The following is a 61129-nucleotide window of genomic DNA, read 5'->3' on the forward strand; positions in this document are numbered from 1 at the left end:
ACAAAATGGTTTGTAAATAATATCTACTGAAATAAATGCGAATTTTTATTACATTTCATCATTTTTATTTGTCTATAAAATCTTCATCTGTAAACTCTTCATTTTTAAATAAATATAGTTATTGCAACGCCCATTAGAGAGGATGAGAAAAGAGAGAGGGAAAGAATATTTTACCACCGAGTCAGGCAGGATTTAGGAAAGACTGAAGTACAATAGACAATATTTATGTTTTGAATTATTTGATTAAAGGGTAAAAACTGGTGTTATTCTTCATAGATATGAAGACGGCTTTGACTCGGTGGACAGGGGTGTTCTATTATCAACTTTGAGAGAGAGGGGGATAAGGGAGAGTCTAGTGAGGAGGTATGGGGAGGTGATAAGGAAAACAGTAAGTAAAGGTGAGGAGGAAGGGAGAAAGTTTTGGACGGAGAGGGGAGTAAGACAAGGGTGTCCTTTGTGTTCATGCCTTTTTACTTTATTACTGGCAGATTTGGATGAAGAATTAGAAAAGGGAGGGTGGGGAGGTATAGAGTTGAGAGGGAGAAAAGTGTATTCTCTAGCATATGCAGGTGATGTGACATTATTAGCAAAAGATGAAGAAGGGATGAAAAAGATGGTGGGGAAATTAGAAATTTATTTGGATAGGAAGAGATTGGAAGTAAACACGGAAAAACCGATGGTGATGAGGTGTACAAGGGGAGGGGAAAGAAGGAAGAAGATGAGTTGGGGATGGAAAGAAAAGTCGATAGAGGAGATAAATAAATTTCAATATTTGGGATACACCTTGTTGGCAAATGGAAGGCAGGAGGGGCACATAGAAGAGAAAGTAAAAAAAGAGTCAATGATTTTAGGTGTGGGGGATAGGTAAAAGGAGATTTGGAAAGGATTGGAGTAGAAAAACTTGGATATTTGATAAGTTAATATGGTCAGTGGTAAGCTATGGGATCGAAATTTGGGGGTGGAAAGCAAGAGAAGAGGTAGAAAGGTTACAAGAAAGATATTGGGTGTTGGGAGTAGAGAGAAGTATGCCGAGTACATGATAGGTCAGGAATTACAAAGAGATAGGTTAAAGAGGAGGGCAGGAATGAGAGCATGGGGTTATGAAAGAAAGAAGAAGGGGGAGGAGGAGTTGTTAGCTGGAAGATATTGGAAGGAACTAAAGCGGAGAGCAAGAAAAGGTAAAGCAAGGACGGGGTGGGAAGAGGAAAGGCGGAGATTTTATAAGAAAGAGGATGGGAAATGGATGAGGTGGAGAATTTGAGGGAGGAGGGCTTATTTAGAGAAGAAGAATTGATAAGGAGAGGGAGGAATAAGCAAAAAAAAAGAGAGATGAGAGAAGATTAGGGAGTTTGAAGTACAATGAGTGGTATGGAAGAGTCAAAGGGGAGGGTACTTTGGATTATTTGAAGAAGAATTGGAAAGAAAGCGAAGGTGGCTAAGAGTGGCAAGGTATAGATTGGGAAGTGAAATGAGGGGGGGGGGGCGATATTGGTCGGACGTGGTCGGGAAAAGCTGCCCAGTGAGAAATAGTACATCAAATCGACATCGATTCGACATCGAAATCATCATTTCGATGTCGATTCGACGTCAAATTGATGTTGAATTCATTATCGTTTCTCGCTGGGTGTAGGTTGTGTGGGGGGGAGTGAAGAGACATGGAAACACGTTTTGGAGGAATATGTAGATTAAGGGATGGAAAATGAATGGCAGGAAATGACAGTGGAAATTTTAGGGGTGGGAGGAGATGGGGAGAATGGATAATTTGAGCGAGGAGAACAAGAAGGATTGTAGTGGAAGGGGGAAGTATTGGAGGGGAGAGAGAAGGAGAATAAGTGAATGAGTAAATGAATATGGAAAGATGAAATATAATTGTTAGAGCAACAGAAGCGGAGGTTCCTGGTATGATTGTATGAATGTGAGGTTGAATGGAAGGAGTGTTCTCTCTCTCTCTCTCAAAAATGTATGCGTAGCGTAGTACTTTGTAGTATCTTGAAAAGAAAAGAAAGACTTTAAGCGGAGCGGGAGTCCGCTGTATTCCGCAAGGGCTATGGCGAATAAAGTTCTATTCTATTCTATTCTATTCTGTGACGGTTCGCCTTTCCCGAACGCCTCGGACAGGCTCGCCGGGTACCAGGATTCGAGAGAAGGGGGGAAACCAACTTGCGCACACCGATGTTAAAGTAATAAGTCTTTATTCGAAGCCTTAGCCTAATTTACATATTTCTTATGCTACCTTATGCACTACTTAGTCTATGCGGGTATATACAGCAATGTACAGCTTAGCCTAGTGACGTCAGTCGGACGGGAGCGCGCTAGTGCGCAGCACCTTAGAACGCGGTCGCGACCCGTGGTCGCCGGCGATAACCGGCGGGCAGGGCGGCCAGGTAACCTGCCCCGTTGGAGATGACAAGGACGGCCGAATGCCGGCAAGAACCGGGCGGCAGAACGGCCAGGTGGCCTGCTCCGTCGGCGGATACAAGGATAGCCGAATGCCGGCAAGAACCGGGCGGCAGAACGGCCAGGTGGCCTGCTCCGTCGGCGGACACAAGGATAGTCGAATGCCGGCGAGAACCGGGCGTCGGAGTGGTCCGGAGACCTACTCAGTCGACAGGACGGGACTGGTGCTCGATCCGGATCGAGCTCGGCTTTTATACTCGTCGGGGCGATCCCCACGCGCTCCCAGCAGCGTGGTGGGATCGGTTCCCGACGGGGATACTAGACTTTCGGGAGGGGCGTCCGTAGACGCCGAGTCCCGTGTAGTGGGACGGATGGTCGGCCCCGGGACTCAGTGACGTATCGTCACAATTCTATTGCAACGCCCACCATAGCATTTATTTTTTATTTTTAGTGTTACATTTCTAGGGAATAATCGCATAAGATTTATTGAAAATATTGAAAATTAAAAATCGTATAATTTTTTACTAAAGAACGTCAGTTTTTGTCTAATCTTTGCTTCAAGAATTTTTTGATGTATGTTAAAATTTAAAAAAATTTTATGAAACCTATAGATATTGTTTTTAAAGCTTCAAAGTTTACTTAGAATTGTTTCCAAAACGATCTAGTGTGGGTTTAGAGCAACAATTTGAAGTGACTGGGGTTTGGCATACCCCCTGTGTAGACTACGTAATTTTTTCGAAGTGTGTAGGCTAAAGGTTAAATTTATTAAAATTGTAGAAGAGATGGTGGTAATATAGCCACCCATTTATATTTTATCTAATAATTTTGTTATTAATTAATATTTTAATTAAAATTTAACGATTATATTTATCAAAGTGTTGTTTATTAGATTTTAGATTTCAAGTTATGGAATTATTGACAATTTATTTATAAAAACCAGAAACGGTAATATGGCCACCACAGAAATAAAAAGCTACAGTAAAAAATTGGTTTTATTTTAAAAAATCACAGTATTTTGTTAGAAAATAATATAAAATAAGTGGTTAGGTGAAGACAGGTGATTGTTATTTATTATTAACTGAACTTAAATAAAAAGATTAATTAAGGTTGTGACGCTCGCAACAACCGCGGAATTATTTCATCTTTGTCGTTCATTAAATATTAAACGAGGATAATGCTTGCGAGCGTTGTAAGCGTTAAGTGGAACGCACTCAAACTATTTTGTTGCATAATCATAGAAGAAAAAAATGTTGCATAATACGTACATTTAGTGACAATTGATTTATTCAGGAATTTTTTCGATAAATAAAAATTTTAAAAGTGATCATATTAGATGGCTATATTAGCAAAATTCTATATCATTGTTTAATTTTGTATAACTCGAAATATGTACAATCAAGTAAAGAGTTAAATAACAAGAAAGTACTCAAGTGTACATACATTTGAGTGATAATGCGTTTAAGTTTAAAAAGAACGAGAAAGTATGTGTAATTAAATATTAATTAAAATGTACCTTAAAAAAGTTTCGAAATAGTCGAAAATAAAAATGCCTTATAACAAATGTCGATTGTTGTATTTTGTTATATAAACGTCACGATATAACGGCACTAAACAAATGATACCATAAATAATTACTAGAATTTGTCAGCTAATAATAGAGATAATATGAGTAGCTATATTATCTGCAGTGACCATATTTCCACTTTTTCCTTTATTATATTATATTAAATAACTTTTATATTAGATAAATGTGAACATGGGCACATTTAGAAATACATTTATTAAAAATGATATAAATGTGCCATTTATTAAAAATGATATAAAAGTAGTATTCAGAATTGTATTTTTACTATAAAATCGCACTTTAATGCTTGACAGTCCGTTTAAAAGTATCAATAAAAATGCGTTCAGAATATGGTCACATTTATCGTTACATTTATAGTACTTTTATTTATAGTAATTTTACCGATAAAAATGAGCTCAAAATTTTAGTCTATATATTTATCTTAGTGGCTTATATATGAGCCACCCCGGACCTCTAAAGGTTAAAACAAATATGTCCTGATACAATTCATTTCTTAATAAGCACGTGCATTTGATGAAGATATGATGATTTGATAACGTTATCTTTTCTTAGAAAAGTTCTTCAATATTTTAAATTTACATTAATGATTAATTAATAGTAAAAATAGCAAAATAATTTAACTGATTTTTTTTCAGTACGACGGATATTCATCGAGTCATAAGGAGATTCTTAATTCCGGAAGGAACCTGGCACCTCCAACGTTACCGTACATACCACCGCCAACATCTCCGCCACCCGATTATTCTGGTTTAGAATATCCACCCGTATTTGAGCCCGAAACTTACTCTCTTTCGGATGCGTCGTTACTGCGCAATCGTAACAAAAATAGTCAAAACACAAGCCAATAGTATAGAATGAATCAAATGTATTTTTTCAATGAAGCAACCAAAGATAATTTTTTTCAACGACAGATTGTAAATATAGAGATACAATTGAACTTATTACAAATCATAATAGACAGTTAGTATTATATTAAGTATTCTCTAAAATAATCGTCCATCTTATAGCTCCACAAATAAATTGAACATATTTATAGTTGTCCAAACTATAAAGAATTTATTTTTCACTAAAGCGTATATTAAAGACGAAATATATTTTACAATTATTGAATATAATAATAATAATGACAAAGACTGAACTAGATATTGTAATTTCAGATTTGTCCATTTCGAAATTATTTTATATGATTTGAAAAAAATTAATATTAACAAATATAATATTAATGTTCCTCCTCCCCTCGTTCTATTAAAAATAAATCTTACGATAATTTAATGATATTTTGGTGAGAATTTAAGAATTTGTTATATGTAAACTACTTAATTACTTATATGGTTAATGAAAATAAGTTCTTGTAGAGTGAATCACATTAATACTGTTGACCTCCTGACACTGTTCTATATCCAATTATTGCGTGGCTATTTAAGAGCATCCTGACGACGTTAGATTTGCCGATTAAATGAATCTATGTGCGTGCAATATCGTACGGTGCGATGTAGTAATAAATATCTATTTTACAAACAACTACATATGCATAAATTTTTAGACAAAATTTTTTTTTATACTAAAGTTTTTAAAGGATTATTTTTAAAAGTACAAAAGTAAATTTCTTTTATGTAATTCCGATGGAGGTGTATGTTTGTTTTATACGAATAATGTCTAAGTTTCATATACAGGAAATATTGTCACAAGTCGACCGCAGGAGTCAATAGCAAAACTGTAATTTTCTAATTTTGTTTTTTTTTAAATGAAATTGTTGACTGCACCCTGCGTTATTGGAAAAATATTTCTAATTTTGTATAATTAATAAAAATATTACTTTGTTTGAAAAAAATGTGTTTAATTGGTAAAACAAACCTATCGTCAGCATTTTCTTAAGAGGATGCTAAAGCTGTTTTACCGATTATATTAATTATTTTTAATTCGCTAATCAGTAGTATATGGGACGCTATGGGGCGTCAAAACAAACCTCCACTCTCTGGCGTCAAAACAAACCCCTTCTCCCCCCCGTCTGGTCCCGGGTGGGAGAGTCTAGACGGAATGACGTCACTGGAGGGAGAAAAATTTAAGGAAGCGTTTTTGATTGGCACCCCATAACTGCCCAGGATCTTAATTGGTTACCCTGAGCATACTACTAGATTTTGAATAGAGAGTGGGAGGACATTTAGGAACTAGGGTCCCCTGTTTAACGGTGCGATTTGATTGGCACCCCATAGCTGCCCAAAGTCTTGATTGACTGGCATGTACATACTACTTTAGTAAGATTTAGTAAGATTTAGTAAGATTTTGAATAGAGAGTGGGAGAATATTTTAGGACTAAAGTCTTGCCGGGGAAAATGATGAAGTTGTCGTGAGGAAGAACGAAATGTCAGATCTTAAATCCGAGCGTCTTGCTCAGTGGGGGAGTGAGTCAGGTACAAGGTTTTTGTAGAACGGAGATAACAGACTTACAGGACAAAGATGCTTTGTAAGTAAGATCTTTTTGGTATTTTCTTATGATACTTAAGCTGAAAGCAGGAATGACGAGTATGTTTTGACTCTTATATTAAATAATAATAATAACTACATATTATGGAAGAGGGCAAAAAAGAAATAGACGTTGCTTAAAATTACAAATAAAAATATTTATTTGTTTACCTTACTTTCTAGGAATACGAAATTGCATATGGCACCTTTACGGAAAAAACACTCTAATTTTAAGAGTTTACGCTCAAAATTAAGTGTTAATACTCGATTTTGGGAGTTTGCTCCCAAATTTAGATGTATACGCTCATCTTGAGTATTTACACTAAAGATTGAGTGTTTATACTCGAACATTGAGTATGTACACCCAATGATTGAGTGTTCATATCAAAGTTTGAATTTAAATATTGAATATTTAAAAGTATACTCTCAACATTTGGATATGACACACAATAAATGAGTGTATACTTCCAACATAAAGTGTGAACACTGAAACGTTGGGGATGTACCCTCAACATCTATCGGTTGAAAGTATACACTTAATATTGAGTGTGCACTCTCAAACATTGGATTAGAAAATATTAAATAAAAACAAAAGCAAAAAAAGCAAGTTTAACCGAGATTAAAATTAATCTGCATTGGTAGAAATGGACATAAAACGAATATCTAAAATAAACATTCAACTAGAGTGTTCAGCTGGCTTTGAGTATTAATTTGAGTATTACTTTCAACTTGGATGTTTACCATCTAATTGAGTGTTAATTTCAGTGTTATTCTTAAATTTAGGATTAACATTAAAATTAACACTTAATTAGATGGCGAACATTTAAGTTGAGAGTAATAACAGTCTAAAAGTAAATTAAAAAGCGAACACTAAAGTTGAATGTTTACACTGAATTGAGTGCTTACCCCTTGTCCCAAATAATACTCAACTTGAGTATTTTTTTAAGTGTTATTTTTAGTGTTTTTTTCGTAAGGGCAGTACGGTTTTACACACTTTCTTATTTCTTTACGCGTAAAAATTTTACTAAATATTTCTACTATTCGGTCGTTGTGTTCACAATTGGAAGAAAATAAATTGAGAAATCGATTAAAATTATAACCGCGAGACATAAAATATAGAAAAACAGCAGTATTGTCCACAAGTTTGAGAGAGTAATCCTTGTAAAGGCATGGTGTTCCATCAGTATAGCACTGAATTTTCTTGCAGTCGTAGGAGGAATCTGGAATCCAAGGGTGGTAATCCGTAGCTATCGAAATATATTTCTGTACCGCGTTCATCGACGTAAAACGCAACCCAGTGTTTGCCATGTTGATTGTGATCGTCTGTGTTAGCGACGATTGCTGTCGATCTCGTTCACACCGTCGGTAGTCCATCTGCAGGATAGACACCGACATACTTGGCATTCAGTTGTCGCAACGCACGTAAAATTTCCAGTGAATTCATACGAAGACGACGACCGGGAAAGTGGAAACGTTTGCGCAATTTCAGTGTTCTCTTTAGCCGAGCTATCGTTTTCGTGAGATGGTGATAGCTCGCGACTTGTAAGAATGGGTGATGTTTGTATGTCGTTGGTTTTGTCCTTGTCCGTCGTCGTTTCGAAAAGATAATTTTCTTTCTCTTCGACTGATGACGCAACTTCGACTTTTACTTCTATAGTCTAGTAGAATTAGACTTTTTTTGTAAAAAAAATTAGAGACTCAGGTTTGACGGTGCGTAAAGCACAATTAATGTGCATAGATTAAGATAGGCACGTTTGCCACTCGCAAAAAGTTGGGGATTATTACAAAATTACGAGTTGAAGTGAGGAAAAAGTAGTTTTTTGCTTGCGACTCGTAAACTAAAAACGAAATCGAAAAGTTTCAAATAAAAATTGTAGGTATTAAGTAATCTACAATAATAAATTTGGTTTGTTAAGATCGGTCAATTAGTTTGGTTGTAAAGTAGAAAAAACCATGAAAAAAGGCCGTTTCTTAAATTGTTGATAACTTTCTTATAAATGAACTGAAACATTCGAAATTATAGGAAAAGATAGGTTTTATGACAATAAAAAAGTGTGCCAAATTTCATAAAAAAATATTAACAACTTTTCGAGTAATATCAATTGTTTATCTAAAACGCGCTCCACTGAAATTTAATTTCTACATTTTTGAGACTTTGAGACTAAATTCGAAGCGGGAATCCAACTGTCGAACTTACTGGGATAATCACGCCAGTGAACCAACACTTGTTTATTTTCACCGCGACCTTTACTTTTTATTACTCGATCAATAAACTTTTCTGTCCGCAAATTTTTTTCGACTCGTGCTAATTTCTGTTCGTAAAAAATACCGTCTATGACCTCATCCGCTAAATCACTCAGTTCGTACACGCGAGGTTTTCGCCACTCGAGAACGCGATGAATTCGAAATATCTCCTCGCTCCAACCTGCCTCGTATCCTTTCTTGAAGGTAGCTTTCGTTCTACTGATACGTACGAGATCACCAACGCGATATTTAGCTTTACGTCTTTGATTCTTATCGTTCCATCGATGGGATATATTTTCACGCACGATTCGCGCATTTTCTCTCGTCACGGTCACCGGTTGCATTTTGGTGGACGGGTATGGTTGCATTTTGAGTGACGGGTATGGTTGTACGCGCGAACGATATCTTGCAAAACGTCAATGTAGCGTCACGTATTTTTATGCATAAAGTAACGCCATATTCTCTCCTTCAACGTCCTATTGAAACATTCAACGATCGCGGTCTTGATGTCGGGATTACGCGTTACTCGAAAACGGATATCGTTTTCTTTCAAAAACTTTTGCACTGTTTGCGCGACAAATTCTTTACCTTTGTCCGTTTGCAGGTATATGAGCGTCCTTCGCTTCTCGAGAATACACGTTGAAAAGCTTTTATTACAGTATTGCTCGTTTTGTCGCTTATTGGTTCAATCCAGATGAATTTACTGAGCACATCGATAATCGAGTAGATAAGAATATTCGTCATTGTAACCTTTGAGATTCCGTAGTTCGATCAAATCAGCTTGCCACATGTCGTCAATATTTGTTACGTTGTAATGCAGACGTGGAAACTTTTGCCGTAAAGGTCTGTGTAGCGTGTACGCGTCTTGCGATTCGAGCCAGCGCGTGACTTCGTCACGCGAAAAATTTGGTTTAACAGCATGTGTTAGATTATCCACAGCCGAATAATCCGCGCAATGCATCGGATAGTAGATTTTTTCAAGTTCCGACATTATTGTTTCTTCACTGTGCTGTAATCGAGTAAGTGTCGTTTCGGAGGCGAACGTGTTATATTTGGTGTGGAACTCGCGAAAGACTGTGGTTTCTCGTTTATTGAAGAAGAAGAAGAACCGAAGGCTGCTTTTAATAATTCTTTATTTCCCACTAGTGCCGGGCGAATATTTAAGCTACGCAGTAATTGTGCGAACTGAGCTCTTCCCGTTGCTTTCACGGTTTTTCTCTCACGCATTGCGTCGTTTATCAAATCTGCGATATCCGAATCTTTCACGACGTTGCCGTCTATAGTCACGACACCCTTCTCGTCCCAATTTAATCTGTCGAGTACCGCTTTGTCTTGCAAATGTTGCATCAGCATACGAGCTTGTGCGCGATAAGTTTTCGGGACCGTTTCCACTATTTTTTCGATGCTTTTTATCACATGAATATTACGAACTACTTTTTGGGTTTTTTCGTTTACAGTATCTATGTCACTAGACTGTGGGTGTTTGTCGGAAATTCGCGAAGTTTCGTGAAAAACGATCGTTGAATCGTCGTCGTAGTCATTGGCGTCGTCGTTGTCGTTACCCTCGTCTCCTTCTTCAGCTCGCGTATCGTTGCTAGTGGTTTCGTCCGCACTCCGAACGGCTTGTCGCTTATGCGCTACTCGATAAGATGAAGATACCGCCAAAGTGCCTCCTTGTACATTTTCCAGCTTTCATTTTTGCTGCGTGGCCATGGTGAATTGCACGCGATTCATCTCCGCATCGAGCCGAGTCAACGGAGTTCCAGGTGTTTGTACAGAATTATTATCTCCGACGATGTTTTTTGAACTTTGCGACATCGAGTTCTCCATTGGTTCCGCAGAGACCGTCAGTTGCTGTTGCTGCTGCTGCTGTTGTCGTTGCATTCTCTCGAGATTTTTCGTAGAAATCAAGACCATTTTTTTGGCTCTTTCCATCGTCCTGCGATTTTACCCTCCAATAAAGTGAGATAATAAAGCTGTCAATATGGGACCGATAATATAGGGTAAAAATCCTCCTCGTTGTAACAATAGTTTTCTTTTAGACTTCCAGTTATCACGTTTTCTTGCGATACGACGTAGGGTCGTTTTATATTTGGACAGCCAATCTTCTTCACGAGAATCGAGTGCGACCGTTGAGAGTATTAAGAACACATTCACGGATACAGCGAATAAATTTTTCGTCAGCGGTTCAAAAAAAAGCTACCCGTTGGTTTTTGTTCAGATGACACACTGCTTTGAGAAGACAAACATTTCTCTTACCGATCGAACGTCTGGCAATTTTCACCGCGCTATCTGTACAAACGTTACGCTTCTCTTTCATCGCGTACGAATTACACGATTGAGTCGCAGCATCGTTTTTATACGCTTCCATTGGAAAACGATCTACGCGACACGTAGACGTAATGTCGCGTATCGTTGGGAAAGATACACGTCCGGAATCGGAATTCGTCAGGAGTCGATTGTTTCAAGTTGAACAGCAAATAACCGTATGGTTTCGACGTGGCATCGTAGTATGCCTCTTCAACAAACTTTGGGTTGTCGGGATAAACCTGTTGTGCTAAATGTCGAATTTGCGCGCGATTGCGAGGATTTTTGAAAACTACGGTGTAATTAGCGTTGAGAGATATGTTATGTTGTCCGCGTCTCTGATGGAAAAGGTTTTGCAAGATGAGAATGACGCTGAGATTTTTGTGATGACTGCCCTTGGTAAAAAGATCTACGATGGCGTCGCTCGAGGATGATTCTCTCATAAGGTCGTCGATACTGGTCGTTATGACCAGTTTCGGGATAAACGAATCGTTCGAGTAATCTTCCGGACGTGGTAATCCCTCGCGAAATTTGATTTTTTTTTTCCTTGCTGCAACGTTGTTTAGTGCGTTCTCTTCTTTTACACTTGCGTTGTATTGTAATTGTCAATAAGCCTCTTGCCACTCCGCTTAATAAAATAAAATTCTTTCGAAACGCACGTCAGATATGTGCGACAAATACCGGAGAAAAGTTTTTACAAAGATCGTTTTCCCACAACCAGTAGGACCGCAAACGATCGATGTCCAAGGATGATTCCAGCGCACGTCCATTTCGCGTAATGACCAAATTGATTTTCTCGCGTGACTTTAAAAGAAATATACAAAGTAACGTTAATAATTCTGTTGTGAGCGAAACACTCACAACCAATAAATTCATATTATAAAATAAAGGAAATAAAATATTAAAATTATAAGATAGCTCGCCGAGGAAGGCTCGCTATCACAAGGTGTCAGGTGACACATGCCTCGTGCGCTGCCGGCCGGTCATCGCACTGGGCAACGCACCAGCCACCTTAAAGAAGTAGCGAAGCCAGCTTAACAACAATCATGCCACCGGAAATGCATACCTGCATTTTGGCAATTGTTGCTAAACTCGCAAATATTTCCCGCGCGCATCCGGCGCGCGGGAATGACCATATATGGTCATGCGGAGGGCCCGATGCCCCCACTAATAATTAAATCCGCGACACTATTTAAGCTGCTGCCGAACAGCGGCCAGCGGGATCAGTGATTAGAAATCAAGCCGATACGTACGGCCGGCATGAGTGAATTAAGAGTTCGGAACTTAGCCGCTAGCAAATCTCGAGCGAGCAACGAGACGACGCGTTAACTCCGAGTCACGCACCGTATCTAATCTAGTGTAACACGACGCGGCACCTTCGCCGACCGCAACCAGTGTACAACAACAGAGAAATAAATCTTTTATATCAATTTAACTTAGAATCAGTGAGTGAGTGATTTGAGGACCCTGCCTACAAAAGCCGCCTCTTTCCGCGAGTTCCTACTCCTTGGGCAGCAACGAATCCCGAAAGATCTTTTGTCGCACCGCAAGGTACGGCAAAAATATTTTGTTGTACCGCAAGGCGCAACAATTCTCTCCTTTTTGAAATACATAAATTAAATTTTAAAAAAGTTAGAGATAATCTCATCAACGCGGAGGGCGGCGGTTGTGGCGCGCTCGTGACAGCGTACCCCCGCGTGTGCTAGCCGAAACGAAGGCACAGTGGCCGACGAAATTAGCTGATTCAGGCCACGGTGCAACGCGTTACACGCGTACGTATACAAGCTTATCCGTGTCGCGGTATCGCGGCTAACAAGGCGATTGGCGATATCGTTAAAAGGAACAGGATATAAAGGTACGGAAACTTTTTTCTATTTTATTTGTGTCGGTTGAGAGGCTTTGCAGAGGTCCGTGAGCCGGGCCTCCTCCCCTCTTTGTGAAACCGTAGCGCTGTGCGTGCGGTAGCGCGCCTGCGCGGCGCGGGGTACACGTGGGGACCGACCGTGCCGGCAGTAGCAGCGTGGCAACGTGATATCGCGTAGCGGTGTGTGCATACGTGTGTCTATACAGTTTGTGATACATAAAATAAAGAGTTTTACTAAGGCTTAAAACAATCCGAGTGTTCATTCCCGACCGTTCCTAAGAGACAATAGTCCAACAATTTGCAAGTAAAACTATTTTTTAAATAAAAATTTTATTTAAAATAAGAAATACAAATTTTAATTTTGACTTTTTTTTTATTTTATAACTAATTTACATTTTAAAGTACATATATGAAAACTTTTTATAATACAAAAATATTAAAATCTTAAATTGCACACTTTACAAAAAATACTTATTTATACTATTATACAATTTATTACAAAATTTTACAAAAATTTACAAAAGATACTTATTTGCGCTATTTATACGATTTTACAAAATTTTACAAAAGTTTTCTCATACAATTTTACAAAATTTTACAAAAGTTTTCTTATACACTAATAGGCGGAAAATTCACGGAAAACGTATATTTTAAAACTAAACAGGGGATAGAAGAAATCGTATTTACAAATCGACAAAATCATACGGGAACGAATGTCATTTGTTGATAAATCTGCATTTTACCAATACCGGCGCACAGGATTTTCTTTCACTTCGTGTCACGATTTCGTAAAACGCTGTACGCCGAATTGCACTAAAACGCAGTTTTATCACGCCATTTCTTACCGCTTCTTCTTTTTCTTTTACCCCCAATATTAAATTTTTTATACTGTGAAAGTTTAGGAGCTTTGAATTTATGTAATTCAAAGTTATTCCATTCACTTTACAGACCTCATGGGTGTTTCCTTTCGGCGTACAAACCACATACGCATAAAATTTTGGTCCTCTCGATATGAACGACCCGATGTAGCTACCGCTGCCATAGCTTTCGAGTTCATCCGTCATGTCACCTAAAAAGTTACCCGTATGTGGCTCGTACTCGTTCGGATCACCAGAACTTAAATATATGCACGAGTCCGTATCACAGTATAATATTCTTTTTTCTAATTTTTCTAAATAACTGTACAATACTAACCTCGCCTGCGCCGTCATATAGGCAGCGATAACGACGTTTGTTATTGGCGAGAATACGACCGCTTCCTCGCGTAGCCGCCACGAAACTTACATTATCTCGTCGTTGACGGGTAATATACTGGTTATTTCGGACTCGTGAGCAAAATCACGAAATGCTGATATGTTTTTACGATCTCGGTTTTAAGCAAATTAGCTCGCTGGCCGAATTTTCCCCAAAAAGAGTTCAAACATAGCTTTGCAACCGAGCGAAGGCCAGGATTTTGAGCGATATTAGTTTTTTCGAGAACGATACCCTCGGTTTCCTCATACTCACGCAGGTATCGTTCCTTATAGCTTCGTCGTCGTCCTGGCATTCACTCGGCCACCCGCTCACTTCTTGTTTTAGTTGTAAAAAACAATTTATATGTTCGGCAAACAAGCCACCCTGCCGGTTACCGCGATCGTATTTCGTGACTTTGTATTGCCAAATCTCGTTCACCTCCATCACGATATAACCTTTCTCGACAGCCTTGCGTAATTCGCAAAATACCCACATATCCTCAAATTCACGATCGGAGAGGGAATCGTGAGTGCACGGAACTGACGAGAAGGTTTCGCAGCAGCTACGACAAAGTCTAAATATTAATTTACCGTTCACGCAATACCGGATGATACAGATAGCGAGGGAGCACCCTATAGCGGACAAGACCCTCAACGTTATCGAAATTAAAATTCGGTGCTGACCCGATTAATCCGCTGCATTCTTCTCCGATATAAATATCCGGATGACCAATCGAAAAAGCACCGGTTTTCGATACATAAGGGTACAAAGAGTACACGTCAACGTAACGCATTTTCTCTGTACCCTTAACTTTATAAAGGGTCGCGATGTTCTCCGTACGTCCGCCGCAAAATGCGTCGCGTGGATTAAGAGGTGCGAGTTTTAATAACGCGTGATTTTTTAAAAATGCTCCAGTTTCTGGATTTTCTCGCACCTCGCGATTAAAGTCGTACTCCCATTTTTTAGTCATATGGTATCCTAATCTTTAAAGACGCCACGTCCTCGCGAGAGTTCGTTCGTAACGCGTATCGATGGTGTCTTCAGGATTCGTGGATAAAAGCGAACGATGGCGATTCACACGAAAGCAAGTTGGACATCCGTGCCAAAAACATCTGTGAAATTGTAAAATGTAACGTCGCGTCTCGTTAACAGTCACTGTCTCGTAGTATCCGTCAATTCCCGCGCCTGCGATTTGATGTTCACGTCCTCGACCCGCGTGAAGGGTCGGATGTCCTAGTTCGCGTTCCATCCACACGAGTCATCTCAGAGCTTTCAGCGATTGCTTATCCACGTTCCTGTATCCCTTCGACGGAATCAAGCCTATTTCACTCTCGCGTAAAAAGTTTTTGCGGAAAACTTTCATACACGTGGATGCGATAGTTGTGCATTTCTCGAAGGGATACACGTCGCCAAGTTCCAAAAAGATTTTGCGAAATTCCATGCAGGCGCGATGGAGAATGACTACGTCGTTACGATAGTAGCGAACAATTTCGCGTTGGAAATCAAAGATGTAATCTTCTTAGACATCTTTGAGTGCCAAGCTAAAAATTGTTCGTGTTCTTCCAGTTTTATTTGATCGGGACAAAAATATCGAATGTCGAGTAAAGTCCCGACATACGTCTGGTTCTTGCGTGTATTAAATAAATGTGAAAATACACCTTTATCTGATGCATTCCTCAGCTCGAAAGCCTTGAGTAAATAGGATAAGCGCATGGACATGTAATTTACGCTGTCTATAAATTTGCCCAATCGTTATTGCAATTATTTTTGTCCTGTTCAAAATTAACTCGGGTTTTTTTGTCATTTCTGTCCTTTTTATTAAATGTTTTAATATAAATTGTGCGTCAAATTCTTTCGCGTTATGCGCAATACAGATGATCTTTTTGAAACATTTCGTTGATCGAGTTACGAAATCGACGAATTGTTTCACAGGATCATCTCAAAACACAAATTCACGTATCCCGCACTATCGACATCGCGTCGCGTCTTCCTCTACCACAGAGCAAGCTTCGCAGACTTGTTGCGCGATGCAAAAAGTCGGTACATGAAGGTAAGTGTTTTCATTTCAAGCACCTCTTGACGTGTTTCGAAATTGTAAAACACAAACGCGACGCGACCTTTGACTCGATTGTTCCCACATTCAACGTTATCTTTATTACGCGTATCCTCCAGCCGTTCAGCCGTACTCATACTCTCACCAGGATTTTCGACTACGGTTTTGCGGCCAAGAGGACGCATGTAACAATGATGATTTATCGACTGCTGCGAACAGCACGACTTACAATACGTCGCGTCACATTTGTGCTCAGGCCCCGATTTTACAAATCGCCCACATCCGTCACAAATCTTAACAGAATTACAGACGGAAGCGTACGATTTACCGTCATACGAGTTGCTTTTGCAATGCCGATTGTAGCAGCTTTGACCGAAAAAACGGGAGCGTCCCAGATGCGCACAATAATAAACGGACACAGCAGGCTGAGTGAAACGGACACAGACCAAACGGACACAGTAATAAACGGACACAGTAACAAACGGACACAGTAACAAACGGACACAGACCAAATGCGCACGGACCAAATGAGCACGGATCAAATGCGTACCGTGCGAAACGGACAGCCGCAAACCCATGTGGTGCAGAGAATGCTTTGCACACACACACACACACACACACACACACACACACACACACACACACACACACACACACACACACACACACGGGGGGGGTGAAAGGAGGGCTTCGCCCCTTCCCCCCTCCAGCACCCATCCCGTCGGTAGGGGTGCCCTGAGAAGTCGCAACTTATGTGGTAAGTTCGTGCGCATTCGGTCCCTCGCATTTGGTCTGTATCCGTTTGTTACTGCCTCCGTTTGTTACTGTGTCCGTTTGTTACTGTGTCCGTTTGGTCTGTGCGCATTTGGTCTGTGTCCGTTTGTTACTGTGTTCGTTTGTTACTGTGTTCGTTTGGTCTGTGCGCATTTGGTCTGTGTGCATTTGGTCTGTGCGCATTTGGTTTGTGTCCGTTTCGCACTGTGTCCGTTTGGTCTGTGTCCGTTTGTTACTGTGCGCATCTAGGACGCTCTCGTAAAAAAGGCATGTTATCCCAATAGCGCACGAAGTAAAAAGCGCATTATCCTGATAGTGCCCATCCCGATATTACACATAAAAATTTAGTAAATTCCCGATAACACACATTCCGATAGCACACATGCCGATAGCGTACATAAAGATTTAGTAAATTCCCGATAGCGCACGTCTCGATAGCACACGTCCCGATATCACACAGTAAAGAAGGCATATTAGCCCAATAGCGCACGAAGTAAAAAGCACATTTTCCCGATAGCGCACATCCCGATAGCACACATAAAGATTTAATAAATTCCCGATAGCACACATCACGATCGAGCACATCCCGATAGCGCACAACCCGATAGCGCACATCCCGGTAGCGCACATCCCGATAGCGCACAGATCAAAATAGACACAACAGACTGAAGTCAAACGGACACAGTAACAAACAGACACAGTGCAAAACGGACATAGTAACAAATCACGTGGGTTTGCGACTTTCCAAAGCACTCCTACCGACGGAGTAATGCGGAAAGGGAGGGCAAAGCCCCCCATGCACCCACCTGCGTGCGCGCGCGCGCGCGTGTTTTGTGTGTGTGTGTGTGCGTGCGTGCGTGCGTGCGTGCATGCGTGCGCGCGCGCGCGTGTGTGTGTGGTGTGTGTGTGTGGTGTGTGTGTGTGTGTGTGTGTGTGTGTGTGTGTGTGTGTGTGTGTGTGTGTGTGTGTGTGTGTGTAGCCACCGTGAAGAATTATCTGCTTTGTAATGTACCACATGAGTTTGCGACTTTCTACGCGTAGCGAGGTCCACCCACACTCCCCCTGCCCCCTATTTACGATTGACTGCACTTACAAGGGAACAGACAGAACTGTCCCTCACCGATTTTAATGAGCTTTGGATATGTTGTAAAACATAAAAAAATATTAGACCCATATTTTTTTTATCTGCGTATCTCGACGTTTAGGGGTTGAAACCACCCCTCGAAAATAACGCATTTTTTCGTTTTTTGCGAATATCTTTGAAAATATAAGTGTTCGGATTTAAAGAGAATCGCGGATCGCGAAGAATTTCCAGCTGGCATCGGGGCCGGGAAGGGGGAGATCGCTCACCTAAAAAAAAAGAAGTCGTTATTTAAAAACGCTTTTGTCGCGAGTTCTTTAAATCAGCGTAGGCGACGAAGCGTAGCGTGATTCCTTTATTATTTATTGATTTTCTCGCTGACCGGCATAAAGAGTGGACGTCGTGTGATAAAATCATTACGTTTGCTTTACGGATTTAGTGAACTTAAACAGAATTCCGGAATTTATTTCTCCTGACGGTAAAATCTTATTGCCTACTGTTGTGGATATTCCTTCGGACAATTCATCTTCCCGACTGAACGAGAGACCACGCAAGAACGCTCTTCTCTCTCACATCCTTTGAATGTACTAAAAATTACACGACCCTGTACCGTTGAAGCAGCCGTACGGGACATTTGAGGCCTTGCGAAGCGCAGGAGATAGATCTTTTCGGGTGCCGCCTTTGATAATCAAAGACGTCATTTCCCCTTCATGTCTTTACGGAACAACAGGTATTAAACCTATTTTTTCCTATTCCGATCTGCCGTATGCATTCCTTGGCGACAGACGCCATAATCATATGCGTACAGCGGCGACAGACGCCATTTTCGTATAACATTCAGTTAGATACGGTTAGCGTTATGAACGCTTGCAAAACGGCGACAGACGCTATAATATTTCTTTATTATTGAAAGTTCGACCGCGTGCAAAACAAACGTCAAATGTGGTTGTGTTCTTTTCAATAATTAGAATACGCAACAACCAGAATTTTACTAACTTATTTAATTTACAGAATACGATGAATATTCTTTATAATTGTAAAATTCTCTATAATTAACAGAAATCTTCTTTTTTAATTCCTTGATTTAGCTTGCAAAACTATAATTAGTAATGAAAAATCAACCTTTAATTTATTCTTTCCGTTTTTTAAAAAAAATTACTAATTTATATTGTTTATTAAATAAAACATTATTTTATTTACCCGAAATTCACGTAGTTTTCTTTCGCCAGAACTGCCTTATATTTTTAATCAGCTATCTTAATAACAGACTCGAATTAATACAGTCCATTTCTACTAATTTAACATAAGATTCTATTCTCTTAAAATAAATTCCCAAACAATAAGGTTCATGAAAAAATGTTCTATACGAAAGTTTTATGGCATTTTATACTCTTTACAATAGTATATTTATATATTTTTAAAAATTTAAATTTTTTAATTTATCCCACCCCCACCCCTTTTTTCAATATTTTAAAAATTTTGTTAGGACAAAAATTAAAGAGCATTAAAAGCCGAATCCACCCATATATAATAACATATGGGTTCCATCATTCTCAATTATTAGCAAAACGAAATAGTAATCTCGCGCTATAGGTGCCGCGCTAGAAGTAGTGTTACGTTATTTCTTTAGTCGCGTCACACTCAATAACTGCCTCTTCTGCGTATATTTTTATATTAAAACATAAAAATGGATTAATCTTAATTATATAATACGCAACGTATTACACGATATAAAGCATAAATGCATATATATAACAAAAGTAGCATATATATACTTATGTGCCTACGTACATTTTCATTCTTACAAATGCGAATATAAATTAATATGAAGCAAAATATTTTTTAACATTTAAACTGCAAATACAACATAACGAAATATATAATATCAAGAGAAAAATATAAAACATAAAACATAAACTGCAATAACTATTTGCATAATTATATTATTCACACTATATGCACGTAGCACGCTCTGATAATAAAGATAATATAAGTATATAAGTATATAATTTAATTTAATTTAAAGTTTGAAAATACATTTATACGGATGTATATATACATTATGCATATGACACGGACAACTTTAATATCAGTGTTGATAGAGGGACCGGTTGTTTTCGCGCAAGCGCATCACGTGAGGCTTCAATAAAATATCCATTAGTAATAGGAAGGAGATCTTTGATCGTACATCTTGCACACGACACCAACGTATAAATATAGCAACAGTGATAGACGGATCGGTTGTTCTCGCGCAGGCATGAGGCTTCAATAAAGCATCTATTAGTAATAGGAAGGAGATATTTGATCCCCATACAATTTTTTTGCAAATTTATAAAAACGTGAACACATTTCACATATTAAACACGCATGTATATTTTCTTGTATTAAATAGAATAATTTATAAATATTGTATTTTATTTGATAAATACTGGTAAGATTTTTTGCAAAATTGTATGGGGACCAAACATCTTATAATTCTTTTAACATTTTTCGAATTTGTAGTCTATCAATAATACCTTCTTTTAGTTTTGCATCCGATATTTCAGAGAATTGTTTTTCTAAATATTTATAGTATTTTCTTTTTCATTTGAGAGCCTGCTTCATTAGACTAACTGATTCATTAGACCAAGTTGTATATGAAGAGATGGGAGCAATACTTGTTTTAGATTAACTAAAGGATTAACAATGATGTTCTTTAAATCTAGTTCAAACGAAGTTCTTTTTGGTCATATTTTCTGTTTATAATAAGTGTCACAGTTTTGCTGTATACCCTAGGCTATACCCTAAACATAAGAAGCAAGGAAAATTTGTAAAGCCTGTTTGCTGACCTAATATCATGTTCAAAATTTTAAGTTTCTCACAGATTTGCCAGTTAAGTTCTGAATATTTAGTTTTTTCTAATACCCGTTTTATATTACTGTTGAGAGATATTTCAAAATTTAGTAAAGAAGAGTGAAACTTGAAGGTAGGATATCCTATTAATTTTTGTTTATTTGGAATAAACCTATTACTCAAAGAAGCTAAAGTTGCGAAAGAAAATCAATCGTAAAAGAATTTTTAGGCATTTTTTAAGATTAGGGGTGAATAGTGATGTGATGGCATTTAGCAGATTCGGATTCGGATTCAGCGGCATATAGATATGGTAGTCACACTTTATTTCTTAACTTGAAAAGAGTCATTTTAGAAATTTGGAGATATTTTTTTTAGGTTAGAGACGAAATCTGACGTGACAGGGTAAAACGGACAACGGATCCGGATTTAGCGACTCCAAAAACATAGGTATGGTGGTGTAGTCTAGCAAACAAGCAACTTTTTTTGGTGTACCTATGTTATGGGTGGACCCCGGCCAACCATCCATTTTACTTTTTAAAAGTAAATTACAACGATAATTGTATAGATAATATCTGTACAAATTTGACAGCTGTCAAAATTCATTCACAATGACAGCTACTCTTGCAACACGAAGTAAAAGCAGCGAGAGAACCAATGGACACGGTGGAAAAGAGGCAACAATAAACTTCGATATATGCAAGTATTATAATGTTACATGCATTTTTTAAAAAAGGACTTGCACTCAGCGCGCGCCTGTATTAGCTAAACTGTCAAATTATAACTCTCGCAACACGAAATGAGTCAAGTGAGAAAATCAATCAGCATCGCGGAAAAGCGGCAATAATACGGCGCGATCAAACGCGCTCTTCTCGCGTCTACATGGCCTTTTTTATTGTAAACTAGATCAAGCGCGCGCTTCGCGCGTGCCAACTGTTATATATTTATTTGTTATTATACCCTGCATAAAATTACTATTGCATATATTAGGTGTACAAATAAGTTTTTTATCAAAAATTGGGCATTTATTGTGAAAGAACTGAACCTTATGTTTTATTCGAAGTATTGTCCATCGCTTGCCACTACTTTTTTCCATTTTTCCCAATAATGTTTCTAATTCCGCGTCTTCGTACACTTTCGACCTTCCGCTACGTTCTTTGTCTTCGATGTCAAATTCACCGTTCTTAAACTTTTGAGACCACTCACGATAACTTCTCTCACTTAAGGCAGCCTCACCATATGCTTTTACAAGCAATCGATGCGCCTCAGCTGCAGATTTCTTCAAATTGAAGAAGAGTTCCCGCAAATGACGCTTATTCGGCTCAAAACTCGACATTTTCGCACACAAAAGAATATATTATACTGATAAAAATTCACTAATATTTCAAGGTTATGTTATTGACAGATGTCCAATCTTACGATAATGGCGTTTTACATCTGACAATTTAAACCATAACGTACTGGTGGCACCAACTTTTGTCAAACGACGGAAACTTATTTGTACATCTTAATATTTAAACAACTCATTTATTTCTTATATCTTTCGACCTTTCAAAGGAGGTTACATACCCAGTTAGCAAAATAACGCAAACTTTGCGCGAAGTTTGCCGCAAACTCGAGCAAACCTTTGCAGCAAAATTACGACAAGGTGTGTCCGCATTAAGCTTAGCTTTTGCTGGCAAGGCTTGTTGTAAATAGTATGACGCATATTTTATGCAAATAACAGGGTAAAATTTTCTAGTAAAGCATAACAACAAATTTGAAACAAGAACAAGGCAAACCTTGCTGTACACAGCATGATAGCAAATTTGTAGCAAAAACAAGGCAAACCTTGCCATGCACAATATGATAGCAAATTTGTGGCAAGAACAGGACAAATCTTGTCGAAATTAAGATCAACAAAAATGAAATATTGGACTGATTAGTCTAATATCATATGTGAATGGTGCAATCGTACTTGATTCTCTGTTCTCGACAATCTCGACGAGCTCCTTTTATTAATTCAGTAGGTAATCTTTTTTACGAGAAATGCGCCATCTCGAGATAGATAATAAAGTCACCCAGAAATAAAGTTTAAAATCCGATAATGCAACCCTGTTATTTGCATAAAATGTACGTCATACTATTTGCGACAAGCCTTGCCAGCAAAAACTAAGCTGTTTACGGACACACCTTGTCGCAATTTTGTTGCAAAAGTGTGCTCGGCAAGTTTTATTTTGTTCTTGCTACTAATTTGCCGTTATTCAGTGCCTAACAAGATTTCCTGTTCCTGCCATAAATTTATTGTCATGTCGTGTAGCAAGGTTTGCTCTGTTATTTGCTTAAATTTTGCATTTTAACGTGTCAGGGCAAATCTTGTAATTTCTCTACGTAATATTTATGTACAAGTCTTTCTCTGTTATTTGCAGTATCGTGTGATGAAAACTTTTGCTGTAAATTTGCTCGAAACTTTTAGAAGACAAAGCAACAGACAATTACTTGTCATAAAATTGTTGTCAAAATTGAAACAATCCTTGCTGTAAAGCTTTCACGATATGTGATTTTAACAGACCTGGCTAGCTGGGATAGCTTAATTAAAAAATAAATTAACTAAAAATAAATTAATATAGAATTCTTAACGACTATTTACGCTTTTCTTTGTCATTTCTCGTCTTTAATACACTTTTCATCCATTTTGTACCTATATGTATCTCTGATAACATTTTCTTAATAGAGAAATTTTGTCTTCGCAATTCTGTAAATTCTCCTAATAAGTGTTCTAAAATCTTTACTTTTAAATTGCATAGCCTACACTTCTTTTTTTTCCAATATCTATTCTCTAATACTTCGTTTCCCCACTTAAATCTCACTATCATTGACTGATTCCTACCTTCATACCCCTCTAAAATATAAAAAGGCTTCTAATCTATTTTTATTTCTTTATAAAGTCCATTATATTTTGCCCACATTATTTTTTTATATCTTTCCTGTTTTTGTTCGTCTCTGTTTATCTTTTCATACTCCTTCTCTTTTAGTCTTAGTCTATCTATTTCCTGAACGTTTATTAACTTAACCTATAATTATCTTATTTCATTCTTTTCTTATTTCGATCCTTTTTCTTCCTTCTTTCCTTCAATTTCTCTTCAACATTTCAGAATTATCTTATTCTTCTTTACTTTTTTCTTTTCTTCCTATTTCACCACTCTTTTTTCAGCTTCTATTCTTACTTTATTTGTCTTTATCTTCTCTTGTACTATATCCCGGAGTTAAAATCTAAATCTAAAGTTGATCTGATATACTTCTTTTGAATTCTCTCAACTTCTATTTCTTTTCACCCAAAATTTTAGCTGCATATAGCAAAATATTTTTTATTAAACTGTGAAACATTTTTATTCTTTTTTTGAAACAGTTTTTAAATTTTCATTGTGCTATTCCCTATGCCTATGCCATTGAATCTTTTCTTTTTTAACTGTCTTTCTTATGTGTATCTCTGTTTTTTTTAAATAATACCATAAATATTTAAATGCTTTAACTTCTTTGATTCTTTTATTTCACCACTTCCAATTTTTAAAATTCTTCTTTCCATTACCTTTGTGAACAATAAAACTTTCAACTTTTTTATATTTAAATTTAGCTTTTTTTTCTCAAAATATGATTTGAAAAATTTATTTATAATAATTTTTTTCAATTTCTTAAGGCCTTCCGCTAATTAATACTTCATCATCCGCATAAGCTAGTGATCAAATTTTTTCCTTACTTATCACGATTCCTCTGCATATCTTTTTTTATATGTTCTAAGTTCGCCATGTATAACGTAAATAACGTTATACTCAGTGGGCACAAGGAGTGCCAAATCTTCGTCTCAAATCCTTCTGATATCTTTTCATCTATTCTAATTACATTTTTCGTTTCCCTGTAAAGTAACCCTTACGAAAAAAACACTCTAATTTTGAGAGTTTACACTCAAAATTGAGTGTTAATACTCGATTTTGGGAGTTTACTCTCAAATTTAGGTGTATACGCTCAAATCTTGAGTATTTACACTAAAGATTGAGTGTTTATACTCGAACATTGACTGTGTACACCCAATGATTGAGTGTTCATACTAAAGTTTGGATTTAAATACTGAATATTTAAAAGTATACTCTCAACATTTGGATATAACACACAATAAATGAGTGTATACTTCCAACATAAAGTGTGAACACTGAAACGTTGGAGATGTACACTCAACATCTATCGGTTGAAGGTATATTGAATGTGTACTCTCAAACATTGGATTAGAAAATATTAAATAAAAACAAAAGCAAAAAAAGTTCAACGTTCAACCGAGATTAAAATTAATCTGCATTGGTAGAAATGGACATAAAACGAATATCTAAAATAAACATTCAATTAGAGTGTTCAGCTGGCTTTGAGTATTAATTTGAGTATTACTTTCAACTTGGATGTTTGCCATCTAATTAAGTGTTAATTTCAATGTTATTCTTAAATTTAGGATTAACATTGAAATTAACACTTAATTAGATGGCAAACATCCAAGTTGAAAGTAATACTCAAATTAATACTCAAAGCCAGCTGAACACTCTAATTGAATGTTTATTACACGTTCTCGGTTCTACACATCGCATAGTATCCATCGCATACTACCCATCGTGTTCTCTCGCTCCCACCCATCGCGTATGTATTCTCGTGCGCTCTCGCTCCCACGCGCCGCATATTATCCATCGCGTTCTCTCGCTCCCACCCATCGCGTATGTATTCTCATGCACTGGGCGATGGGTGGCGGGCCGTGGGCGGCGGGCGGCGGCGGCGGCAACGGTCGCGGACCCCGATTAGCTCTCTCCCGCTCCCGGGTCGCGGACCCGAAAATCCTGCGTCAGCAATTTCCGCACCGCGAGATCTCCCTCATCGCGTGACGTCATACCCCCGCGCCTACGGGTACCCCCCGCACACCCGCACCCCCCTCGGAGATCCCTAGTTAGAACTTTCTTAGTATTAACTATTATCATGGACATTTTTTCGCGCAACGGTGCCCCCTATCCGGACGATAACCTACGTTACACGCGACGCAATACCCTCCGCGCGAACCGGCAGCAGCTTTCAATCTTAATATCAGGTTATAGTGACGCGAACGCTTGTAATACATGATGTTAAGACGATACAAGGGTTCGCGTCCCAATGATCCGAGTAACGCGGTGCCATCGTACAACGGTTTTTTGCCACGACCAAAATAACTAAAATTATAAATTTAAAAACAATCGCGATATTTTCAGTAGCGAGAAACTATTGAAAGCGTTTAATCTGTGGAATTTCACAACTTTTTGAGAATTACAACACCGGCGTTACGCGTTAATTCTAGCGCTAATTCACGCTGTAACGTCGATGTCTTACATCTAACTGAATTCCACAATTTATGTAAATCTCCCTCGCATTTCCCCGCTGACAATAAATACGCGACAGCACCAAAGCACGAGGGAGACACAGATTATCGTTGTTATTAATCTGAAGGATTGAACGCTTTGCGACGTTAACTTTTTTGGATAAACCTCCGTAACCTACTAGCACTGCGACACTAAAGACTCACTAAAGCTCACCGAAAAATTTTGCGCTACGTCCATTCCGCCGGCACTTTGCGCTACCGAACTTACGAGACGCTATATGTCATCGGGAGTTAAGTCGCGTGCCGGAAGGAATGATAACCCGGCCAACCCGTGCGTTAGCTCCGCCTAATAACGAATAAAACGTTAAACTGACGTAATCGGTGGGAGCGCTCGAGCGTAAAACGTACGCGTGTATCTCACGGAACGCGTTTTCTATCCACCAAATCGTATTCGTTCCGTCGAGAATCGGCCGTATTTTAAAAGACGCTTCCTTCCCAAGCGTCCTAAAGTTTCTAAAGCGCCGCGATTTTTCCGCCCTTAATTGTATACATATATCTAAATCTATCATCGTCCTGGATTGGCGCTGCTGTTGCTGCTAATGTTGTCGACGTTGAGACGACTGTACGAGGCTAATATCCGGATTTTCCTCTTCCTCCTCCTCCTCCTTCTCCTCCTCTGGCTCATTTCCACTTAACGTGGCCTCGTCATCGTCGACGGTTCGCGTAGCATCACCGCCAGTTTGGACTGAATAATAAAATCTTGTTAATTTTGTTACGTCTAGCCTTATAGGGTTTAACTCTTTATTTGGTAGGAAGGATATTTCAGGGAGAACAGGTAAGGCAGGAAAGAACGTAACAAAACGTGTAGAATTCCCGTAGACACACTGATTAAGAGAGGGGGTAGGTGCTTCGGGTCGAACGCACTTTTTATGACTCAAAAATATAGGTCAACGTGCCGATAGGCCCGCTATAATCCGTTTCAAGTCATACTCCGTTGGTCCAAGTTTCGAGTCAACGAATTGAATCGCTTTAACTCGGGATCGGACCAGGTGCAGTCTTTGTTCGGGATGAGGGGAGGTCGTTATTAATTAAAATAAATGATGAAGTTTTACATAAAGTTAACAAAAGTATTTATTCTAATAACAAATAAAATAAAAATAAAAAGAAAATACAAATAAGTGCTGAAGTCGTGATTTGACAATTTTGTAATAACGGTATAATCGAATTTAAGACGCATAGTAAGTATGAATATAGTTGTACAAATATTAAATAAGTATGTGGTGGGCGGAGAAAGGGAAACAAGAGATTTTTGTTTTTTTATTCTATAGTATTAGCGGTAAACGCGGAGCAAAGAAATAGACGAAGGGTTTATTAAATGATTACATGGAGAAAACAGAGATGCTTGAAGTTGTAAGAGGATAAGGAATAACGCGGGAGAGAGTGGGGGTAGAACATCTTCGAGTTTTGGGGAACTGATCGAGGAATAAGTAAGAGAAGCAGGAGGAGCGGGGACGTTTCGAGGATCACACGGGGGTTCCTTGAGATTGTGGCATAGCGTAGGGATAACTTGAGGATCGCACGAGGGTTCCTCAAGGTTGTGAGGTGGTGTCGGGATATCTGAAGAATGTGTTCATGTTCTTCTCAGTAATTGGAGGCGAAGGGGAGGGTCGAGGAACACTAAGTTCTTTGAAAGGGGTAGGAGGAGAGGAAGGTCGAGGAACACTAACAAGGGAACGGACAGAACTGTCCCTCACCGATTTTAATGAGCTTTGGATATGTTGTAGAACATAAAAAAATATTACACCCATATTTTTTTTTATCTGCGTATCTCGACGTTTAGGGGTTGAAACCACCCCTCGAAAATAACTCATTTTTTCGTTTTTTGCGAATATCTTTGAAAATATAAGGTTTATGAAAAAATGTTCTATGCGAAAGTTTTATGGTATTTTATACTCTTTACAATAGTATATTTATATTTTTAAAAAATTTCAAATTTTTTAATTTATCCCACCCCCAACTCTTTTTTTCAATATTTTAAAAATTTTGTAAGGGCAAAAATTAAAGAGCATTAAAAGCCGAATCCACTCATATATAATAACATATGGGTTTTATCATTCTCAATTATTAGCAAAACGAGATAGTAATCTCGCGCTATAGGTGCCGCGCTAGAAGTAGTGTTGCGTTATTTCTTTAGTCGCGTCATATTCAATAACTGCCTCTTTTGCGTATATTTTTATATTAAAACAAAAATGGATTAATCTTAATTATATAATACGGAACGTATTACACAATATAAAGCATAAATGCTGTGACGTGACAGCCGCAGGCTGCTGTCCGTCACAAGGCCCTGAGGGCCCTTACGCAATAACATCACGCGGGCCCTGCGTCCTCCCGCTCGGGAGCGGACGCAAAAGCGTATTCTTTTGTTCTTTGTGTGTGTGACGTCCCACGTGCTGTCCATCTAATTACTTGTTAAGATTTTTGCGAGCGTTATACCGCGGGTGCGGCGGAGATCGGTGGCTATGAAGATCTCGTTGTAGTTGTCGGACGTCTCGTCTCAACGGAAAATCTTCCCGGAGATTGCAAAGGAATGGACAACGAGGGAGTCAACGAAAACCCTTTCTAAGCGGGGGTCCACAGGTAATGCCGCCCTTATCTTGCCTACTGTTTGTGCCATGTAAGAATTGCGATACTGCCGCTGAATCACGCTTTCAGGACCCAGCGACGGCGCGCGATGCCGACATCCCGACGGGGCGATTGCAGACCCGATACCGCGGGAAGTCCGGCGGAAGGATCACGACAACTTAAGATGCGCCGACGCCCCGTCGAGGAGGAAATGACGCCCCGATGGCGGAGGATACGCCGGGCGAGGAGAAAAGAGTCGGACGCGCGAGAAAGCGCCAGGATTCCTGTGCCCGGGGCCCATAATCATCGATCGCCGTGCGTGGATCGATCAGCCGGCGACAGCGTGGGCACCGCGCTCTGCGCGAAAATCGATTTTCGCGAAATCCACCAATAAGGGCCAGGAACGCCGGAAGCAAGGTGGGGCGCACCGCCGAGCGGCCCCCGCGAGATCCAGGATTCCTCACTCGTGCTGCGGAAGTAGAGTTAACTGTGTGTGCGTTCCACTATCCCGAGCCGAGTGTAAGGAAGGACGCAGGGACGAAAGACATCCCGACCCGGAGGAGGCCACGAGAGGAGAGGCAAAGTGGTGAGACGAGCGTCGCGCAATTGTAAAGCCACCGATTTCGCGGGTTGGGCGAGCCGCGGGGAAATCGCGTATTTATCGCAACATCTTTCGGCGTGTTTACTGGAATCACGAGCTCGCGGATTCAGCGGAGCATCGTCGTCTCGCCCGATCGCGCCCGTCCGCGTGATTTCGCTACGTGCTGTGTATTTCGTGATAGTTTCGCGTTGCGTGTGCGTTCCGATCCGCAGCCGAGTCAATTATCGTTTCGTCCGGTCGTCGTGTCGCGGGTTATTCCCGCGCTGTATCTTGTCGCGTCGTGGAAACATTTAGTTGTTACTTTTGTATAATTTGGTCGATCGCACCTTTATCGCGAGCCCCTTCGGGGAGTGTACTCTGATAGTTATCGACGCAATCGTCGTATACTGTCGGACTGTCGAATAACTCATAATTATTGCGCTTATTTTTCGCGAGAATCGTTAGAGCACGAGAGAACACGAGTCCGTCGCGTGCCGCGCGGGCTCGGAGTTGCGATCCGTCCCGTTTGCCCTTGGCGAGGTCATCCTGACGGGAATCGGCGTCCTTCAACGACGCCGGATTAAGCGTAAGACAAGTCGGAGAGTTCCCGCGTACGCATCATAACCCGCTCGTTCAAAATACCGTTCTCGTATAATCTGATAACCAGCGGATGCCAGCTGGTAACGCGCGCGAGCCACCACCGCTCCGCAGAGTCGTCATCTACTGTTCTTACGGTCAAATACAACTGTTAATTTTTCTGTTACATTGGTGTCTTGTACTTAATTCTCTCGCCTTCCCGATTCCATCCGCCCGCACCGAACCCCCCCCTCTGCCATTTGAGGGCTGAGCAGCTGGATCTCGGAGCCGCTAACGCCCCGGTCGCCTAGCGTGCGCCCGTTTTTCCCGAGATTCAAGGATAGTAGCATTTGTTGCGAGTTGGTGCACACAGAGTGGTACGCTTAACGTACCTGGCGCCCAACTTAGCGTTGCGTCGGGAAACCTCGCGAGGATAGTCGCCCCGACACCCGGGCGGCTAAGGGCCGCGACCAGGGACGGAGGCGAAGTTGGCCGTCGCTCGCGAGCGGCGGTTACAATGCATATATTGTAACCGCCGCTCGCGAGCGACGGCCAACTTCGCCTCCGTCCCTGGCCGCGGCCCTGAGCCGCCCGGATGTCGGGGCGGCTATCCTCGCGAGGTTTCCCGACGCAACACTAAGTTGGGCGCCAGGTACGTTAAGCGTACCACTCTGTGTGCACCAACTCGCAAACCAATGTTTCGAGACTTGAATCTCGGGAAAGACGGGCGCACGCTAGGCGACCGGGGCGTTAGCGGCTCCGAGATCCAGCTGCTCAGCCCTCAAATGGCAGAGGGGGAGGTTCGGTGCGGGCGGATGGAATCGGGAAGGCGAGAGAATTACTTGTACGACACAGATGTAACAAATAAAAATAACAAGTGTATTTGATCGTAGATAATACAGAAACTGACGACTCTGCGGAGCGGTGGTGGCTCGCGCGCGTTATCAGCGGGTGTCCGCTGGATATCAAATTTTTCGAGAACGGTCTGTTAAACGAGCGGGCTATGATGCGTACGCGGGAACTCTCCGACTTGTCCTACGCTTGACTCGGCGCCGTTGGAGGACGCCGACTTCCGTCAGGGTGACCTCGCCAAGGGCGAACGGGACGGATCGCAACTCCGAGCCCGCGCGACATGCGACGGACTCGTGTTCTCCCGTGCTCGAACGATTCTCGCGAAGATAAGCGCGATGATTACTAATGGCTCGCCAGTACGGCGGAAGACGACGAACGCGTCGATAATTATCCGAATATACTCCCCGAAGGGCTCGCAGTCACAGTGCGATCGACCAAATTTTACAGCATTGACGAACAAAGTCTTCTACGACGCGACAAGATACAGCGCGGGAATAACCCGCGACACGACGAGCGGACGCAACAACAATTGACTCGGCTGCGGATCGGGACGCACACGCAACGCGAAACGATTCTAAAACACACGGCACGTAGCGAAATCACGCGGACGGGCGCGATCGGGCGAGACGACGAAGCCCCGTTGAATCCGGGAGCTCGAGATTCTCATAAACGCCGAGAGATTTTGCGACAAGTACGCGATTTTCTCGCGGCTCGCCCAACCCGCGAAATCGGTGGCTTTACAATATGCGTGACGCTCGTCTCACCACTTCGACTCTCCTCTCGTGGCCTCCTCCGGGTCGGGATGTCGGTCGCCCCTGCGTCCTTCCTTACACTCGTCTCGGGAACTCACGAACGCACGCACAGTTCTCAGGAATACGTCCGCAGCACGAGTGAGGAATCCTGGATCTCGCGGGGACCGCTCGGCGGCGCGCCCCACCTTGCCCCCGGCGTTCCCGGCCCTTATTGGCGGATTTCGCGAAAATCGATTTTCGCGCAGAGCGCGGTGCCCACGCTGTCGCCGGCTGATCGATCCACGCACGGCGGTCGATGTTTATGGGCCCCGGGCACGGGAATCCTGGCGCTTCCTTGCGCGGCCGACTCTTTTCTCTTTGCCCGGCGTATCCTCCGCCATCGGGGCGTCATTTCCTCCTCGACGGGGCGTCGGCGGATCTTGAGTTGTCGTGATTCCTTCGCCGCACTTCCCGCGGTATCGGGTCTGCAGTCGCCCCGTCGGGATATCGGCCTCGCGCGCCGTCACTGGATCCTGAAAGCGTGATTCAGCGGCAGTATCGGAATTCTTACATGGCACAAACGGTAGGCAAGATAAGGGCGGCATTACCTGCGGACCCCCGCTTAAAAAGGGTCTTCCTTGACTCCCTCGTGGTCCGTTCCTCTGCAATCTCCGGGAAGATTTTCCGTGGAGACGAGACGTCCGACAACCACAATGAGATCTTCACAGCCACCGATCTCCGCCGCACCCGCGGTATAACGCTCGCAAAAATCTTAACACGTAATTAAATGGACAGCACGTGGGACGTCACACACACAAAGTACAGAGAATACGCTTTTGCGTCCGCTCCCGAGCGGGAGGACGCAGGGCCCGCGTGATGTTATTGCGTAAGGGCCCTCAGGGCCTTGTGACGGACAGCAGCCTGCGGCTGTCACGTCACAATATATAACAAAAGTAGCATATATATACTTATGTGCCTACGTACATTTTCATTCTTACAAATGCGAATATAAATTAATATGAAGCAAAATATTTTTTAACATTTAAAACTGCAAATACAATATAACAAAATATATAATATCAAGAAAATAATATAAAACATAAACTGCAATAACTATTTGCATAATTATATTATTTACACTATATGCACGTAGCACGCTCTGATAATAAAGATAATATAAGTATATAAGTATATAATTTAATTTAATTTGAAGTTTGAAAATACATTTATACGGATGTATATATACATTTTGCATACAACACGGACAAATAACTTTAATATCAGTGTTGATAGAGGGACCGGTTGTTTTCGCGCAAGCGCATCACGTGAGGCTTCAATAAAATATCCATTAGTAATAGGAAGGAGATCTTTGATCATACATCTTGCACACGACACCGGCGTATAGATTTAGCAACAGTGATAGACGGATTGGTTGTTCTTGCGCAGGCGTGAGGCTTCAATAAAGTATCTATTAGTAATAGGAAGGAGATGTTTGGTCCCCATGCTAGAGAGTTGTTCTCGGTTGGACGGATGCAAAACGCTGTCACCACTGTCAGTCCTAAGGGGTTGCGAATCAGGGTTGAAAAGAGATGGGGGTATCAAGGCGCACCAGGGACACTCTGAGCGACGTCTACTGAACCGGCTTAGCCCATTTCCGAATTTTTCTGGTTTGTTTTTCGCATCAGATTGTTCTGTACTTTCCAAGTTACAACCTTGCAACTTTTGTTTTTGACCGGAAGTTGCTTAGAGGGGCATAACTATGAAAATGCTGGACCTACAGTGGGGAGATTTTGCAGGGGTTAAATCAACACTTTGGGCTATATCATATAAAAAATTCAGATTTTTTGCTTAACTTTTACGAACATAGCGCTATTTTAAATTTTTGTTCCTTTAATTTTGTCCTGTAGTTTATATTAAATTAAGAAGTTAATAATAAACTGGATACAATTATTATGAACCAATGTAGATTAAATCATTTTCTTCTTCCAAATGAGAAAAGAATAATAAAACCAACTGATTTTCCATTGCTTCCATTGATGACCGAAGAAGATTTGGAAATGTTCGAGAATTATTTGTCTCAAAACGATAATACAACAGCAACTGTAAGAACGCTTTTTTCTTAAAATGTTAATATTTAATTCTTTTATTAATTTATGATATTTTGCTTGTAGATTTGTTATATGAGTCAAGTCATTGGTTCCAAAGATAATGTTAAAGAAGCTACGTATAAAATATTAAAGAAGCTTATGTCAAATACATTAGCATCTGAATTTAATTTTAAAGGTGGTGGCAATCCGTCAAAGAAATGTGTGACGATGCACACTAAAAGGCATCGTCCCTCGGCGCGAGAGCCGCCGATCGCCCTAACTAGGAGGCGAAAAGGCGCGAAGCGCCCAGCTCTTACCTAAACTCTGTGCTAATGACCGCGACCAAAGACCGAGCGAACGGCAGCGTCGACGACGTCTCCCCGCGCACGCGCCCATCTCCTCCACAGGAATAAGGAAAGCGGAGGACGGAAACGACCGAAAGCGCGACGACCGTACCCGAGTTCGCGCCTCCACGGGTATAAAAACCGGGAGAAATCGCGACAAATGTCACTTCTGTCATCTGCCACGATACTGTCCGTACCCGGCACCCGACAGAACACATTCTCAGCGAGATGCCGATTTCCCGGGGTGAAGCGTCTTCGCCTCGACCAAGCATTCTTGGTGATCGGCCATTGCTAGCAACAAACCTATTGCTGTATCTCCTACCATCGGGCGCTACCGTAGATTGAAGCACGTGGGGTGAAGCGTCTTTGCCCCCGCCAAGAGTACTTGGCAGCTTGTAAATTTCACGTACGCCTGCTTTCCCTCCCACCGGCCAGCACAGGGACGAGAGTCTCGCCCTCAATCGAGCGTACTTGATCGGCCATCCCGTAATTCGCGAAAAGAAACCAAACTACCGAGGCGGACCCGCAGTCCGTCTCACAAAAAAACAACCTATTAGAGTGCGTTGGTTTGCTTGGGTTTGCTCCGAGTGGACCCAGAACAGACAAAACGAACAAGGCTAATATACGTATTGTCAGAGTTAAAGTTCCCCTATCCCGGGAAAAAATATTCATTTCTGATACTATATGTACATATATAAATGAGATACGAACATATATAAATGAGATATAAACATATATAAATTTTACATGTCCAATATGGAGCATATATATTCATATATGATTATTTATCGTCATAAATGATCAGATTGCATATTTAATATTTGATTGCATATTTGATAACATGGCACAAAATGTGATCATATTAGTTCATATATGATCAGACATAATGATACATGTAGTTAAATATGTCACCGTATCTGGGAATAAATTTTTATATTTAATAGTATATGAACATATGTGAATGAAATATGAACAATATAATTAGTTTTACATGTCCACTTATGCAGCATATACATTCATATGTGATTATCTATCTCTATATATGATCAATTGGGATGAATACAAAAAAATGTGATAAATTATAAACATAATATACTTCATACGGCCATATATGAGAATATATGATTAAATCATTATTGTAAATCCTAAGTATGGTCTTATATAACCATATATGGTATAATGTTCTTGTATATTATCATATGTGATCATGTGGAAGCATTTATATGATCAAATATAATCATATATAAACATACAGGGTGTAATGTAATCGGAAGCCATCCCGTAATGGAAAGATAGACGGCATCGAGATGAACATAAAAGTCCAATATTGTCTTGGGTTAGGTCTATCAATAATCGAGATATAAATTTTTCAAATTGTACGAATGAGAGCGCGCCGTGTGAAGAGCCTAGACGCTCGAGCTGTAGCGCGGCCCACTGTGTCGAGCATTGGCTGCCGGCGGCGGGGGGAAGAAGGAGAAGCGGTGCCGCTGCCTGTGCTTCGCCGCCCTCGCGTCTCACCGCACCGCGCCAACACTCGTGGCGATGGCAGCTATGCACATTCACGATTACTTGACAAATTAGGAGTTAGCAAAGATATGACAAATTAAAACCGTAATAAACTGCTGTGATTAAGAAAGTCGAAAAAGCGAAAGCGATAGATACTTATGGAATCTACAAATAATTTAATTTCTATTGTAATTGTGAATAAGTAAATTAATAAAAGTTTTTCGTACATTCACGAAAGATTCTTTCTTTTTTTTAAATATCTTGTATCATGCCTGATCTAACGATTTCGTGATAAATTATACGATACGATCGTAATTATACTTGGAGATGTTAATGTCACCAGTATGGTTAACAACAAAGCGTTTTCTTTCGTAATTATACAATAGAGAACTTAAGTTTACGGCATATTCCAACAGAACTATTAAACATGATGTCTCCGTAGATATTTTGTCATATTCCAACGAGAAAATATACTCCTAACAGGAAACGAGAGAACGATAGACAATGATATCACTTCTTGAAATTCTTTTTTTTTTATTCAGACAAGTAATGGATTACGAAAAAGAAATCAATTAGATTTTTGTATTTTTCTTGATATCTATTCTGAATCAATCAGTAAAAATCTGTCGTAATTAATAATGTAATTAAAGATAAAAGAAATTACGAGTTCCCTATTGTTATGAAAGAAAAACTCTTCGTTATATTAATAATATTTGATATTGAACATCTCTAAGCATAATTATCGTAGAAGACATAATCTATTGTGAAATCGTTACATCAAGAGATATTTTTCTATCGTGTTATGAACAATAAGTGTAACATATTATATGAATATATCGCGCATTTTATAATTTTCTAATTAAATATTTACGAAATAAGAATGTATGAAGAATCAATCGTAGATATTAATCGTGATAAACCTTCGTTAATTTAACATTCCATGGAAAAAAAACAATAAGAAACGATGAGAGAATTTGATGCGGCAAATATTATAATACACTTATAAAAGAAAATTATCACTTTAAAAATCAATCGTGAATTTATGGTAATTTTTTATTAATGTTTTCATCATGGTTTTAACAGTACGACACAATTCGATAAGAAGCAAAGTTAGAATTGTATGATACTGTAAATAAGATATTTAAGAAAAAGAAAGAATCTTTCGTGAATGTACGAAAAACTTTTATTAATTTACTTATTCACAATTACGATAGAAATTAGATTATTTGTAGATTCCATAAGTATCTATCGCTTTCGCTTTTTCGACTTTCTTAATCACAGCAGTTTATTACGGATTTAATTTGTCATATCTTTGCTAACTCTTAATTTGTCAAGTAATCGCGAATGTGCATAGCTGCCATCGCCACGAGTGTTGGCGCGGTGCGGTGAGACGCGAGGGCGGCAAAGCACAGGCAGCGGCACCGCTTCTCCTTCTTCCCCCCGCCGCCGGCAGCCAATGCTCGACACAGTGGGCCGCGCTACAGCTCGAACGTCTCGGCTCTTCACACGGCGCGCTCTCATTCGTACAATTTGAAAAATTTATATCTCGATTATTGATAGACCTAACCCAAGACAATATTGGACTTTTATGTTCATCTCGATCCCGTCTATCTTTCCATTACGGGATGGCTTCTGATTACATTACACCCTGTATATACTAGGTCTATCCATAACTGGTCCGTGCTTATGAATAGATCCAAGTATATATGTTCATATATGATTATACATGACCATTACAACTTTTTAAACTTTAAGGTTTTTAAATAATAAAATTAAAATGTTACAGAAATAAATAATTTATTATGTAATATATTTTTACCATGCAACATTTAATGTTTAAAAATCTTTTATATCTTAATAATTATGAACAAATCCGATTGTCAATAATTATGTTTAATTTTCTTTTTTACAACCATATGTATATATATATACGTATATTACATACATATATATTTAATAAATATTATATATTGTTTTTATAGACAAACATATTAAGAATATCGTTTAGCAAAAGCATTATAATTAACTGAAAATATATAATCAAAAACTTATATAGTCATATAGAGTTATATATGATCAGGTCCAATACTATATCTCAAAATAGTTTGTTTAAATATATACAGCCGCGAGTAGTTCACAAGATGGCCACTAGGCGAAGGCACGGCGCTTCTCCTTCTCGTAAGAAAATTCTCGTGAGAAAACTCCAAAAGGGTTATAAAAGAAAACCATATCACTCACGGTTTACTTTTAGCAGTTAGTACTTCACTAGCAGCAAAGTGTAGTACATATTGTTTTTGTTATACGAAGCGAGTTCGTGGGCCTTCGCAACTTAGAGAGAGCTTCCGAAAATTGAGAAAATATAAAAATAAAATTTTGTATAATTATATACAAACTTATAGAATTATATATATAATCAGATCACAATACTATACCTTCAAATATAAACTTATTTAAATATATATGCTCAAATATGACAGATAATCATATATGATCATATATGAGTTTTTGCGGACAAAATTCATATATGAGCACATAATATTACTTCTTATATGAGCATATAAGAGCATATAAGAGGTATTTTTTCCTGATAGTGATAAATTACTACACGCAATTATATGTAATTATATCAAAATTTGTATAAATTAATATGATAATGTTGGAAGTCATCAAATTATATATGGCTAGATTGAATTATGTATGGACGGATATTTTTAATACGAATATGTCTGTTCGTGCCTGATCGTACTGATCAAACATGAACATATATAATATTATCAAATCATTTTTTATTATATCTGGCCAATTTTCATATATGACCAAATATATATGCTCATTTATGAAGAGATATGAATATTTTTTCCCGGGTACTCATGAGTCTTGTATAGAAAATTCTTTGATTGTTTTTTATTGATGTGTTGTCTACACATTCTAAATAATTTAAAAAATTCTAGACAACTCTGATGGTGCTAAGTTTGTTTGACTTTCTGTTTTTAGTTAAAACGATAAAAAACAACCAAAGAATCTTTTATACAAAACTTATGAGTAGTTAACTGTGACAATACATATATTATTTGTAAAATTGGCAAACTGGCAGAGTTTTTTTTACCAAACGTGACTCATCACAATGACAGCGTTGATAACCGTCATTTCAAAGAAATATACAATATTCTGGCTTTTCTATGGTGAAACTTGGTTGGCAATTTTCAATAGAATCTTTCAACTTGTTTGGAACTATAGCTCAATTGGTTCTTGCCACAGAACTAATAATAATAGAAGATCTTAGCATGTATGTACAAAAAAATTTTATTAATAAATTGTTCACTGAGAATGGTTAAAACCCATAGTCAAAACGTATGGAAATTTGTTTTCTAAGAAATAAATTGAAGATTTAACTATATACACAGCACATTAATAATTACCTATTGGCCTTTTTCATCGATTAATTTGAGATTTTAAGAATTCCTTTATCAACGATAATAATTAAATATTATATTTTGTTTTCAAGGTGCTATTTTAGATAAAAGACCACAAACAGAACTTTCTGAAATTGCTGCAGCAGCTTCAGCGTGGTAAAAAAAACAAGCTCCTTGGCGTCGTCAGGATGACGGTAGTATGGGCAAAAGATCAAAGTAAAAAATATATGTTTAATTAATAATATATGTGCAATATATGATTTAAGTTTTTTCCGTATATATAACATTATATGACATTTGTATGACATTTTGAGAGAATTGCAATATATAAAAATAAAATAAAATTACACAAAATTTCTTTCTAAATAATTTAATATCTCTAAATTATTGTAAAATTCCAATCAATCCTACTTTATTTGGTCTTTTACATAACTATAAATATATTCTAAAACTATACGTTACAATTATGTTGAAAAATGCAATTTCAATTAATACTACTAACTAAAATTATTAATATTAATACTAATTAAATTATATAATACATAATGTCAAAAATTTACAATTGTTACTTATATAAAAAAATATATTTAACTTAAATTTAAAATTTAATGCTCTAATCTGCCAAAATAATCCATTTGTTGACGCAATTAATGTTTTATAAAAAAAATATAATATAATAAATGTATGGAAATATATTTATATAATAAATAAATATAAATATATTGTTATGAGCGCGGTGTTCTCGCGCTCATTGTGAACGGCAGCTGTAGTCAGCTATCGTGGAAATCAATATATCGATCGCCTCGGTCAGCTGTGACAGACGAAGTTGGTTGCCATGTGAATGTTGTTAAAAGTTGTGTCGTTGTTGTTCTTGGCACGTCTCTGCGTTCGGTCGTGTTTCAAGCTCGTTCTTGTACAGTGTCTTCTCTTTTCCGAGCGCGAGCGCGAGTGTGTGCTAGAGCAGTAAAAGAGAGTGCAACAAGAGAGTGCAACAAGAGAGTGCAACAATATTTTTGATCATTATTTCTCACTAAATGCATATTTTTTATATTATTTATCGATACAATACTCGATCACCAATGAAAAATAATGTTCGAAAAGATGTTGAATCGACATTTTAATCCACCATTTTTCACTGAGTAGAGTTAATTGAAAATAATTAAATAATTAGTATATTTTTATTATGTATACATATATTTTCTTTTTTAATGAGAGAAGATTGATTCGACGTTGAAACAAAGTTGAAACAATAGTTGAAGATTGGTTGATATTGTGTATCACTTTGATGTCGATTCGATCAAAATCTCAACTTTAATTCGATATCAAATTTTCGACATTGATTCGACGTCGAGGCAACTATACATTTCGGACTGGGATGCATTTGTCGCCAATAGTATGTTTTTATAATTCTGCAGATCATTATTCGTGTACCTGTTGGACATTTTCATGAAAATTAATTTATACAGACCAGGTACCCCAATAAACATTGATATCTTGTAGAAATCGAAAAGACATCTTATTCAAGATATCTTCAAGTCATCCCTGGTAAAAATTCCATTAGAAACGGATAAAAAATGTATCCTATCCGTTTGTAACTGTTTTACTATGCGTTTTTTTCCCTGCATTTACAGATAGAAACGGATAAAAAATGTTGCAGATTGTATGGGATTATATACGCAAAAACGGATAGAAAGCTAACTGCATCTAACTGATCTGTAACGGAACTATCCGAATCTGTGCGCTGATATAGCTTTTTGACTGTTTTTTATGCGGTTTTTTTCTGTATTTACAGATAGAAACGGATGAAAAATGTTGCAGATTGTATGGGATTATATACGCAAAAACGGATAGAAAGCTAACTGCATCTAACTGATCTGTAACGGAACTATCCGAATCTGTGCGCTGATGTAACTATCTGTTTTTGACGTACGACTCGGACATCATGATGAGTCCATGTGACACGTAATTGCAGTGCGTTTTCTTATTTAACACCTGTTCTACGAACGTTCTCTCTGCTTACCATCTCAGGGGCACTAGCGAACTCGTCGCCGAGGCGCGAACAGTATCCAACGGAATTCTATACGGTGATGTAACTATCCGTTTCTGTATGCACTATACAAAAATTCAAAACATCCAGTTATAAATGCTGTAAAGTGAACGAATACAAAAACGTGTACGTGCGGAGATAGAACAAAAAAAGATTTTTTAATTGATTGCACTAGTTTATCTTTTTTCCTTCGTACTAGAAGGAGAAAAATAAACTCTAAATTAGTTTAACTAAAAAAACGTATCGTTATACGTCTACATACATACATTCAGATCACTTTGTTAAAAATCGATTATATACTTTAATTCTTTCCGTTTTTGCATATATAGATCCTTTGCAATTTGTAATTTTTAATACTATTTTTTGCTAAACGCGTACGTATGTATATTATTCCTTTCTTACTGCAAAAATATACCTTACTAATTTTTGGGATTTCAAGGATCTACAACGTGATAATATATCATAATTTCTAAGTTATTCCTTTATCTGTTTTTAAACTTTTTATTAATATTTTATAAAAACTTAAGGGTATTAATGTAATAAATAATTATAAAAAAACATGTATTTATTGTTGTCATAAAAAAAATTATTTCCTCTCCAAAACAATCGAATCCTTCATATCGTCAGAAAAGTTTTTGTTGTTGGGAATGTCTAAAAACACAATTAATTAATCATTTAGTTATTTGTAACAAACGTAAAACACAAATATAATGTCATATAAGAACTAAATGTAAAAATTAATATAATTACATCATTAGGGCTAGTACTCATAGTCAAATCTTATTTCAAGATCGTTTCAAGCAATGTCTTAGCATGCTAATACGGCTCTGTAAATGGTTGATGCCCTCTCAGAAAGGATTTCTGATACCAAGACAAAAAATATTCTTGACACATTTCATCTTATTATAACCTCATATAGTGTGAAAATAAAACAAGATTAAGATTAAATCAGAAATTTCTATCTTCAGATCGGTCTATTCTTAAATCTAGAATATCACAAGATTGTCACAAATTTACTAAATCATTCTAAGAAAATTAATAAGGTAACATCAAGTTATTTTATTCTAGATTTAAGAACTTTCCATTTAAAAATGAAATATTCCTTCTTTGATAATGAATATGATTGGCGCTATATCGATCTTATTTTATGATAGATCAAAGAGTAATGGCATTAGGCCCAGAAATCTTTTCTGTGAGTATGGCATCTTAAGACAGTACTTAAAAAAACCCGACTATGAATACTGAGCTATAATAGAATTTAAAAAATGTTATAATTCTCTCTTATTAAAAATATATTTTTAATAAGCAATACAGATCTACACACACACACACACACACACACACACACACACACGCACGCACGCACGCACGCACGCACGCACGCACGCACGCACGCACGCACGCACGCACGCACGCACATATTTTAATATTTAGTTACCTTCTTTATCACTTGCCGTTTTTCCTTCATCGTCCCAATCTTTTTGTGAGTCAGATACTGATAATACATTATTGGTTGTCTCTGTAAAGAATTAGTATTTATTTTGCTCTTTATATCAATTCATATGTACTATTTCATATGTACTCCAAATTGAAAGCGCACATATACATAAGTATAACATTATATTTATATATGTATAATAAATATTATTAAATTTAATTGTAATTTTTAATATTGTATATATATATATAATCTTAATAATTATATAGTTGCATTTAAAATCTTATAATTTATTTAAATGTCAATTACCTCTAAAAGAGAAATACAATAATAATTACTTAATTATTACATAAACATAATTGTAAGTAGAAAAAATTGATATTTCTCATTAATATACTGAATTACAGTTATACAAATATTTCAGAATTAAAAAAAACATCAAACGTCTAGGAATTTTAAAAAGAAGTAAAATGTTATATATTTATAAATTTATAATTTTTAAAAATCTTGTACTTATTTAGCAAAAATACCTTTTATGTTATTGCTTTTTGCTGACTTGTATATATGTAGATATGTATGTATAATACTACATACCTACGTACATTTGTACATATATTTATACATACGTGCGCGCGCGTGTGTAACTATTTATTATTTAGTTAGAAATTTACCTTTTTTGTCACTTGCTATGTTACTCTGATTGCAGTCTTGATTATAATCTTTCTGGGAGTCAGATGAATCAGATACTGATTCATTATCAGTCGTTTCTGAAAAGATTAATAATTACTTATTCCGCAGTATTATACATATATTAATTTATATGTACTTCAAATTTGAAGCATATACAGGGTGTTTGGTAAAGATTTATGCAATTTTTATAAGCAGGTAGAGCGCATTAAGCTGAACATAAAATCCTCATCGTTTTTCCATTTTCACAATAGTTAACGAGTTATAGACTTGTAAAATTTTCTGTATTAGCCCGGCCTACCGGCAAATGCAAGCACGCCGAGCGCCCGACCGCGGCGGCCACCCCTCCCTAGCGCTTGAACCTTGAGATTGCTAGGCGCGCGGAGGGAGTTATTACAACAAGCGGCAATGGCTACGCACAATGTGTACGTGTACATACATGTGTACAAAAAAATATCAGTTCTAATGCTTAAAGAAGCAATTACTAAATTTATTTTTTTTAATAAATAATGATTATTTTTAATAAAAAATTTTTTTTGGTGATAGTCTTAAATGTCGTAAATTGTCATAAATTTTAAAAGAAGCTATTATCATGTGCTCAAAAACAAATTTATCCTTCTTTAAACAACATTAGAAAATTTTATCGATTAAAATGGAAATAACAACCAAATAAAATGTTTCAACTTTATATTCTTAATTTGTTTCAACTTTATATTCTTAATTAAAAATTAAATAACGAGGATATTTATATTTTTAATAAAATTAATCCTTGTGATAGACTTATAATACACGGAAAAAACTTTGTGGTAAAAATTACTATGGTAAGTAGTAAACGCGTGCTAAGGAGGAATTATGAAAATTTTTATTATGTTCTTCATCAAATTACGATAATATTTACACTACTTATATGATATAATTCTCTGAAATTTCTTCTTACAGTTCGTGGTTACTATCATAAATAATAAATCAAACATAATTTTACTATAAAATTTTCTCCGTGTAGATTTACGAATATATGAATTTATTAAATGTTTGAAAACTTATAAACAATATTTATTTAATTCAAGAGAATTTAGTATGTAATGTGTGTGTATTTGGTGTGCGTGTGCGTGTGCGTGTGCGTGTGCGTGCGTGCGTGTGTGTGTGTGTGTGCGTGCGTGTGTGTGTGTGTGTGTGTGTGTGTGTGTGTGTGTGTGTGTGTGTGTGGTGTATGTACGTACATACGCGAGAAAAGAATAATCACTTTGTGACAGGAAAATGAATAATCATTCCTTAGTTCGCGATTTTATATCACTATTATTATTCATGCTGATTACTATACAATACACGCACACGTAGAAAAATATGATTCTAGTTTTAAGAAAATCAATTATTCATTTTTAATTTTATTTTTTTTAAATAATTATCTTATTTTTAATGGTTGAAAAGAATATTATACTGATAATAAACACCTCACTTTACACAAAACAAATAATGTTTAACATTTTCGTGTATGTATCACACACACACACACACACACACACACACACACACACACACACACACACACACACACACACACACACACACACACACACACACACACACACACACACACACACACCAAATACACACACATTACATACTAAATTCTCTTGAATTAAATAAATATTGTTTATAAGTTTTCAAACATTTAATAAATTCATATATTCGTAAATCTACACGGAGAAAATTTTATAGTAAAATTATGTTTGATTTATTATTTATGATAGTAACCACGAACTGTAAGAAGAAATTTCAGAGAATTATATCATATAAGTAGTGTAAATATTATCGTAATTTGATGAAGAACATAATAAAAATTTTCATAATTCCTCCTTAGCACGCGTTTACTACTTACCATAGTAATTTTTACCACAAAGTTTTTTCCGTGTATTATAAGTCTATCACAAGGATTAATTTTATTAAAAATATAAATATCCTCGTTATTTAATTTTTAATTAAGAATATAAAGTTGAAACAAATTAAGAATATAAAGTTGAAACATTTTATTTGGTTGTTATTTCCATTTTAATCGATAAAATTTTCTAATGTTTAAAGAAGGATAAATTTGTTTTTGAGCACATGATAATAGCTTCTTTTAAAATTTATGACAATTTACGACATTTAAGACTATCACCAAAAAAAATTTTTTATTAAAAATAATCATTATTTATTAAAAAAAATAAATTTAGTAATTGCTTCTTTAAGCATTAGAACTGATATTTTTTTGTACACATGTATGTACACGTACACATTGTGCGTAGCCATTGCCGCTTGTTGTAATAACTCCCTCCGCGCGCCTAGCAATCTCAAGGTTCAAGCGCTAGGGAGGGCCGCCGCGGTCGGGCGCTCGGCGTGCTTGCATTTGCCGGTAGGCCGGGCTAATACAGAAAATTTTACAAGTCTATAACTCGTTAACTATTGTGAAAATGGAAAAACGATGAGGATTTTATGTTCAGCTTAATGCGCTCTACCTGCTTATAAAAATTGCATAAATCTTTACCAAACACCCTGTATATAAAGAAGTATAATATTATACTTATGTACAATAAGTATTATTGAATTCAATTCTAACTCTTAATATTGTATAAATAATTTTAATAATTATATCGTAATATTAAAAATATTATAATTTTCTTGGGTGTCGAGTGTCTTTAAAATAAAAATAATTACTTATTACATAGATATAATTGTAAGTTTAAAAAAAGAAAAGCCTTTTTTTAATTTACTCACTTACTTATATATCATTATATTTAAAATGTTATAATATTCTACTTAAATATTTAAAATATAACACATATATATAATATGATTTTACCATCAAGTTGTTCAAACTTTCTTTTCTTGCTAACATTTTTTATATTATTGGATGACTTCAATTCAATGTCGATTATCTCTAAAAAGATAATTATTTATTACATAGATGTAATGTAAATAGAAAAAACTTTTTTTAATTAATTCATTGAATTACAATTAAAAAATATTTCAGAATTTTAAAATCAATCAAATGTCTAGTCTAAGGATTTAAAAAGAAAGTAAAATGTGGTTATATATTTATAATTTAAAAAATCTTATTATATGAGCAAAAGTACCTTCTATTTTACTACTTTTTGCTGGTCTGTTCAAATCGCTTATTTTACGTGCAATATATAAAGGTACTTTGCTGCATTCTACTTGGACTTCAACTTCAGAACATTTTTTAATTTTACTTAGCCAATATTGAAAAATATCTGAAAAAATCGATCAAATATAAAGTTTAATATGGATTCTGTTATAGACATAATATATTTATACATTGAGCGTTTGTCTTCATTTAAAGAGTGGAAGTATGATAAATGTAGAAAAAGAAACACTTATATATTATATATGCGGAAGAGAGAAAGAATGCAAGGAGCACCAAAGTGATTTTTTTTCTGTCTTTACTTTATTCCAATTTCCTCAATATTTAATCTAAATATTATGGCTGTTTTTCAATAAGATACATAAATAACAGCTAATTTATATCTATAGATTTTTCATAATATACATATAAATAGTTTTCCCATAATTCTTAAGTAACTATATGTATATTTTCAACTTTTATCTAGAAATTCACTTAAAAAAAAAGGCATTATTTATTTTGTCACCGCTTTTCCGCGATGCTGATTGGTTGTTGGTCAAGTTTGTACTATGTGACTTGCTTCACACTGTCGTCTGCTGCTGTCTAACTTTTGATAATTCATCGCATTGGACAAAAACTTTTAACAGTTCCCAGTATTTGAAAATCTCAATTTGATTGAGAAAGAGAAAGAGAGCCAGTTTTTGAGAAACGAAAGAAATTTTATAGAGAAAGAAAAAGATTAGTGTGAGAGTTGAGTGTAAAAGGTAGAAAGTGCTATAACAATAAAATATCTAAAAATTTGACATTTCGCGTAATAATCTTTCTGTATTGTTTCCTTAGTAGGATAGGGAAGAGATAGAGTTTATAAGCGTACATTGACTGATAATAGAGAAAGTTTAAAATTAGAAACAACCTGAAAATGTATTATAATTTATAATTAAATTTAAATTTTTATTTTAAAAAATATATCTTTCAGAAAGAAAGAAGTTTAACCAAAAAGAAATAATTAAATAAAGAGTTGGAAAAAGAGAAAGCGAGAAATTACGTTTGGCAAGTAATTAGAAGGAGATACAGCGAGTGAGAAAGAAAGTTTTAGAGAAGAAATAAAGAAAAATAACAGGTAGTTTTTAAATAAATATATATTTCTTTTTAATATATCTTTTAAACTTTTAAAAGATCACATATTTTACATTTTTTATAGAGGATGATTTTTATTTAAAAGAGAGAAGGAAAGGAAAGTGTAGAGAGAGAGAGAGAGAGAGAGAGAGAGAGAGAGAGAGAGAGAGAGAGAATAAGAGAGCGCAAGAGATAGAGAAGGGGATTAAATAAGAAAGTAAAGTGTGTGAGAGTATTATTTAACAATATGAAAATATAATATAAATAATAATGTGTTTAGTGATAGAGAAGGGGGAGGGAGAGAGAAGAGATGAAGAAGGGGATTAAAGAAGGTAAAGTGTGTGAGAGTAATATTAAACATAATATAATTATCGCGCGCAAAGCGCGCGCAATGTAGTGTTCTAGTTGATATTTTAAAAATATAAACAATTGTAGGATCGATATTTTTTTAACATATATATATTAAGGTGCAAGCGGCATTCCTCTCGGAGAAATACTTTGTCACACCTGTTATATCTATTCGAGCCAACAATATAACAGAAATGTACCACATCGAAAGTCGACTTTCAATGTTTGTCGACTTTCAAAACGGCTAAGCTAAGGGAAAGCACCTTATTTATGTATTTAAACCTTGACGAAATTGTAAGACTCAGGCCGGATTTACAATAGGTGTAGTAAGTCTTATGCCATAAGAAATTGACCAATTATAATAGAATATGAGAAGAATAATCGCATATAATTGATTAATTCCTTATGGCATACGGCTTACTACACTATTGTAGATCCGGGCTAATCGACAACCGAAAAGCAAATGCTCAAGAATGCAGAGCGACGGGGATAAACACGAAAAACTATGAGTAGAGAAGCAGTTCCCGCCCGACTCGAATATGAGACACATCGTCGAACTCTCTCTTGTACTTTTACTCCATATATATATATATATATATATATATATATATATTTTGTCACATTCTCTCATAACGCCTACCAGTTTTGCATCCCACATAGCACACTTTATTCTGAGGATATCCCCAGGTTATCGAGATATCCAATTGGACATATTGCAATCCCATGGATGTCCTACGGTTATTGCGATATCTCTCGGATATCTGATGAATATTGCAATATCCTGTGCTGTGTGGGATTATACCGTGTCTGCCCCTTTTTATCTTACACAATTTTAAACATAAAATTAAAAATTTAGAAAAGTTTAATGTTTTTTAATTCATACCTTGAATAGCGAGAATCTTTGTTTCATTTAATTTTGGCTTTGGCTTTCGATCTTTGTATTTATTGCATTTCATTTCAGTCACACTAGACTCTTGTAGAACTTTCAACCCGAAGACTGCAACCGCCAGATTTTTTACTATCATTTGATTTGTCCTTGCATTGAAAAATGCAGCATCGTATGTTAATTTGGACAGCCATACGTTCCTGCCCAAGTGTATCTAAAATATCATAAAAAACATTACTAATAACAAAGTATGAACAGTATGTTTTATCCTAAATATTTTTTCTTCAAATTCAAATATAAATATATGCTACTTCTTATTTTCAATATTTATGAACATACAACACAGTGAGAAATGATGACTGAAAAGACATCAAATCGAATTGATATCATTTTGGTAAAAAAAGATCGATTCGACCGCACCCGAACGCACCCCTGAAGGACTTGGACAGGGAAAGAGCAGAGAAAGAAGAAAGCAAATGGGAGGCAGCAAGAAGCAGATTATTCAGAGAAGTCGGAATGGAAAAAAAGGATTTAAGGAGAATGAGAGAGACAGGAAACAAAGAACTAGCAAAAATAATACAAGAGAAAATCGAGAACAAAGAAAAAGAAAAGAGAAGGAAGAAAATAGCAGAATCAAGATACAACGATACATGCAAAGATTTAATAATCTTTTTTAGCCATCCTAAGCCGAAAGGCAAGAATTATGTTCAATAAAATACAATAAAAATAAATATATATATAATATATTTACAGTATTATCGGTTTTTCGAATAAATCCTACAGGAGGTGTCGCTGTGCCTTCACGGCTTTTTACTTCCTCAAATTTGTCTGCAGTTACTGTAAACAGATAAACAATAAATTGCGTTCAGATTTTTCTAATATGAAATTTCATAATTTCATAAAATTTACATCAATATTAAAAGATACTTTGCATATTAAATATTTATGAAGTACATGTATGTTTTCTAATTATTTTTTCTTTTTATTAATACATTATTTCATATTCCAAAAAATCTAATAATAATTTACCGTTAATTTTGTAAATTATTAAAACAACTACCCTAGTAGCAAAATACATTGGGAGTATTTTGATTAATATTGGCTAAATATTGATGGGTTCAACATTGGTCCAATGTTGAACCAATATTGAACCAACATTGCTGCTTAGATAAATTGGTTAAATAAAAAACGTCTATTTTACAATATTGGAAATACTGTCTTTACATTACTTCTTAATATTGCGTCAATGTTTTTTGTTACTAATGTATGTAAGAAACTGTCCATGTAAGATCTAAAGCAGTGCTTGAGCCTAGTTGCCCTTTTCGAGCCAATTCCCGAACGCGCCGCCTCCTATGCCCCCACTACCGCGCGCGGCCTTGACGGCCGAGCCGCCGATCTCGCCTGTACGCTTTGTCTCAGGAGCAGCTCTGTATAAGAAATGGTGCCCTGCACCACAAAATTCATTAAAATTACTCTAAGTAAATAATTTTTGTTTTTATAAACAAAAAAGTACTAATTTTTTTATTTCTAATTTATTTTATATGTAGTATAACAATATGTAAAAACATAATATGTAAATTAGAATTTTGACAATAGTTTTCCACATCACCCGTGAGATACTATTATTGATGCGTTTTTTTTTAAGTGGTTTCCCCAGTAGGCCTAATTCACTAAAAGATGAAATATAATATACAGCTTGGCAGGAAAACAAAATTTTATATATTGTAAGATATATAAAAACGACAGGAAAATTAGAAGAATGCCAAGCTATATATTATATTTCATCTTTTAGTGGATTAGGCCTACTGAGAAAACCACTTAAAAAAAAGCATCAATAAAAATACCTCACGGGTGATGTAAAAATTAAACTATTGTCAAAATTCTAATTTACATATTATGTGCCCTAATAGCAAAATGCTAGCAGATTGCGAGCAGATTGGCAGCAAATTCAATCAGATACCCATTGCAGATCCACAGCATTCTGTGTCCGCATTAAGCTCAGTATTTGTTGACAAAGCCTGCTGGCATGGCATGCCAGCAGATTGATTGCAGAAACCGAGCAGGATCTGCTGACATAACCTGACAGCAGATTGGCAGCAGAAATCAAGCAGATATCTAAAAGATTTCTTAAATCGGATATCTTAAAGTGCAACTAGAGATAAAAAAATAAAATAAAAATTTCATTTTTTTAAAATTATTTTTATTAACAGTACATACTAAATTTAGGACAAATTTTTATTAATTAATTAAATTTAAATTATTTTATTTTATTCTTACTTGCGCTGGTTTTGAACCCGGGACTTTAGGATGACGAACCTTGTACTCTATCTGCTACGCCAATTTGACTCATCGGTATGAGTACTTGTTATTGTCTACATATACCAATATGTTATAAACTGACACAATTATATTATTTTTTATAAAAACAATTAAATTTTGCAAAACAATTAAAAATAAATAGCATTAATTTATTTACTTATTAATTTCATTGTTAAATTTATCTTTTTCCATAATAATTTTATGGAAATTGCGATCTATTTAGCATTAATACTTTAAAGCGTTCAAATGGTTAATTAGATGGTTAACTATATAGATCATATATTTTAAGAAAAATTGAATAGTACATCTATTATCCTGTTTTTGTTCAGTACATGATGAATTTAGATTTTGTGCATTTTTTTGTGCGCAGTAATTGTAGACAAACTAATTTTTGAAAACATTATCTTTATGATAATTTTTTTAAATATCAAATGGATTTCTCATTCAGGATGTTATAATATTGTCTGATTTCTGCTACGACGCGCATGGACGGCTCAAAAATCGGACAGCATTGTGTGATATTTTTTATGAGACATTAAGCTGACATCATAAGGATAACATTTTTATGAAACTTAAATGAAACTCTTCAATAAGATATCTCAAAGACCTCTCTTAGATATCTCTGATAAATGTTACCATTTTGACATCATTTCCAAGATATCTAAATGTTTTCTTTAAAAAGTTCTCTTAAAGTTTTCTGACAAGCGTATTGTCTGGGCTTTTTAAATTTATCTGAAATTCTTTTATCTGTATTATTTTCTATTGGTTGCCGGTATTATACATATACTTTAAACTTATGTATAATACAAGTAACCAATAGGAAATAATATAGATAAAAGAACTTCAGATAAATTATAAAAATATAACTGCCTAATACTTTTGGCCAAGCCTGTATACATACATATATTTTTATATAATTAGGGATCGTAAGGAAATAAAATTATTATAATTGTCAATACATTTTTAATAAGAGTTTAGGCATCATTTCTGTTATTTCAAATTTACCGTTATCGCGCGGTAGCTCAATACAATAAAGTACTTAATCTTTCAATACAATGTATATCGGCGAGAGAACAATTAAACTCTTATTAAAAATGTATTGACAATTAATAATAATTTTATTTTCTTACGATCCCTAATATATTAGAAATATATGTATGTATACAGGATTGGCCAAAAGTATTAGACAATGATATAATTTAATTTCTCAATAATTTCTACTGCCGCAAACTTTGTTCTTACGTTTTTTTCTATAGAAACATATTAATGCAAGTTTTAATTGGCATTTAAATGGCAATTAAGATTATAAAGTAACGGACATACTGTTTGATTTCTGCTGCCGATCTACCTACAGGTTATGTCAACAGGCTCTGCTCGATTTCTGCTGCCAATCTGCTGTCAGTTATATCAGCAGGTTTTGCTCGATTTCTGCTGCCAATCTGTTGTCAGATTATGTTAGCAAGCTCTGCTTGATTTCTGACAGCAGTTTGCCGACATCGTTGGATATTACAGACTCTGTATAAAATTTGTTGCCATTCTGTCATCAAAAATTGATAGCATGCTCTGCTCAAAATCTGTTCCTGCAGGCTTGGCTATCTGGGTGTTTACATGTTGTTATACTACATAAAATAAATTAGTAATAAAAAAGTTAGTACTTTTTTGTTTATAAAAACAAAAATTATTTACTTAAAGTAATTTTAATGAATTTTGTGGTGCAGGGCACTATTTCTTATACAGAGCTGCTCCTGAGACAAAACGTACGGGCGAGATCGGCGGCTCGGCCGTCAAGGCCGCGCGCGGTAGTGGGGGCATAGGAGGCGGCGCGTTCGGGAATCGGCTCGAAAAGGGCAACTAGGCTCAAGCACTGATCTAAAGCTTTCGGCACACGATACGATTTTTCATGCTTTTCGCATACGAGGCATCTTAAGAGGATGCTAAAACCGTGTGTTTTATCGACATTCTGTTTAATCATTTAATTTCAAATTGAATTTACAGAATTGATTTTTACACTTTTAAAGTACGTACACAAATGAACCCAGGGACGATTAGATAAAGACCAAAAATGCAAAAAATTTTTTAAAGTTTATTTGTTCATAAAAATATTTGCTTCAAAATACAAGTTATGTAGCTTATACGTACAAATGAATGGTGTTCCCGGGTTCGAAATAGATTGAGGAATAAGATTATAATCGTCAAATTACGATTACAAGCCGTAAAAAAAAGATATTTTTATAATAAAAGCGCTTAAATGAATAAAATTTTTGATCACATAAATATGTTTTTTTACGGCTTGTAATCGTAATTTGACAAATATAGTCTTATTCCTTCTATTTCAAACTGCGAGACACCATTTATTTGTAAGTATAAACTATATAACTCATATTTTAAAGCAAATTTTTTCATGAACAAGGATAAATAATGACTCTGCATTATCGACCTCAATCAAGTTTGATGGGCAGTTTAGCATCCTCTTAATACGTGTCCCGATTAGCTCAAATTATTATGTCACCAATCGTAAGCCAATGAGGATACGTAGTAAGACACCTCGTATGCGATCTAGCATGAAAAATCGTATCGTGTGCCGAAGGCTTAAGGTACCACATTTATTTTTCATATTTTTAAACAATATATTTTTACACCTAACATTTTAATATTGTCAAATGTATTGTAATTACACACAAAGAATTTTTATTCTTATGAGTAAAAAAATCATAAAAATATTTGAAATAAGTCCTAGATGCGCACAGTGTAAAACAGACACCATCAATAAAATTTTATAAGTTTATCTTAACACTAACTCAGCAATCTGAGTGGTATTTGTTTCATATTGTGCATATCTGGGACGCTCCCGACACATGTCTGAAATTTCATGCTTACCTTCAAATTCATCAAAATATGAAATAATATTTTTTTGAAGTTCAATATTCAATGTAGATAATTCTCTTATCTGTGTTGACTGTTCATCAATTTTACTATTCTTTTCTAGTATTTGTAATTTCAAGGTTTTGTTTTCCTTTTCAAGATTATAATGTAATAAAATGTTACATTCGGTCGTACGTTTTGTTTCATTTTTTTCAGATTTATCCTTCTACAAAAAAAGATATATAAGTACAAATATTTATATATATACATATATAAATATATTAAAAATATATAACAAAAATTATATTAAAAAAAATGTTTTTATTTTATATTTTAAATTTAAATAATTTATAATCTAATATTTTTGTTAATTTTATTTTAAATAGTTGATTTTTTACGTTATATTATTTTCAATTTTTTCTTTATGTTAAAAGTACATTATAAATTTAAAAACAGTTGATTTTTTTACGTTATATTTTCAATTTTTTCTTTCATGCTGACATTATGTTACAAATTTAAAAAACTGAACTTTCTTGGCACTAATTCTCTAATTGTTTCTTAGAATTATAATAGTATCTTATTTAAATATTAAATGTTAAATGTTTTATGATTAAGAGATTAAACAAAAATTATTTTACTACAAATTTCTGATTGTTTGATCAAAATTTGTAATTATTTTATATTTGACAAATTTGACAAAAATTGCTATAAGTTTTTCTTATTTAATTAAAAAATTATTAAGAATAATTTTTAAACACACAATCGCACAAAAGTAATATTTTTTTATTGTTACTGAACATTTTTTAATCAAAGCTTTAAAATTTAAATTTTATAATGTTGATGAAAATTTCGAATATTTTAATTCTGGTTCTTTTACCAATATTTTTATACGCATAAATAAAAAAAAATACTTACTGAAATGCATTGTTGGTTTGATTTTCTGTTTTTATTTCCTATTGATCGATTTTCTTGATTAATTTCGTTGATTGTTATTTTTTCAAGATCATTAATTTTTTGTTTTAACACTTCCCTTATTTCTTCCGATTTTTCTTTCTATAAATACATGTTAGCAAAATTTTTATATCCTTATATTAAAATACATATACAAAATATTATTTACATACAATCTTTACCTTTTTTGCAGTAAAATTATCTTCTGCATCAGTTTCTGTTGCTGATTCTCTTATATTTCTTGGTGGTAATGTGACTCTTTTCGTAGCAATTAGTTTCTTTAATTCATCAGTAGTATCTGAAATATTTATATATTCATAATACACAATTCAGTGTTACATAGACATGCAATAACACATAAAATTTCCAAAAAAAAACTAAAAAACAAAATATCCAATATAATTTATATCATACAGCATAAGATCTAATATTTTATTTAATAATGTTTATAAAGTAAATAGGGAAATGTTTTAAATATTTCTTAAATGTCTTAAATATTTTTTCCAATAAAAACATTTAAAAAAACAAAATCAGAACTGATAACAATGTAAAAATTAATTTTAATAAATAACTAAATATTAAAAAAAAAATTTTTGATATTTATTTAAAGTCAAAACAAGATTTTCAAAAGTAATAAAATTGGAGCATTAAACATTAAATGTATTTATAATTGTTAAAAAAATGTATTTAAACGTTTAACAAATTTGTAAAACTTCTAATAATATTCTGATCCTAAAATCTGATATCTTTAAACTATATCTTCAATGTTGATGACAAATATTTTATACTCTTTAAATTAACAATTAGCATATTATTACTAATTTGCAAAAATATATTTATAAGTACGATAATTAATGAGTATTCATTGTTTTTTAGTGATTAGCACTTCAAAATTAGTGTAGTATAAAAGATTAGATATATTTATTTCACTGATTAACAAATTGTAAGTATACCACTGAAAATCAGTGCATTCTTTTATTAATTTCACGGATTTTTCATTGATCATAATTTAAAGAGTAAATAAAAATCATGTATTAAATGGAATTGGAAAATATTTTTTTTTTGTTTTAACTTACCTTCTACAAATATAATGAGGCCCATGCAGAAACTCGTACCGCACTTTATTTTATGGTACTTATTTTTCCATTTATTTAAATTAAAATGTTTAATTTTTGTAACATCAACAATATTTTTGTCTTCATGTCTTTTACATTCCGTATTAAATTTTACGTATGCAAACATTATGCGATTAAAGATATATTCATGCGATTTGTACGTGATAAATTATTGCAGAATAACAAATGCAACTTTGGCTTACTTAACAAAATAAATGAAGGTGGAAGGTGGAACTTAAGAAGTTGCATGTGCGTGCGCTTGCATGCACCACGCTTAACGTCGTAACTAGATACAAACAACAAAGAAGGTTTATATTAATTTACAGCAGACGAATATATCTCTGCGAGCATTTTACCTAACAAAATTCCTAAATAAAGAATTCTTACATAATTTGACGGATGTCCGGAAATACAATGCACTTAAATATTAAGTTTTTAATGGCGCCACAAACTTTCATAAGGGAAACTGCAGCCCTGCAGCCTTTCCTAGCGTTTCGCCAGTACTTTGCCAGTTGTAAAGATTACGATATCACTATCATTTACTTTTAATAATGTAAAATTTTATCACAAAATACTTGAAGGTTATATGTACACTGAAGAAGAGTTAATCACACAGCAACCAGAGGAGATTAAGCTATAATAATTGAAGATCTAGCTGGCTACACACCAGCGCGATGAACGTACAGAGATGAGCGGAAAGGCGATCGCTCATTGGGTCCTACCTTTGGATCCAACAAATCACCTTCCATTGCTACTTAACCGCGCGCTCACTGAGCGATTGCGCTACAGGACTCATTAGTGTATGTACATATAACCCTCAATTTTTTTCTGACAAATTGTATTTCGGATTATTAAAAGTAAATGATTGTTATTTCTTAAAGGGAGAATAATCTTTATTTGATAGTTACAAGTGCTTTATATAAAAGGTACGTATATTTTAAATATATAAAATGCACATATATATATGCGTGTATATATGTGTATATGTGTGTCCCCGTTGAAAAGTCAGATGGAAATTCAGATGCTCATATGTATGTGGATTTCCAAAAATTTTGAATGGTTTTGGAAATTTCTTATGGTTATCCATACGAGATCCATATAAAACCACCTAAAATCTACGAGAATTCATGCACATACATGTGGATAACCATCTAGATTTCCATCTGATCTTTTCAACAGGTGCGTGCGTGCGTTGCGCGCTTGCGTACGTGCGTGCGTGCGTGCGTGCGTGCGTGCGCGCGCGCGCGCGCGTGTGTGTGTGTGGTACGTAAACATAGTTGTAAACATAAAGTTGTAAAAAATCAACTAATCACAGTCGATTATTCTTCGATTATAAGAAATAATTATTTGTAATTGATCAGTTTTTTGCAATGTTACGTTTACAACTACGCAATTGTAGAATCGACCTTTATAAATATTATGTTTGAATGTTTATATACATTTATTTATAAAAGTAATTAATTTACATTAATTATGTATATTAAATTAGTAATGAGAATGTAGCGTTTCGAAAATGTTGATACAAATCGTATTTTGCCACAGACCTCTGAATATGGATCCAAGAATGAAGAAAAGATACAAGCTTATGTTGGATCCACAATATCGAGAAGATTGGACTTGCTTAAAAACTCATCAATCTTGGATGAAAATGAAAACAGAAATGAATGTTGCAAAAAATCTCTGTAAGTATGACAGCTAATAACAATAAAAATAAAATGTACAAAAATTATTTTTTACACAAAATACATATATAAAACGTTCATAATACATACAAACATACATAAATCTTTACATAAAATACATTTTATATTTATATTAATTGACTAATTTTTTTATAATTTATTTACATAACATATTTTTAAAATTTTTCTGATAGTTCAAAACCCTTATTTTTTATATCTTCAATAATCTATAAATAATATTTTTAATGTATATTTTAGAAGGCTATTTTAATGGTTTTAAAATTATTCAAGAATATATAACGTATTATTGTAAATATTATTATTACTATAGTATAAAAATTTTATTATAAGAACTTGAAAAAATATTTTGTATATTATATTTTTATCAAATGAATATGTTTGTTTTAGATAAAAATACCGAACATTCAATACAGGATTTCTCCGACATTAGTGACGATAACGCATTATTGGAAACAATTTCCGTTGTGAATACATTTGATGACACGTACAGTACGCATCATACAGACGAAGAAAATTGTTTCACCGAAGATACTTATAGTGACGGCAGTTTTACAGATGAAGGGAATATCGAATATGATACGGATGAAGATAGTGTCATGCATGATGCAAATAAAGTACATGACTTGGAACACGAAGAGCTCCCAGATAACGAAAATAATGATGATAACTCAATTATGTTCGAAACATTTGCACTAACAATTTCGGATGTTATGTTAATGATTACGGCAATTTGTGTCCGGTTTAATTTATCATATGAAATAAGAAAAGCAATCGTTGATTTAATAAAATGTTTAGCTGGACCGCAATTTAAAACTTGGTCTATGAGTAAATATACATTAAAGAAGAAATACGATCCACCAAAAAATGTATTGAGTTATACCTTTTTTTGTAACTTATGTAAAGCACTTTTGTTAGGACCAATATCAAAATTAGATTTTAAAAATCAATTTGTATCTTGCAAAGAATGCCAGCAAAAACATAAATTGACAATGCAATCTCAATATAAATTTGTGTATATTGATTTACAATTTCAATTAAAAAAACTATTAAGTAACTCTTTCATTCAACAGTCTGTAATTGAATATATACACCATTGCGCTGAGAAGAGAGATGCAGATGGTAACGTGACATTAAATGATATATTGGATAGTGTGCTGTATAAAAGTTTGTCTTCAAAATATTCAGGCGGATCGGATTATCTTCTTACATACAATTTTAACACAGATGGTATGCCTATTTTTAATAGTTCAAAAAAAAATAGTTGGCCGCTTCTGTTAATTTTAAATGAAATGCCACCATCTTTACGATTCAAACATGTATTGTTATGTGCTTTATGGATAGGGGATAAAGAGTTAACTTCAACTATGATGAATATGTTTCTAAAACAGTTCGTTGAACAAGCTATGCAATTGTTTGAAAAAGGTATTACAATCCAAAATAAGCAAAGTCTTATTACATTTAAATTATTGCCAATGTGCTGTGTTGTCGATTCTGTAGCACGACCTATTGTTCAAAATAGATTACAGTACAATGGCTATTATGGTTGTTCATGGTGTTATGCTCGCGGAAAATATTTGCACGGAACTGTCCGCTATTTATTTAACGAATCTAGTAATCTTCGGACTCACGAAACACACATGATTGATGTTCGGGAAGCTACAGAATTTAATAAATGTGTCAGAGGTGTGAAAGGTAATGCCATTTTATTGCAATTACCACAATTCAATGCAGTATGGGGATTTTCCTATGAATTTATGCATGGAACTTTATTAGGAGTGTATAAACAAATTGGAGACAGTTTTACTTGTAAAGACTCTCCAATATATTTAACTGCAATTCAACGGAAAGAAGTTAACACTCGATTAACAAACATAACTCCGATAAAAAAAATACAACGATTACCGAGACCTTTGACTGATAGATGCAAATGGAAAGCTTCCAAATGGCTTTCATGGGGATTATTTTACTGTCTTCCTTGTTTAAGTGGTATAATACGAGATAATCTTCTAGAACATCTAGCGCTACTAGTAGGTACTTTATTTTTACTGCTACAGAACAATCTTAGTGAAAATGATCTGCGGAAATGCGAAATAGATTTACTACGCTTCGTTGCAGAATTTCAGATTTTATACGGAGAAAAATGTGTAACATTTAATATTCACAGTCTATTGCATATTGTGCAGTCAATTAAAATGGTTGGGCCATTATGGGCGAATTCTGCTTTCGTATTTGAAAGTACTAATTACAATCTTAAACAAAAAGTGAGTGGACCAAAGAGCGTTGACAATCAAATTTGCACAAGATATCTGCAAAAGAATTTATTCAAGTGGCAAGCAAATAGTATTTATGAAAATTTTGAAATTTGCGGACAATATTACAAATATTTATTTGCGAATCGTATGCATTCTGCTTCAGTTAAAATTGTTGACGAAACAGTTTTGCTCGGTAATGGTCAACCAATTGATAATGGCTTTATGTATCAACGATGCATTTATAAAAGTGAATTGTATTACACTACTAGTTATAGACCAGAAAAAAAACCAATGATTCTATTGTACAATTAATTAATAATGAAAGTGCTCAAATAATAGCAATTATTAACATTAATGATCAGTGTTACATTGATGTTAAAAAAATAAATACGGAAAATGCATTTCATACGCCTCATATATATAAAGTAATAAGTTATGGGAAACGCAACATAAGAATTCCTGTATCAAATATAAAAGCAAAAATGTTAATAATCAAACATACTGCTTTTACATATGTTTGTCGAATTCCTAATATATTTAACATGTAAATGTTAATAATTCTTAATAACTATTATATCTGTTAATCGCACTATTATAACTATTATATCTTAATAATATCTATTAATTGCAATAATACACATTGGAAGCTTTCCAGAGACACAAATTGACACAGCAGAAATTTTGTCCTTGTCTCAAACTAAATATCAAACAAAGACAGAAATACTGCTGTGTCAATTTGTGTCACTTGCTGGAAAACTCCCATTATAGTCATTGTACTGTAATTTAAAAATTAAATGGATATTAAAGTATGATAATGTTGGTGTACGAAATTTTTAGTTTGTTTGTACGTCTAACATGTATGTGTGAATATGCATATTACATATTCCAATATATATAACTATGTAATAAAATATATTATTTAATTAACTAATGTATAATATGGACTGTATGGTATGTGTATATCATAAATAAATTAAATGTAAGAAATATAATATTTCATTTAATATCACATAATATTTAAATTTGTTATTATGTACAAAAACCCTTTGTATATATGTATATAATACATAGCAATAAATGTTAATAATGTATAATAAGTGAGTTATATTCTTTCTTTTCCATTATATGTGTATATACGAATATGCATATATATGTATAACATGAGAAAAGAAAGTGGATGCATTCAGTAGCACAACCGCTCACTGAGCGGCTAAGTAGCAATTGAAGATGATTGGGTCTTAATTACCTTTGGATCCAACAAATCTGCACCTTCAATTGCTACTTAGCCGCTCAGTGAGCGGTTGCGCTCCTGGATCCATCTGCCTCTGTTTGCAACGTCAACCTATAGGAATTTATTTGTAATTACGGATACAATTTT

General features: G+C 35.6%; 3 protein-coding genes and 2 long non-coding RNA genes across 9 annotated transcripts in view; 4 read left to right on the forward strand and 1 right to left on the reverse strand.

Moving 5' to 3' along the window:
• LOC105839284 overlaps positions 1-6591 on the forward strand; it is a 224563-nt gene extending 217972 nt beyond the window's left edge. For both annotated transcript variants that reach the window (XM_012685479.3, XM_036289894.1), the window contains one exon: positions 4618-6591. In XM_012685479.3, the coding sequence (XP_012540933.1) occupies positions 4618-4830 (213 nt within the window). In that variant the 3' untranslated portion in view covers positions 4831-6591. The remainder of the gene's footprint in view (positions 1-4617) is intronic.
• Positions 6592-39260: 32669 nt separating this feature from the next.
• Positions 39261-56636, reverse strand: LOC118646473. Of its 3 annotated transcripts, XM_036289453.1 has the most exons (11): positions 55758-56626; positions 54864-54979; positions 54646-54783; positions 53746-53956; positions 49301-49386; positions 48547-48763; positions 46192-46329; positions 45918-45995; positions 43063-43158; positions 42392-42472; positions 39261-41604 (listed from the first exon to the last, which is right to left on the reverse strand). In XM_036289453.1, the coding sequence occupies exons 1-11, from the start codon at positions 55921-55923 to the stop codon at positions 41540-41542; spliced, it is 1392 nt and encodes a 463-aa protein (XP_036145346.1). In that variant the 5' UTR covers positions 55924-56626; the 3' UTR covers positions 39261-41539. The 3 variants fall into 3 exon arrangements, with proteins under 3 accessions (XP_036145346.1, XP_036145347.1, XP_036145348.1); XM_036289454.1 differs by lacking the exons at positions 45918-45995; positions 46192-46329 and having other exon boundaries at positions 55758-56636; XM_036289455.1 differs by lacking the exons at positions 49301-49386; positions 53746-53956 and having other exon boundaries at positions 55758-56632.
• On the forward strand, positions 46336-47283 carry LOC118646480. The gene is made up of 2 exons (XR_004964055.1): positions 46336-46963; positions 47176-47283. It is a non-coding gene; the product is annotated as an uncharacterized LOC118646480 (long non-coding RNA).
• LOC118646478 lies at positions 48756-49260 on the forward strand. The gene is made up of 2 exons (XR_004964053.1): positions 48756-48797; positions 48896-49260. It is a non-coding gene; the product is annotated as an uncharacterized LOC118646478 (long non-coding RNA).
• Positions 56637-56667: 31 nt separating the features above from the next.
• On the forward strand, positions 56668-60738 carry LOC118646471. Of its 2 annotated transcripts, XM_036289448.1 has the most exons (3): positions 56668-56722; positions 57339-57478; positions 57887-60738. In XM_036289448.1, the coding sequence occupies exons 2-3, from the start codon at positions 57349-57351 to the stop codon at positions 60061-60063; spliced, it is 2307 nt and encodes a 768-aa protein (XP_036145341.1). In that variant the 5' UTR covers positions 56668-56722; positions 57339-57348; the 3' UTR covers positions 60064-60738. The 2 variants fall into 2 exon arrangements, with proteins under 2 accessions (XP_036145341.1, XP_036145339.1); XM_036289446.1 differs by lacking the exon at positions 56668-56722 and having other exon boundaries at positions 56823-57478.
• The last annotated feature ends 391 nt before the right edge of the window (positions 60739-61129 follow it).

Source organism: Monomorium pharaonis, chromosome 7, assembly GCF_013373865.1.
Source record: "Monomorium pharaonis isolate MP-MQ-018 chromosome 7, ASM1337386v2, whole genome shotgun sequence".
In the NCBI taxonomy this organism is placed as follows: domain Eukaryota; kingdom Metazoa; phylum Arthropoda; class Insecta; order Hymenoptera; family Formicidae; genus Monomorium; species Monomorium pharaonis.

What these genes read in the sequence shown, in the direction of transcription:
- LOC118646473 (XM_036289453.1), bottom strand. Translation starts at nt 55,923, where the DNA reads ATGTTTGCATACGTAAAATTTAATACGGAATGTAAAAGACATGAAGAC. An exon ending in CAAACCAACAATGCATTTCA is followed by an intron (nt 53,957 to 54,645) that starts GTAAGTATTTTT and finishes CTTTTTTTGTAG; the next exon opens with AAGGATAAATCTGAAAAAAA. An exon ending in TTCGAAAAACCGATAATACT is followed by an intron (nt 48,764 to 49,300) that starts GTAAATATATTA and finishes ATGATATTTTAG; the next exon opens with ATACACTTGGGCAGGAACGT.
- LOC118646471 (XM_036289446.1), top strand. Translation starts at nt 57,310, where the DNA reads ATGTTGATACAAATCGTATTTTGCCACAGACCTCTGAATATGGATCCA. An exon ending in GAATGTTGCAAAAAATCTCT is followed by an intron (nt 57,479 to 57,886) that starts GTAAGTATGACA and finishes TGTTTGTTTTAG; the next exon opens with ATAAAAATACCGAACATTCA.